This window comes from Cryptomeria japonica, chromosome 4, assembly GCF_030272615.1.
Source record: "Cryptomeria japonica chromosome 4, Sugi_1.0, whole genome shotgun sequence".
In the NCBI taxonomy this organism is placed as follows: Eukaryota; Viridiplantae; Streptophyta; class Pinopsida; order Cupressales; family Cupressaceae; genus Cryptomeria; species Cryptomeria japonica.
This window is the reverse complement of record NC_081408.1, coordinates 505,857,395-505,929,483: the sequence shown is the minus strand read 5'-3', so window position 1 is coordinate 505,929,483 and position 72,089 is coordinate 505,857,395. Positions and strand designations below refer to the sequence as shown.

The 72,089-nt window shown below is 37.2% G+C and overlaps 1 protein-coding gene across 2 annotated transcripts; it reads right to left on the bottom strand.

Annotated features, from left to right (window-relative positions):
- Positions 1–25,421: 25,421 nt before the first annotated feature.
- On the bottom strand, positions 25,422–42,832 carry LOC131053474 (ethylene receptor). Of its 2 annotated transcripts, XM_057988094.2 has the most exons (8): positions 42,427–42,832; positions 42,201–42,297; positions 34,051–34,999; positions 28,343–28,711; positions 27,924–28,190; positions 27,323–27,450; positions 27,004–27,205; positions 26,356–26,514 (listed from the first exon to the last, which is right to left on the bottom strand). In XM_057988094.2, exons 3-8 carry the CDS (start codon positions 34,954–34,956, stop codon positions 26,509–26,511), a joined length of 1,878 nt encoding a protein of 625 aa, XP_057844077.1. In that variant the 5' UTR covers positions 34,957–34,999; positions 42,201–42,297; positions 42,427–42,832; the 3' UTR covers positions 26,356–26,508. The 2 variants fall into 2 exon arrangements, with proteins under 2 accessions (XP_057844075.1, XP_057844077.1); XM_057988092.2 differs by having other exon boundaries at positions 25,422–26,514; positions 27,008–27,205; positions 42,201–42,829.
- Between the last annotated feature and the right edge of the window lie 29,257 nt (positions 42,833–72,089).

Sequence of the window (72,089 nt, the reverse complement as noted above, 5' to 3'; positions counted from 1 at the left end):
ATTGTACTGAGCCTCTGTGCATGCCTTATGACTATTACATCTTTGAATGCCTTTGAGTTCTTTTTTTTCATTGATAGACTTGATATTCTTATCTCTCTATGACTATACTTTGTCTTTGATTTGCTTTCTGACAAGGCTTTTATGGACTACAATTGGTATTCATGGAATCTCCTTATATTCCCCTTAAGTTTGGGGCCTTGAAATGGAGTGTACGCCTTATGATGGCATTGTCTACTTTGTGTTCTACAATATTCTCATGTCTCCAACTTAGATGATTATCTTTTATGACTAGATATATCTTTCTAAGTGCTTTCTTTGTTAATCATTATCTCCTTGAGTTGTGTATGCCTAAGACTAAAATAGTGTTCTTGATAGTCTTGTTGCTCACTATTTTGTAGAGTTTTCCTTAGGCACGTGCAATATCACATGTTTCCCTTTAAACAAGGTCTGTGACTATACCTAACCCTACACTGTTATCCATGACTGCATACTGAGTTCTAGGTATCTATCTTTATAATATCCTCCTTTGATAGTATTTTTAAACAACAATATGACTATCTGTATGACTATTTATGAATGCTTTATGTACTGTTTGCAAGACATTTTTGGCATTTACTATTATGATTCCTTATGGTAAGTCATCTCATGCATTCTTGTATCTATTTCATCTTTATCTTCCTGATAATGAAGTACCTACTACGCTTAATCCTTTATAAGTTCACTAATATTAATGTTGCTGATATTAATCCTTTGTAATCGGCAAAAGTCAACCTGATGGTAACACCAACAAGTAGAAGCATGTGATCGGGATAGCATACACCGTTTAAGTCCATTGACAGAATACACACTAGCGGCAATGGAGAAATATTTCCTTCTCGATAGTCGATGAGGCTATCAATACGACTTATCCCGATGGACATTGGCAAAAAGTAAAATGCATCGGCAAAGGTTATGGCAATAAAGGGTCATCGGTGTAGACAAAAGCAGTCGGTGTTTTTTTGTTAAAAAAATGTTGGGGAAGGTCGGAATTCCAATGAACACCACAAGACAACCGACGATGTTGCCATACCTGCGATGACAAAAATGTCACAGGATGCAGCCTCCTCCATCGTCTTAATGGTTGACATCAATGACATCAATGACAAACATCAATGCAACACATAATCAATTCCTCCAAATTGCCAACAATCTCCACCTTTGGCATTGATGGCAACACTAGATGTGAAAAATATCCAAGTGTCGAGAAATGCCAAACAAGTCTCCCCCAATTGAAGACATCCAACAAATGATATCAATGAAGTTTTGAACCAAATAACCAAACAAAGACCAAACTCCCCCTGAGGGATACAGCCAATCTAAAATTTTGTTCCTCCCCATTTGATCGATATCTCTATTAAGCTATGTTTTTTACATGTATATCTCTCCCCCTTTGACATCAATGCCAGAAATCTGACATAAACATCAAAGAAAAACCATAGATCCTTTGAACCACACATCTGACTACTCCCCCTGAGTAGTAGCACCAACTCATCAATCTGAAATGAATGATAGTTTTGACAATGCATACCGGACTGATGCCAATCATCATCACTTAAGTCTCTACCGAAGGGGCAGAGACCCCCAATTTGTCTCTAAAGTACTCAAATGATTCCTTGGACAAAGGTTTAGTGAAGATATCTGCAATCCGCTCTCTAGTGTTCACATAAACTAATCTGACTTCATTTTCTTCCACCTTTTCCTTCAAAAAGTTATACTTGATTGATATGTGTTTTGTCTTAGAATAAAATATTGGATTCTTTGATATGTCAATAGAAGCAGAGTTATCACGGTGAATAACTACCAGTACATCACAATCTACCCTTATATATTTCAACATTTACTTCATCCATAGAACTTGTGTACACCTAGTAGCAGCAACAACATACTCAGCTTCAGCAATAGATAGAGAAGTACATGATTGTTTCTTTTTTATCCATGAAACAAGTTTCTTTCCAAGAAAGAAAACTTCACTGGATGTGCTTTTTTGGTTACCTATATCTCCAACCCAATCTGCATCTGTATATGCACATAGTGTAAATTCATCAACAACCATAAACCATACCTGAAAATCCTAGCTACCAGAGCAAAGATTCATCATAATCAATTCCTTCCTTCTGAGAATATCTTTTGCAAACCTCGCAACTTGTCCATCTCCATTCAATTTTTTCCTAAAAACCCATTTAGTTCCAATAACATTCTTATTTTTAGGTCGTGGAACTAAAGTCCATGTGTTGTTATTTTCTATCTGATCCAATTCCTCTTCCATAGCTTTCATCAAACATTCATCCTTACATGCTTCAACTATTGATGCTGGTTCAATTTAACAAATTTAAAAATACCCCATCAGTTTCCAACCTTCTCCTTGTCATCATTCATTTTCTCGTGTCTCCAATGATCTGGTCTTCTAAATGATTCAACCTTACATACCTAGGAGTCTTCTGAATTTTTGTTTCTCTGCTCTGATCTTCAGTTACTGTTGAATTTTCTGATACTGTCGGGGTAACTGGTTCAACATTTTGTTCTGGTACAAGTGTTACCAAATTAGTTATGATCATTTCCACTTCCAGATCCCTCTCATAAGTTTTGATTTGACCTTTGTACTGCTCATCCACCTTGACATTAGTGCTCTCCACAATTCTCTGCAATCTCTTGTTATAACATCTATATGCTTTTCTTTCATTTGAATAACCAAGACATATCCCTTCATCACATCTAGGATCAAACTTTCCAGTTCACTACCAAACATTCTGAAGTACTTAACTATAGATGTAAGACCAAACCATAAGTCATAAAGTGACTTACCGACAAACCAAACCAGATCCAAGATCCAACAAATCTTTGTTGGTTAACCTTCAAACTGACTACTCCAAAATCTGAAACAGTCTTTCAAACCACTACCAAGGGTAATGCAAGATCTGTCATCAACTTGCCTCTCCCTAAGTATAATGCCTTAGTTACTGGATGAGTTTCCTGTAGGTGCAGGAACATTTTGTTATGTCGGTTGAGTAACTAGGGTATTTGCTTCAGTCGGTTGATCCTCAAACTTAATAACCCACTTCTTATCATGCTCCTTCTGAATATCATCAACCTTCTGCTTTCCCTTCTCATTATATTTGTCATTTCCTGCCAATAGGCTCTTGCTTCTACAAAATTTAGCAATGTGTCCTACTTTGTTGCATGCATAACAAGTGACATTATTCTTTTGAATTGCCTTGTTGTAACCTTGACCATTCCTTGACCTACATTGATTAGTCATATGTCCAAACTTTCCACATGCATGACATTTCACATTCATTCTACAATCTCTTGTGCTATGACCATATTTTTTGCAATTGAAACACTGACCGGTACCTGAATTATTATTCTGATTGACTCTATTTTTGCATTGAATTTCCATATGACCAAACTTATTGTAAACAAAGCATCTACCATTAAATTTATGTGCACTAGGTTGTCTTATCAATGACCTTTGATTCCAGTTGTCTGGTGAATTCTCCTGATTGTTCTTCTAACCGGATGTATCATCCTAATTTGCAGTACCAGAGCTTTCTTCATGCTCAAATCCAAGACCTCTAGTGTCTCCAGTGTCCCTCTGATTCTTCAATAACTCATCAAGCTTTGCAGAACTGACCTTGAACTTATCTTTGTACTCATTTGCAGAATGCAGATCACCTCTTAGGATTATCATCATTCTTTACAACTCTTTCTCATTATTTTGCGATTGCACCAATTTAGTTCTCAATATATCATTCTCATGTGCCAACCTAATGCATTCTTCATATTTATCTTTTAGAGATTTAGCAAGATTTTCTTCATTCTTCTTCCGATCTTCAATCCCTAGACATCCTCATGGTTAGGGCTTGCATTTCATTTTTCATGACACCATTTTCTTGAGTCATCTTCTAACATAAATCCTTAAAAGCAATCTTTTCTCCATCATCCTGATTTTATAATTGATCACAAAGTTCTTTCCTTTTGGTTGTGCAGATGACAACCTCTCTTGCAAAGCAAAAATGAATTCCTTCATAGATCTCAGCTCATCTTGCAGCTTCATGTTCCTCAACCTTTTAGCATCATAGTCCTCAAGTGCTACTTGAAGTTCTTTCCTCAAACACATCTCCATAGATTCGAGATACAGGATCTTCCTCAAGATGTTAGACTTACTCCGAGGCACTAGGCTCTAATACCAATTGTTGGAATCCAAGAACACTGAGAGGGAGGGTGAATCAGTGTTTTGTCGGAATGATAAATTTTAACCTTATTAACACAACAGCTTAGCAACTGATAAACATAAAAGCAGACAACAATAAGTAATAATGCAACACAAAGATGAACACCATAACACCACAGATTTATATGTGGAAAACCTCAATGAGGAAAAACCACAGTGGGATTGTAGACCCACAATATCTATCCATTGATTAGATGAATAAATATTACAATAAGGGGCATGCACATGTAGGAAAGGCAATATCCTAGAGCGCACTTCTCATCACAAAAGGAGCCTCACTAACTTTAGAAAACTTTGGACTACAATCTAGAATGAAGATTGAACTACAAGAATAGCATCTCCTATGCCTAAGTACAGTTTTAGTTAAGCTCAATGCCAGAGGTCTTAAACCTCTTACACAAACCCAATTCGATCACCTATGATCGACCAAAACCTGTGCATATGATTACAACCTTATTCGCACACAGATAATCGCATAACCATCTATCCCATGATCTAAAAAGAGATCTTACTGATAGTTCTGATACTAATTGTTAAGTACAGATGCCAAGCTAACAAGATGAGAGGGGGGGGTGAATCATATAAACCTAACCTTCCATAAAATCAACAGATTCAACCTCGGTAGCTTAAACAGATATATGTAATCAAAACTGTAAAACATGCAACCTTAAGAACACATAATCATAACAACACTCATAACACCAGATTTAATGTGGAAACCAAAATAGGGAAAAACCACTGTGGGATTTCGGACCCACTAAGAAATATACTCTTCTAGAGTATGCTCGGTTAAAAGAAAATCATATTAAAGATTACAAACACATTGCTAGATGTGACCCGGTTAAGGGATTTTCCTCAGATCTATTAGGATCTTCACCTTGTTAGAAGTGACCTTGTTAAAGGATTTCAAACACTCAATCAGAATGTCATCTTGCTAGAGGGTTTTACAAATAAGACTGTTAAGTCCACTCGGTTAAGAGATTTTCTGTCACTTTACAAAATAACAGTAATAAAATATATCTGCAAATTCACATCAAAAATGCTAAAGAAGATTCTTATTTGATCAATACAATCTAGTCATAGGACTTATCTTATCCCTCTGTTGGGCTCTATACTCTATTAATCAAACAGGTCTTCAAGCTTCTATGCTCGGTAATCACTATGTAGCATCCATGTGCTTACACTTGCATGCATGCATTGTTTATCAATAGTTCCTTATTTATAAACAATTTGCTAACCGCTTAATCTCCTTGATCACATATCCCATGATCAATCATAGCCATCAGATCTTTAAACTTGACCAGGTTCAATGTATTCTTCGATCTGAAAACATTTTACCTCGCCTTGGAACTTGCAACATTTCTTGGAACTTGTGCTAAGGTATTGCGGTTCAATCTGAGCTGTAGATCTTCCTACCGATCTTCCTTTACCATAGATCCTTAACAAACTTCATGCACGACATACCAATCATTTAATCAATTCCAGCTCACCAACTTCCTTCATTAAATAACGCTTTTAATCATTTAATGCATTCTGTTACAGCTCAGTTGCAACTCGGTAAATACTAAACTTCACTCGGTAGACATTCCACCTTCATTAACCAATAGCGATAACCTTAGGGTTTACCGATTAGGTTCCTTAGGGTTTACCAACTAGGTTCTTTGCTCGGTAACATAGTATAGTATTAACCTTACAATCAACAACATATGTAAGATATCAAAACAATCTAAACATCATGATCTCATCATTGTCTAACTCGGTAATAGTTGCCCATTGAATAACTTATTTCTCCCCTTATTCATCACAATCTTTCTATGTCTTTTACCGACATCTTTATACTCATCAAATCATACTTCTTAAGATATGGCAACATCATACTGAATTAGAAAATTAATTTCTTGACATCAATGACCAAATAATAATATTAAGACAGTAAACATCCTTAATTAGTTATATCCATAATCATCAACAACCTTCTCAATATCCTTATTGAAATGCCAACAATCTCTTATTGTCTGTTATAATGCCAACAATCTCCCCCTTTGGCATTGATGGAAAAACCAATTGATTTGACCTGCTGATTCGGATTCAGATTGATGTGAGATTCTGAAATGCTCTCTCCCTATCATCAGACTTCTCCCCCATAAAATAGTCTTCTCCCCCTTTGACAACAATGCCAAAAAGTAAAGAATTAAAACATGATTTCTTCCGCTGAGAAGTGAATTCCTTGTTGTTATGTGTCAACTCGGTCTTGGTCATAGCATTATGTCTTCAATTCCCGTTCCCTGTAATTGTTCCCTACACACCTTTAGAAAACATCCTAAAGTGTGTAAATAAGCATCAATCCACACATAATATTCTGTAGATTCATCGAATTGATACTTTCACCGAACTCTATCAGTGAGTAGAAGATAGGGGTAGGACCCCTAACTTACTTCTGAGATACTCAAAAGTGTCCCTTGGCAGTGGCTTTGTGAAGATATCTGCTATTTGTTCCTTTGTGCTAACATACTCCAACACCACTTTCTTCTCTTGAACTTCTTCTCTAAGATAATGATATTTGATAGAGATGTGCTTTGTCTTAAAGTGCATGACAGGATTCTTTGAAATGTTAATGGCACTAGTATTGTCACAGAATATAGTTACTGGCTCGGTAAATTTCTCATTTATACCTTCCAATAGTTGTTTGATCCATGCTATATTAGTACAATTCAATGTTGCAGCAACATATTCAGCTTCTGTTGTTGACTGTGAAACACATCCTTGTTTCTTGCTAAGCCAACTCACTAGTCTTTCTTCTAAAAAGAAAGCTCCTCCACTTGTGCTTTTTCCGTCATCAATGTTGCCTGCCCAATCAGCATCAGCATAAACTTTTAAATCAAAGTCATTTCCTTTCTAAGATACTAAGCCATAATCCTCAGTATCTTTCAAGTATCTGAAAATTCTCTTGATTGTTGTCATGTGTGTTTCCTTGGGATTTGTAGAAAATCTTGCAACTATACCTACTGCATGTGCTATGTTTGGTTTGTTGTGAACAACATATTGTAGCTTTCCAATCATGGATCGGTAAAGTGTCTCATCAACAGATGCAGATTCATCATTCTTTGATAATTTACAGTTGGTAGTCATAGGAGTACTTACTGGTTTTGAGTCCTCCATTCCAAATTTCTTCAAGATTTCCTTTATGTACTTGCATTGAGTAATGAAAATCTCATCTTTCATTTGCAGTATTTGTAAACCTATAAAATACTTTATCTCACCGATTAATGACATCTCAAATTCTTTGCTCATTTCATTTCCAAAGTTCTTGCATAAAGAGTCATTTCCACAAAAGATAATATCATCAATAAATATGGTTGAGATCAGTATTCCATTTTCATCATTCTTCATGTACATATTGTTGTTTTCACTTGTCCTTATAAAACCAATCTTGATTAAATAAAAGTGCAATCTCTCATACCATGCTCTAGGTGCTTGTTTCAGACCATATAAAGCTTTGTTCAATTTACATACCTGATCTTTATTCTCTCCTTCAACAAATCCTTCAGGTTGTTCAATAAAAACTTTTTCTTCCAATATACCATTCAGAAATGCAGATTTGACATCCATTTGATATACCTTGAAATTTTTGAAAGCGGCATATGCCAACAATGTTCTTACTCCTTCAAGTCTTGCCACAGGTGCAAAAGTCTCACCATAATCAATTCCCTCTTCTTGAGCATAACCTTTTCAAACTAGTCTTGCTTTATTTCGAATGACCTCACCTTTTTCATTCAGCTTGTTTCTGAAAATCCACTTTGTACCGATTACATTTTTGTCCTTCGATCTTGGAACTAGTGTCCATGTGTCATTCTTCTTGATTTGATCAATCTCTTCTGCCATAGAATTTATCCAATCTTCACTGTTAAATGCCTCTTTCACTATTCTCGGTTCAAATTCAGATATCAGACATGTGTTCTATCTCAGTTTGTTCCTTGTCATCACTAGGTCATCCTTATCTCCTATAATCTGACTTTCTGCATGATGTCTTCTGACATATTTGGCTAATATAGGCTCGGTAGGTTCTGAATGATCTTCTTCATCACTTAGTAACTGGACATTATCTTCATTTTCTTCAGCAGCTTTCTCGGTAGGACTTGTCGGTTGAACATAGACAAATTCTTCATAATCTTCTGGTTCCTTAGAATTTCCTTCATCATTTCTTTCTGCAAATTCATCAATTTTCACATTTCCACTTTCTACTATTTTGTTAGATGATTTGATCAGACATTTAAATGCTTTACTTTTAGAAGAATAACCAAGAAATGTTCCTTCTTCACTTTTCTAATCAAACTTTCCATTTCTATCATCTTTGTGTACATAGCATCTACTTTCAAAGATTTTGAAGTAACTTACATTAGGTTTCTTGTCATACCAGATTTCATATGGTGTCTTCAAAGTTCCTTTCTTCAATTGTACTCAGTTCAGGGTGTAAATTGTTGTGCTTATTGCTTCTCTCCAAAATGTTTGTGGCACTTTCTTTTCAATCATCAGGGTTCTGGCACAATCCACAATAGATTTGTTTCTTCTCTTAGCTATCCCATTTTGTTGTGGAGTTCTCGGTGCAAAGACTTGTCTTTTTATACCATGATCATTGCAGAATAAGTTGAACTCATCAAAAGTGAACTCACCTCCTCTATCAGATCTAAGACATTTCAGTTGTCTTCCTATTTCATTTTCAACTCTTGCCTTGTACCATTTAAACATTTGAAAAGCTTCTAATTTTTCTTTTAAAAACATTACTAACATCTTTATCACCATAATAACTTTGAACTTTCATAGGACCACAAAGATCAGTGTGCACAAGATCTAAAATTCCCTTAGAAGTGTAGGACTTACTTGTAAAGCTTGATCTTGTCATCTTACCCATCTGGCATCCTCGGCACATAGCATTCTCAGGTTTTTCCAAACTCGGTAGACCTCTTACTCAGTGCTTCTTACTTATTTTGATCAGATTATCAAAATTTACATGACAAAACCTTTTATGCCATAACCAGGTATCATCTATCTTTGCATACAAACACTTGTTCCTAGTTGAGTCAAGATGAAATGTGTTACCTTTTGTTTGAGTCTCGGTAGCAGCTAACTTTCCATGCTTGTCATGAACTTTGACAATTCCTTTCTGAAATTGTATTCGGTAACCTATGTTGTTTAGCTGTGCTACACTCAACAAATTATATTTCAAACCTTCAACCCAATAAACATCATTACATTTAGCATTGTCAAGAAGTGTTATGGATCCTTTACCTTTTACCGGACATGGTGCATCATTACCAAATCTTACATAACCTCCATCATAATCTTCTAATTTAACAAACTTGAGTTTATCACCTGTCATGTGATGTGAGCATCCACTATCTATGATCCAAGAATCATTAGTATTTATATGAGATATTAGGGCTTTTTCTTCGTACCTTTCTTCATCTGATCCATCTTTGATAGCCACATAAACTACTTCCTTTGTATCAGTTTCATCTTATTTATCATCATTTGATTCCTCATCGGCTATTAGGCATGACTTTCTATCTCTTCTTCTAAAGTCTCGGTATCCTCTGTAATGATTATTTTTCTGTCTGTCATCTCAGTAATCTTTCTTTTCAGTAGAATCTTTGTCAGGACAGTTAGAAGCCATATGTCCTATCTTATCACAATTGAAACATTTCAAAGGTAGTTTTCCTTTATACTTACCTTTGCCTCTTGGTAACCTTCTGGCTAATAGTGCTTCAAACTCTTCTTGCTTTCTGATTTCCTCATATAGTTTGTGTACTTCCATGTTCTTACAAAATCTTTCAGTTTCTCCACTGTGATTCCCTTCAGAATACTTACTCATTCTATCATTATAATTATTAGATTCACCAAGATGAAAAGAACTGAATGCAGATTCAACTTTATTTACTGAAGACCCACTGTTATCAAAATTACTTAATTCAAATGCATGTAGCTCACCAATAGTAGCATCCAAAGAAACTAGCATATTGGGTACAGACCTCAATTCATTGATTGCAGAGACTCGGATTGCATAAGCAGGTATAAGGGTTCTCAATAACTTACCTGTGACATCCTTTTCTTCAATGGTTCCTCCTGCTCCTTTGATTTGATTGACAATCTCCTTTAGTCTTGTATTGTACTGGGTTATGTTCTCACCTTCATTCATCCTCATAGATTCAAGTTGTCCTCTTAGACTATCCACTTTTGCTCTTTGAACATGTTCATCACCTCCATACACAGATATGAGCTTGTCCCACATTGCATTGGCATCATTGTAGCCTTCTAGATCATTAAACTCTGAGTCAGTCACTGTAGATGTTATTTCAATCATTGCTTGAATATGTTCTTGCTTTGCCTTTATCTCTTCCATTGTCAATGGATAGGTTCTAGGTGTAATGAAATCATTCTCCAGATAATATACAGCATATTCTCCAACTCCTGATAGGTGCAGCTTCATCCTTTTCTGCCATGTAGAGAAACTAGACTTGCTCAACTTTGGTGCATCCCTCTTATACATCTTTGGATCTTTTCCTCAAGTACCTTTAAAAAATTTCTTCCAGAGTCCGAAGCTCTAATACCAATTGATAGTTCTGATACTAATTGTTAAGTACATATGCCAAGCTAACAAGATGAGAGGAGGGGGTGAATCATATAAACTTAATCTTCCACAAAATCAACAGATTCAACCTCGGTAGCTTAAACAGATATATGTAATCAAAACTATAAAACATGCAACCTTAAGAACACATAATCATAACAACACTTATAACACCAGATTTAATGTGGAAACCCAAATAGGGAAAAACCACTGTGGGATTTCGGACCCACTAAGAAATATACTCTTCTAGAGTATGCTCGGTTAAAAGCAAATCATGTTAAAGATTACAAACACATTGCTAGATGTGACCCGGTTAAGGGATTTCCCTCAGATCTATTAGGATCTTCACCTTGTTAGAAGTGACCTTGTTAAAGGATTTCAAACACTCAATTAGGATGTCACCTTGCTAGAGGGTTTTACAAATAAGACTGTTAAGTCCACTCGGTTAAGAGATTTTCTGTCACTTTACAAAATAACAGTAATAAAATATATCTGCAACTTCACATCAAAAATGCTAAAGCAGATTCTTATTTGCTCAATACAATCTAGTCATAGGACTTATCTTGTCCCTCAGCTGGGCTCTATACTCTGTTAATCAAACAGGTCTTCAAGCTTCTGTGCTTGGTAATCACTATGTAGCATCCATGTGCTTACACTTGCCTGCATGCATTGTTTATCAATAGTTCCTTATTTATAAACAATTTGCTAACCGCTTAATCTCCTTGATCACATATCCCATGATCAATCATAGCCATCAGATCTTTAAAATTGACCAGGTTCAATGTATCCTTCGATCTGAAAACATTTTACCTCACCTTGGAACTTGCATACATTTCTTGGAACTTGTGCTAAGGTATTGCAGCTCAATCTGAGCTGTAGATCTTCCTGTCGATCTTCCTTTACCATAGATCCTTAACAAACTTCATGCACAGCATACCAATCATTTAATCAATTCCATCTAATCAGCTTCCTTCATTAAATAACACTTTTAATCATTTAATGCATTCTATTACAGCTCGGTTGCAACTCAGTAAATACTAAACTTCACTTGGTAGACATTCCGCCCTCATTAACCGATAGCGATAACCTTAGGGTTTACCGACTAGGTTCCTTAGGGTTTACCGGCTAGGTTCTTTGCTCGGTAACATAGTATAGTATTAACCTTACAATCAACAACATATGTAGGATATCAAAACAATCTAAACATCATGATCTCATCATTGTCTAACTCGGTAATAGTTGCTCATTGAATAACTTATTTCTCCCCTTATTCATCACAATCTTTCTATGTCTTTTACCGACATCTTTATACTCATCAAATCATACTTCTTAAGATATGGCAACATCATACTGAATTAGAAAATCAATTTCTTGATATCAATGACAAAATAATAATATTAAGACAGTAAACATCCTTAATCAGTTATATCCATAATCATCAACAACCTTCTCAATATCCTTATTGAAATGCCAACAATCTCTTATTGTCTATTATAATGCCAACACTTACATCATATTTATACCAACCCAGGACCTAAACAATTAGGTTGGCCACCTAAAAGATAATACAATAAATCCATTACATAAACTTGCAAACCAATGATAACACAAGTCGGCCTAAGACCGAAACAAGATTAACCAAACAATAAATCCAGCTGGTAATGCATCAAGAGCATCTACCAACACGTTACATAAACTGGTCCATAACCTAACAGAATAGCATAGAATAGATTTGGTGTTAAATGCAACACCACCGATCAACTGGAACATGAACATGATAACCATCAGCATCTTAAGAACCTTCTAGAAGTTGCACCAACACCACTTATCGAATCCATCAAAAGATCTTCAACAAAGCTCTGTCAGTAAAACCCTTACTGGTAACCAAAAGGCATCCTAGAACATATGATAGCTTTCGGATCACCAAATCCTGAACCAACTGAATGTGATGCGCATCTTAATAACATGAATGACCGAACCAAACCAAGTCCACCAATCTAAACATATCCCCAGTATGTTAATCGCAATCCAACCACTCTCCTGGAACCCCGTAGACAACCAAACAAGCTAGTGTTGACATCAATGCAACACATAATCAATTCCTCCAAATTGCCAACAAGTTCTCCTCTACTAGTCTTTTCTTCTATACAATGACCTCCAAAGTCTTAGGGTTAAATACTTAGACATCATCACTATTGTCAGCATTCAATCCATGCACAAAGTACTCACCAACATGTTTGCATCCTCAACTACACTTGCATATTGTTTGAGCTCAAAGAAATGGTTTTCATACGCAGGTCATGGAACTCATCAACATGTCTCTATCTGTAATAATCTAAGAGGTAACACGCCAAAAACCTATCCAAGAAGGTTCACCATGAGATTGCACCACAATATCCAAATGATTATTTTTCTCCTCCAAGCGCCATGAGGTAGAAGCGAAGCCTACCAAGTGCATGATGACACATTGGGCCCTAGTATAACTACCATAGGGATGCATTGCAAAACAATAGTCCAAAGACAACAACTAATTCTCTGCCTTAGAACCCCCAAACCAACAACTAATTATCTACCTTAGAAACCCCCATCTGAACCCTCAAATGTAGGTGGATGGGCTCAAAGAGGATCTTGCATGTGCCCTTCTAGCACACCATCCACATCCACCACTTGCCTATCCCTTCCACAAGGTGGCTCCTAATCTACCTCCTACTCAACTCTAGAATAACTAGGGATCCTAGAGAACTCTAACTCTCCTAGCCTAAAATAACGTCACATTTTGTTGGGAAGGATCACAATGCTCTACATGGGATGCATCTTGTTTAAGTCTCAATCTCACTAACATGAGGACACTCAATTTTATTATGACAAGTAACATGGTGTCAACAATCCTCTACTTGAATCACATTATGACAAGTAACACAATGCCTGACATCCTTCATATGATAAGTGTTGTATGGGTTACAATGTACATGGGATTGTATAAATCTCTTCTAAGGCATGGTGTCATAAAGATAAGCATTGTAAAGCTTAATCCACAACAAACACACACCAATCACACATCAAACACAAGTGAGCACATCAACTTGAGTTCTCGACATATGAACATGGTACTCTAATGCCAGATGTAATGCCTTTCCATGGAACCCATGTAACATTAGCCAAGAAAACATGGAATAACTTTTCTTAAAACAATTAGATTAAACATTGACAACACACTAGCACAACTATGCACATAAGGACTGCACACAATATCCTGTCGCAACATGATCAGACAAGTTGAAGAATTGACTCCACAACACCCTCAGACTATGGAGGAATGTTGAGGATACCTTAATGAACACCAAGGAATGGTTTTGACATTCACAAGAATAGGGGACAATATCCCCAAGCCCGATCTCAAAATATAGACAAACCCAAAGGTAGGCATGCAAGTCGATGCAAAAATATGTCATAACTTTTCAATTACGTCATATATGTACAAGCTCTAAAGTTTCCTAATTCAAAGGCCATGGGATTAAAAAAAATTCACAAATTTTCCTCATCCGAGGATCAAAAATGTGCATCGTCGAATGTAAGAGAGAACTATAATGCTCTCGAAGGACAACAGGCCTAGGTGTGACACTAATGCCTAGGCACTAGAGTCCTAGTCTAGCTCTAGTCTCTAATTCTAGTGCTAGAGTCCAATTTGAGCATTGTAGTCCAATACGAATACCAGTGTCCTAGCCAATGGTTAATTTACAACTATGGATTGGCCTTCATGACACCTAAAGCACAAAGGGACCACTTACAAGGGCCTACAACATCCCACACGCACCAAAACATCAAAACTTGACTTGAGAAAGAACAAGGTAAATAGTTATCCCAAGTTCTAGACATCGCTGACATGTGAAAGGGGAAGGTAGGGAGAAGTGTTGGGACCTCCTTGATGTTCCTACATGCTACCCTAAGCCAAAGGAGATAAGGACCCGTAGTTAAAACAATTTTGGTTTTTACAAGAGGCTCCAAAATGGCCCAAAATGACACAACACCCTAAGAACATGCATCTAGAGACATGAAGAATGCATGACATGTACACAACACTACCTAAGGCTACTGCAAAACACATTAAATTCCTTTTTAACCCAAAATAGAGATTCCTACATTCATTTTATCTTTGCAACACTTAAGCAGTAAAGTAAAGCATAAAACAATTGTGCTCAACTCCAACATCAAGTCAAGTCACTAAGACTAGTTTAACTATCATTTACCATTCACTTGCATTTTATCTTAAAGAGAGGTACATTCCAATATTACATTCATATGATACAATGACTCAAATGTCATTTCATTATACAATTTGCATTGATATAATACTAACGAAAGTGCATAAAATAAATACATATAGAGAAGAGTCCAATGTTTACTTCAATCCTCTATCCTCTCAACCCCCAACCATGGCTTCCACGCCACCCAACCATGCGATACATTAGGTTCACCCCATTGTGCTAGGAGATGGTCAGAAGGCTCAAACACACACACACACACACACACACAAGACACATGGGGAAGGACATACACATATGAAAGATACAAATAACACACAACATCTAATATACAAGGTCAACACCAATCATGGAAAGAAGTTACATCATCTTTCAAGAGCTACTCAAACTACACTTATACTAGATGTTAGAGAGAAAGTTAGAGAGTGTCATCATAGAGCTCACTGGTATGGCATCATGTGGAACCAAGTACTCTCACAAATACAAGGATACTTGATCATATAAGAACCAATGCTCCACAAGAAGGAAGCTCTTCCAAAAATATCCTTAGTCTATACAAGCACTCAAGGCATGAGAGAGGCATCATTATCTCAATTAATTACTTGTGCTTCATAAATTTTCACCTGATTAGTAGACTTCCTAGCCACGATTGTGAGCATGCCACTTTGGGCTAGGCACACGTTGGGGAGCCACTCCCATAACCCTCTCTACTACTTATGTCCTAAGCTTATCACATTCTCCAACAAATGTGGCATAGAAAACAATGCAAATTTTCAATTTTAAGAAAATATGCACATGTTTCCAATTAAATTATTTTGATAGTTCATGAATTAACCCTTTGTTCTCGCAATATAAAAGATCATAATTCACTTAAAACTTTCAAATTTTCTAACTTTTCAATAATCCAAAAACCAGTAGATTTTCTCAAATTGCCATTAAAATAACTTGGAATTCACTAAATTAAAAAATTTCAAATTTCAAAAAACTAAAAATAGCCTTTTGCGCCAAAAGTTCTCACGAAACGATTTTCATTCATTTCTTAAAATTTTGGGCATTAAAACGACCTTTTGGAAAATAATCTCAAAAATTTTAAAAAACAAAGTATACATCATCCAAATTTACGAAATAAAAAGTATTAGAGCATATAACACTCCCTCAATTATATTTCTACTATTTAAAATGAAAAACAATGATCAAAGGAAAATAAATCAAAGACTTGCCTCAAATTTAACTGAATTGTCAATTGGAGAACACTTCATGATCACTCAAATCCAAACACATTCATGCTCCCTCCCCAATACATATTCTAATGTTCCAAATTTCATCCAAATCACCACCCTTTTGCTCCTAAATTCATCAAAACAAGAATTCTCCAAAAGAGGGTTTTGCATACCCAATTTCTTCACCCAAAACCCAAATTATGAAAAACAAAAATATCTTTTTGCCTATTTACCCAATTCAAATTTCAAAATAAAATAAATATATTTCTCTTTTATTTTCTAATTGATTATATTCAACCCTAATTTCACCATACCCAAATAAAACATTTAAATGTATCATTATTTGATATTTATCATTTAAATTCACAGTCTAAAACTATATAAGCATACTTTCAAATTGAATTGCAAGAAATCAAATTTTAAACAAAATAGTAAATCACACATCACTAGATGTTCACATAGGGTACAATTTTCAAAATCATACCAATGATGATATTCAGATCAATACGAAGTAAAATAATAGAAAATTGTAGTTGGATCGAATACATGTAAGATGAAATAAACAATAGCCAAGGTGACATCTCCATATAACCAAAATTAAGGAATAACTCGAATATGTAAAGCGGTTGGAGGCATACCCTATACTTGTACACTCAATAGCACATCAAACCTGCATGTGCATGTATATAATAGTCAAAGCACATACAATTCATGAACGAGACACAATATCATAAACATAAAACAAAACCAATCAATGAAAAAACAACATAATCTATTATAACATAATAATAATAATAAGTGTTTCATAAAGTGCACCCAATACTCCAAAATATTAAAAATAGATTACAAACGTGAGAGGCATTACAAAACCCTTGTAACAAAATCTAATACTATATATTAAATTATGAATAATATGCAATGAATATTTTGTTGGCATTTGCATGAAGATTGCATTAATGAAATGTTATGTTGTCATTGATGTCAATTAAGCGGTAATGATGTTGTAATGTTGTTTTGTAACCGGTAGGAAGAGCTAGTAAAGGAAACTGTAACCGATACGTAAGTTTGTGGAGTGAAACGGTATTGCTAAGTATTGGAGAGTTGAACCGGTAAACCCTACCTATTGATTTGATAAACCCTAACCGATTAAGTTTGGTGAATTAGTTGTATTGGTTTATGATCTGATGATGAGCGGTAATGATTATGACACATATGCATGTTGTATGAAAAGAGTTTCAAAGTGTTTTTGGCGCATTGAGATAACGGTTTTTGTCTAGGGAATGAGCAAGTATATTGCATGTAATGCAAAGCGCGTGATGAGTTACTGAGTTCGATGAAGCGGTGATCAAGGAGCGATAGAGGCTTTCTTGAATGATGTGCAGAGATTGCTATGTAATCCAACAGTCATACTTGAACCAACTTGTTTGTAATCTCTATGAGAGAATTAGGTTTTTGTTGTGTTACCGACCTATTGATTTGTTTATAAGGTCGATGAGTTGTTTTGTTTCAGAGTTGGCAAAGTTTCAGTTGAGTGTGTGGTTACTGAACTGGATGATGTATCTATAGTTTGTGTAAAGGCAGATAGGAGCATGAAAAGGATTTGAACAAGCAAATGTAGTGATATTCAAACAGATCAGCAAACCCCTGTTGTTTTCTAACAATTACAGCAGTTAAAATCCTCTAACTAGGTAAGCTCTAACAAGCTTAGTGTTATTCAAATCCTCTAACCAGGTGGTCCATTAGCTTGGATTTCAAATCCTCTACCGAGGTTACTCCTCACAGGGTATTGCTTCTAACAAGGCATTATAGTCAATCCCTTAACCGGGTGGTCCCTAACAGGATCTGTTCTTAACAGGACTTTTTGTAAAACTTTAACAGGCTTGGCTCCTAACAGGACGAACTTCAGAAGAGTTCAGATAGTTATCTTGTGAGTCTCATCTCACCGTGGTTTTTCCCATTTGGGTTTCCACGTCAAAATATTGTGTCAAGTGGTGAATGTTTTTGTGGTTATGTTTTCTATGGTTGATTTTCTTAACTGTTTAATCCACTCTGATAAGTTATGATAATCGGCAACAATATGAAATGAAGTTTTACTTATGTCAGTAAAAGTATTTGGATGTTTATGAGTTTCAAGTTGTTTACTGTTAATCTGTTGTAACAGTCAACCGGTTTAATCTTGACAGTGATATTGCATTTATAGTTCTAAGTTTGCTTTGAGAGGTTGATTCTGAGATTGGTGAAAGTTAATTATCAGTTTTTCTATCTACTGATTCACCTCCCCCTCCCCCCTCTCAGTAGTTGATCGGATCCTTATTCTTTCATCATACCATCAATTGGTATTAGTGCTTCTCAGGTCCTCTAAGGTCTAAGCCTAACAGCTTGAGGTAAAGATCTTGTAGAACATGATGAAGAAAGAAGGTTCGAAGTTTAATAGAGAGAACTATAGAATATGGAGTGATAGAATGAAAATTTATATTAAGAGTCTAGGAAATCAATACTAGGAACATGTTGATACTCAATATGTTGCACCTAATGGGATTATAACTGATGATCAGAAGAAAGAGCAACAAGAAAACAATCAAGCACTGGAGGCTATTATCAGTTCTTTGTCTGATGCAGAATATGCTGATGTTCATGGTTTGGATACTGCATATGAGGTATGGAAAAAAATTGAAGATATTTATAGAGGTGATGAACATGTGAATATTGTCAAGGAAGAGAGTCTAAGAGGAAAGTTTGATTACATGCGGATGGCTGAAGGTGAGAATATTCAACAGTATGGTCGGAGGATAAAAGAGATAGTTGGTGAGATCAAGAGTGTTGGTGGTAAAGTGGAAGATGCCACAGTGGCTAGTAAGGTGTTGAGAACCTTGCTATCGGTTTATGCTATCCGAGTTGCAGCTATTGATAAAACTAAGGTAACCTTTGACTCCATCATTGGTAAGCTTACTGATTTTGAACTAAATGATTATGATGGTAGTGTTCAGAAATCTAAGTCTGCTTTTAGAGCTTCAGTTTCTAACCCATCTATGAGGAAAAGCAAAAATGTTGGTCATAGTTATGAATCTAGATCCAACAGAGAAGTTGATGATGAAGACAGTTTGGTTGAGCTTGAAGCATTGTTGGCCAAGCGGTTGCCCAGACGTATCGGTATGTACAGAGGTAAATTACCTTTGAAATGTTTTGTATGCAACAAGATTGGACACATTGCAGCTAACTGTCCTAATGGTGATAATGAGCACAAGCGAGAGAAGTTCAAGAAGTACAAGGGAAAAGGCAAAAAGTATTGTCTTATTGCAGTTGATGGTAGTATCATTGATGAGGAATATGAGGGTGATGTTAATGAAGACATTGTGTTTGTAACCATTAAAGAAGCAACATCTAATCAGAAGGATTTAGTTTCTCGCGTGGATAATTCTGATGATTGGATCATTGATATTGGTTGTTCACATCATATGACCAATGACCGGAGCAAATTTCTTTCTTTGAAGGAATTTAATGGCGGAGTTGTAAGATTTGGTAATGACTCACCCTGCATGGTTAAAGGTAAGGGAACTATTTCTCTTAATGGAAAGAGTAGTGCAGATGATGTCTACTAGGTTGAAGGATAAAAGCAAAATCTTTTGAGTGTTGCTCAACTCAATGACAGAGGATATCCACTAGAGTTTAAGAATGGTATGTGCAAAATCTATGGGAGCAAAGGTGAACTTATTGCAACCGGCAAGCAAACTAAAGGTAACTTGTTTCACCTTAATCCTAAAGTCAACAACTGTTTAATTGCTAAAATAGATGATAGTTGGCTTTGGCATAGGAGATTTTGTCATATAAATTTTGATAACATTGTTAAAATGAGTAAGTCTAAAATAGTGAGAGGTTTGCCTCAGTTGGACAAACCGGTTAATGCTCTATGTAAGGAATGTCAGTTGGGAAAGATGGCATCCTCAACTTTCAAGAGCAAATCTTTTTCAACAGAACATCTGTTAGATTTGGTTCATATAGACCTTTGTGGACCAATAAGGAATAAAAGCATTCAAGGTGATAGATATTTTATGATCTTCACTGATGATTGTTCAAGAATGATGTGGGTCACATTCTTAAGGATAAAACATAAGCATTTGGTAAATTCAAGGCATTCAGGGTCTTAGCTGAAAAGGAGAGTGGTAAGAAGATAAAGTGTATGAGGACTGATCAAGGCGGTGAACTTAGAGGAATTCACTAGATATTGTGAAGTAAATGGTATCAAACGGTAGTTTTTTGCACCGAGGAACAACCGGTCAGTTGTTGAAGTTGCTAGGACGATGTTGATACAAGGAGGTGTAGCGAAAACTTTCTAGAGAGAAGTTGTCAGCACAGCTGTCTACACTATGAACCGGATTTTCGTAAAAAGAGGTAAGGACAAGACTCCTTATGAATATCGATATGGTAGATCACCTAATGTTAGTTATTTCAAGATATTTGGCAACAAATGTTTTATTAAGAGAGGTGACTATGTTAGCAAGTTTGAGGCTAAAAGTGCTGAAGGTATATTTCTTGGTTATTCCACCAAGAGTAAGGCCTACAAATGTTATAACAACCGAACACAGAGAATCATTGAGAGTGATGATGTTCGAGTGGATGAGTATCCTGAAGTCTCAGGGGAAACCAGCGTGGAGAAAAAGGATGAAGATCCTTGCATTTTGTTTTTGGAACCAGAACCAGTGAAACTTGAAATTGGGAAAGAGAATGTTGTTGTACCAATTCAATCGGAACAGGTAGATTCAGAAGAAGATGATGATAATGATCATTTTATTCTGAGGTATGTGAGACTCAATCACAATCCTAACCAGATTATTGGAGATAAGAAAGCTGAAGTGTTAACCAGAAGAAGGATTAGAGAAAATTCTTGCATGATCTCCACTATTGAGCCTAGAACTGCTAAGGAAGCATTTGGAGATGATCATTGGGTTAAAGCTATGGAGGAGGAGCTTGAACAAATTGAGAAGAATAACACATGGACCCTAGTACCCAGACCGGTGAATAAAAATGTGATAGGTACTAAGTGGGTATTTAGGAACAAGCTGAATGAAGATGGTGTAGTAGTTTGAAACAAAGCTAGATTGGTTTGTAAAGGTTATGCACAAGAAGGAGAAGATTATGGTGAAACTTTTGCACCAGTGGCTAGACTGGAAGGTGTCAGAACTTTACTTGCATTTGCAGCACATAAGGGATTCAAAGTATATCAGATGGATGTGAAGTCAGCATTTTTTAATTGAATACTGGAAGAAGAAGAAGTATACATTGAGCAACCAGATGGTTATGCTTTGATTGATGAGAAAGACATGATATGCAAATTGCATAAGGCATTATATGGATTAAAGCAAGCACCAAGAGCATGGTATAAAAGGCTTCATTCACACCTGATGAAGATAGGATTTCAGAGAACCGATGAAGATAGCAACATATATCTCAAATCTGGAGGAGATAAGATACTGGTTAGTGAAGTGTTTGTAGATGATATCATATTTGGAAGCAATGATGACATTAGCAATGACTTTGCAAATAAAATGATAAGTGAGTTTGAAATGTCTCTAGTGGGAACTTGCAAATTCAGCAAATGAAGAGTGGTATTTTCATCACACAGTCTAAGTATGTGAAAGAGGTATTAAAGACATTTGGTATGAGTGACTGTAAACTAGTTGGGACACCAATGGTTACAGGTTGTAAGTTATCTAAGGAAGTTGAAGCCACATCTGTTGATGAAAAGGAGTACAGGTCAATGATTGGAAAATTGCACTATGTTGTTCACAGCAGACCGTATATAGCTCATGCAATTGGTCTAGTTGCTAGATTTCAGAAGAATCCAAAGGAAACACATTTGATAGCAACCAAGAGGATTTTCAGATATTTGAAAGGTACTGTTGACTATGGATTATGGTATCTATATGAAGATAACTTTGATTTGAAAGTGTACACGGATGCAGACTGGGCAAGTAATGTTGATGATAGGAAAAGCACAATCGATAGAGCATTCTTTCTTGGAGGAAGATTTGTTTCATGGAGTATCAAGAAGCAGAGTTGTATATCATATTCTACTGAAGTTGAGTATGTTGCAGCTTATATGAATTGTACCCAGGCTATCTGAATGAGTCACATTCTGGAAGGTTTTAAGATGAAGTTTTCAGAACCTATAAAGATCTTATGTGACAATACCAGTGCCATAAATATTTCCAAGAACCTTGTTTTGCACGCACGAACCAAGCATATCGAATTGAAGTATCGTTTCTTGAGGGAAAAAGTGCAGAGTAAAGATGTGATCTTGGAGCATGTTTCTACCAAGGAGCAGCTTGCAGATATCTTTACTAAACCTCTACCTAAGACTACTTTTGAGTATCTTAGAAGTCAGGTAGGGGTTGTACCCCTTCATGAGGTAAATTGAGCATGATGTAATATACATCAATCCCAAAGCTACTTGCAAAATTTTACAACAAGATTGATGTAGAAGTGGAGTTTTTCCACAGGGGGAGCATCAAGTTGCAGGTTGTTGATGTTGAACAATGAAGTTTGACATTGCATGTTTTACTTTCACTTTGGCATTGTTGTCAAAGGGGGAGAAGAACTATGTGATTATGGGGAGAAGAACTAGTGACAAGTTGAAAAGAGTACATGGTAAAATGTAAACCAGGATTTCTATTCACAATCACAGCAATCAATGGTATTGATATTTGTATTGCCATTAATGTCAAAGGGGAAGATTGTTGGCATTTGCATGAAGATTGCATTAATGAAATGTTATGTTATCATTGATGTCAATTAACCAGTAATGATATTGTTGTAATGTTGTTTTGTAACCGATAGGAAGAGCTAGTGAAGAAAACTATAACTGGTAGGTAAGTTTGTGGAGTGAACCAGTATTGCTAAGTATTGGAGAGTTAAATCGGTAAATCCTACCTGTTGATTTGATAAACCCTAACCAATTAAGCTTGGTGAATTAGTTGTGTTGGTTTATGATCTGATGATGAGCGGTAATGATTATGACATGTATGCATGTTGTATGGAGAGAGTTTCAAAATGTTTTTGGCGCGTTGAGATAATGGTTTTTGTCTAGGGAATGAGCAAGTACATTGCATGTAATGCAAAGCGCGTGATGAGTTACTGAGTTTGATGAAGCGGTGATCAAGGAGCGGTCGAGGCTTTCTTAAATGATGTGTAGAGATTGCTATGTAATCCAACGGTCATACTTGAACCGACTTGTTTGTAATCTCTATGAGAGAATTAGGTTTTTGTTGTGTTACCGACCTATTGATTTGTTTATAAGTTCGATGAGTTGTTTTGTTTCAGAGTTGGCAAAGTTTCAATTGTGTGTGGTTGTCGAACCGGACGATGTATCTACAGATTGTGTAAAGGCAAATGGGAGCATGAAAAGGATTTGAACAAGCAAGTGTAGTGTTATTCAAACAGATCAGCAAACCCTTCTTATTTTCTAACAATTACAGCAATTAAAATCCCCTAACCGAGTAAGCTCTGAAAAGCTTAGTGTCATTCAAATCGTCTAACCAGGTGGTCCATTAGCTTGGATTTCAAATCCTCTACCAGGTTACTCTTCACAGGGTATTGCTTCTAACAAGGCATTATAGTCAATCCCTTAACTGGGTGGTCCCTAACAGGTTTTGTTCTTAACAGGACTTTTTCTAAAGCTTTAACAAGCTTGGTTCCTAACAAGGCGAACTTCAGAAGAGTTCAGATAGTTATCTTGTGAGTCTCATCTCACCGTAGTTTTTTCCATTTGGGTTTCCATGTCAAAATATTGTGTCAAGTGGTGAATGTTTGTGTAGTTACGTTTTCTATGGTTGATTTGCTTAACTACTTAATCCACTTTGATAAGTTATGATAACCGACAGCAATATGAAATGAAGTTTTACTTATGTCAGTAAAAGCATTTGGATGTTTATGAGTTTCAAGTTGTTTACTGTTAATCTGTTGTAACAGTCAACCAATTTAATTTTGACAGTGATATTGCATTTATAGTTCTAAGTTTGCTTTGAGAGGTTGATTCTAAGATTGGTGAAAGTTAATTATCAGTTTTTCTATCTACTGATTCACTTAACCCGCACTTCAGCCATTAGCTTAAAGTATTTTAACCTGCTAAGCAAAATCTGATAGTTAATGTATGTTTTGGCTGGGGCTAAATAAGGCAACGAACCAGCACAATTTGCTCCTACCCAGACAATACTTCCAAAACCCAACTCAAGCTGAAAGGCATTACTATAAATTACCCAAAGGCCAAATTCTTATTACCATTTTATATAACTAAATTATCCAGGAGTAATTAAGTGAAAAAAAAAAACTATCATCTAAAGGAAAATATCAATGAATTGAAATACTGTCGGTAATACAGATTTTCCAAGTGAATTATACGGTCTCTAGGCATGGATATTACAAGTCAGCCATACGGTGCAAGCTACACAAGTTTCTTAGGAGGCTGGCACAAATATTTAGCTAAGAACATAGAAACTTGAGAAACTTGCGCATAATATTATCACTTGAGAAACTTTCTTGTTATTTTTAGGTAGGGTGTTAACGCTTCGAGGAAACTCCAGATAGTTTAGCTCCTGGATTTGATTCAATACTGGCAAATATGAAGGTAACTAAGAACGCTTCAACTCACTGCTATCATTTCATCATATAGTCCAAACAAACTGGAAAAGACATGCAAACTCTAATCAAGGCAAGCATCATTGTTGAAAGATGATTCCCAAGAATGACGTGATATTATGCTAATATAAGGACTGGACAGAAAAAATGAGATTGATGGTTTTAAAAAGTGGCACTTCAGTCATCCTTTCTATTAGTTAAATGATTCAAATCAGTTATATTTTGTACAAAGAAACTAATATATGGACTAGAAACAATACCTGAAATAATTTTCAGTCCCAAAAATGTAAAGATGATTCCCAAGAATGAAGCAATATTATCCTAATTTAAGTGACTGGACAGCAACAAGAAGATTGATGGTTTTGAAAAAGTGGCAGTTTAATCATCCTACTAGTTTAACAATACAAATCAAATATGTTCAAAGAAACTAATATATGGACCAAAAACAATACCTGAAATAATTATTTCAGTCCCAAAAAAGTATTTGTCAGGCAAATGTACAGCAGACTATCCATTTTAATAGATTATCCAGGGTGGAATATATTAAGAAAGACCTTGTGCAAAAATCTCCATTGACAAGATCCTTGGTCAGATACAATATGAAAATCCATGTTTAACAGTCATATCTATGTTGCAGATTGAGTTCCTCAAATAGTCATGTACTACATTCCCACTTTTGATCAGGGGAACAAGGTAACACAGGCTTGCCTTCTGAAAACATTTTTACAGGTCCCAAAATAATGAACTTAACTAAAATTTAGCCATTCATGTAGAATGATCAGTATGTCTTATGTAGCAGCACTTCAGGGGATTGTAGCACAATTTTGAGCAATATGTACACAAGCGGGTGTCAACTGCTTGCAACACACTAAGGAAGCGATATAGCCCATGCTTTAATAAACCCAAGCCAATGCAGCATGTCTGGAAGTACGTTCATAACCAGGCTTGCAGATGTAACATCTCCTGAATCCTCATACTTACAGGTTTAAACGGATTGCATATGTTTTTATGGTATCAACTATCATCTGATCATATAAGGCACATTGGGCCCATTCAGAAGATTAGCACCATTGAAAAGGATCAATCTCACAAGAAAAAATCAGTGGCATGCCTCCACTACTTCCCTACAATAATAGCCTCTATCTACTCTTACACTGTGAACCATGCTCCAAGAGCTTAGCTAATACACTGCGCATCTTTTCAAGAGCAACTGGTTTTAATAGCACATCATCCATGCCAACTTTAAAACAATTTTCTCTTGTTGCTTTGTCAGTACTTCCAGTGAGAGCTACAAGTAATGGCCTTTCATGTTGATGAGGAATCATTTCCTGAATGTGAGCGGCAACTGCAAATCCATCCATTTCCGGCATACATACATCTAGAAATAATACCTTGAAATTCTGCCCAGCCTGTGATATAGCTTGTAAGCATTCACGACCTGAACTAACAACTGTCACATCACACCCTAAACGAGCAAGAAGGCCCCTTGTAACCATCCGGTTAACACTGCAAGATCAACAAGAAACAGCTATCACTATCATAATAGAATCCAATGATAGCCAGGATAGAGCAAGCACAGCATAACTCTACACTATTGAAAGAACAACAAGTTCCACTCTTACTTTCCAAAGATGATTGAGTGACTTTTTAATGAGATTCCATAAATAGTTACTCAAAAGAAAGGCCAAAGGTAGAAAGAAGCACTATACGACACATACAAAGCACAGACAACCATTTGAATGTCATTTTTAAAACATCCAGCCCATAAAAAGCCTCACATATTTCGTCTGTAAACAAAATTCTTTTTAAGGCCCATTTTTTTATATTCAAACAGGCCAAATGCTAAAATGCAAGCAAAATTGCCAAAGGAGTTACTAAGGCTTTGTTTACACCACAGACATGAACAACTACTTTTCTTAAACCATAGAAATGCAGAGGAGGTAAACCAAGCATATAGTTGACGTAAATCTTAAGGTGGGGAGATATAGAGATTACTTGCCCATTATCATCTGTCACAAGGACTTTCAACCCAGAAAAATCTGTGTGATTAGAATTAGATTGGATGGGAAATGCAATTTGATGATCCAATTCATTTCGAGGGTCTGGAATCCCCAGCTTAACAATAAATATTGCAGTAGAGCCCTTGCCTAAACCTTCACTCTCAAGCCATATATGACCCTCCATTAGATTTACAAACCTGTATTATGAATCACAGATAATAATTACTTAGTAGCCATCATTAGAGAAAACTAAAAAATCTCCTGGTACAGAATCAACTATAAAAGACGGTCTCTGCTTTACAAAGAAATTGCACCTCTTGCAAATGGCGAGTCCAAGACCAGTGCCACCATAATTTCTAGTTGTCATCACATCAGACTGCACAAATTTATTGAACAGCTTTGGAATATCCTGAGGATTGATTCCCAGGCCACTGTCCTTCACCTGTGGATCCACACATATCACCAATATTTGAAGTAAGAATCAATAATAGTTAAAAGAGTCAATTTTATTGGCTCATAGATGCAGAATCTAAGGTGTAGGGATATAAATTGTCATACTTCTTCATACTATGTATGTAAGTAGAAAAATCGCATTATGATATACATCAATAAGCATTCTGAATTAATAAATTGATTCAGATCTCAAAAAATAACTGTAATTGACATCAAATTTCTCAACTCTTATTCACATATGTGCTTGAGATTCATTTTGGACCTTGTGCTATGGTTTGTCATTAATTCCTCAACTTTTCCCTTTTACAGGAGGTTCATAAAGTTTTGGTAGGTAGAACATTCCAGGACATCAATTTTGTACCCTATCCAAGAGGGAGCTGATTATCCCCTAGACTAAATGTCCTACACTGATATTTCTTTCTTAATCATTAAAATCCAAATTATAAATATGCCATTAAATACCTGCACTCTTAGGTAGAAATGAAAGTCGCCCTGCACTGGATAGAAATCTGGAACACGTGAATCTCTTAGGGCTTCCGGCCTCTCTAATTGTGCTGTCACCAAAATACTACCTTCCCTAGAGAACTTCACAGCATTCCCTACCACATTCAATACAATTTGCATAAGACGTTTGTCATCACCAACAGCATACTGTGGTAAGTCCGGGGCCAGAGTCATTGACACTGACAACCTCTTCACAGATGCAATGGGTTTTACAAGATTATGAACCTGCCATGCAAAACTAGTCAGTGTGCCTAGCAATAAAGCAGAATATTGAGGAGCATGTGCCTCTACGTTCATTTAAAACCATTCATCTTTTCTGTTATTCATTATATATGATAAATGTACAGTCTTCAAAGCAAAAGGTTTGTGAGACATGCCTCACGGAACATAGCAAGAAGATTAAATTTCCGAATGTTGAGTTCCAGGCTCCCATCCTCAAGCCTCGAAAGATCTAAAACATCATTCATAAGTGTGGCTAGGAGATTACTACTCTTCAAGATTGTCTCAACCATCGAACGTTGTTCTGGAGTCAAATCTGTCTCCTGAAGTAGTGAAGACAGGGCAATAATAGCATGCATTGGAGTGCGCATTTCATGGTTCATTACAGCTAAGAAGTCATTACGTGCACGAATAGCTGTTTCAGCCTCTTGGCGAGCTAGATCAAGTGCAACATTTTGCTCCATCAGCAGGTCACGTGCTCTCATTGATTCTTCAAGAATTGCAGCATGGGAGAGGGCAACAGCCACCTGCGGACAGGATTATACATGTGAATTGTTGATTTAAAATTCATTTAGACATTTGATTCCTGTAAGAGGACAGTGCCTTGAGCTACACATCAAATCAGTCAAGAAGAAAACAATTGTGGAAGACTCGGCATTTCTTTACAACATGAGTAACATTGATGATAGAAGAAAAATTTGATTCCTGTAAGAGGACAGTGCCTTGAGCTACAAATCAAATCAGTCAAGAAGAAAACAATTTGTGGAAGACTCGGCATTTCTTTGCAACATGAGTAACATTGATGATAGAAGAAAAATTCCCCCATGTTAGAAAAACATGAACTATGAGAGTTGCTGCAGACCAAAACTGAGCAATTGTAGTACAAAGAAGAGAAATTTTTTAACATTTCTGTACAGAAATGTATTGCAAACATTAAAATGCAACTATGAGAAGTCTGGAATTTGAATGTACCAGCACATCAGAAGGTGACAGGAAGGAGATAAGCATTGATTTTCAAAATTTCTTAGTTTAAATTTTAATTTATAATTTTATATTCATGCTCATGTAAGTCAACCAAGTTCGTCTATGTGATGGTTGAGAACCTAAATGCCCAAAAAGTGCTCCATTGTCTGCTAGATATCTCTATCAAACCTTTAGTTTAGTATATAAATGTTCCTATATGCACTTTCAACAATATAGAGTGTCTCTAATTAGTATTTGTAGATAGTACTTTCATCTTGTAAGAGTTAAACATAATATTTTATGTCATTAAAGAAGTCTTGCTGTGATCTTTTTCTTTCATCTCATCATCAAATTCTTTCATGCATTGTAGTTTCTTCTCTTTATTTTGGTCATGCCAATTTCAGTTTTTTCTTCTCAACATGGCTATTAGGCATAAAGGATACCTCATGACTTGATCCCCAATGCAATAGAGCTCAGTGCTATTCATTGAGGTCAGATTAATCTGCTGTAATTAACTAACTATAGTAATTCTCAATCTCCTATATATTGAACAAGGGGTCAGCATTTTACACAGCATTGCAATAGTTAGTTCTTGCATATTTAGCATTGCACACATTATACGCAAATACCACATGAAATACTTTTATTTTGAACAGTTCAATTACTATATTGCATATAAATCTCCTTAACTACAGGTTTCTGCTAATTAATAACTCATTGACAGAACAATGAATAGGTACAAAAAATTCTCTAATGTTAAACATTACTTTTTTATAATTTACCAGACTTTTATTTCTCTGTCGAGAGAGAGATTTCATTTCCAAAATAAAACATTTTCCTTTTCCACTTTTGGTGCACACTTACATTCCATATTTCCTCACATTTCTTCTCCTTGCTAGACAAGAAAATCCCCGATGTTTAGAAACTTTGACACAAGTCTCAAAAATGTGGAGAAAATTATTCAATAATTGTTCTTATGAAATGATTCTTTGCAAGTCTATTGCAGTATTATCTCATCCAAATTCAGTCAACTCCACAATTCAGATTGACTCTGCACTATATATGTGGAGTCCAACTAAGATAGATAGGGCACCTGTAGTTGCCTGCCCAGGGTTTGCTAATAGTTTATTCTGTTCCAGTGAACACCCTTTTTTCTTCAGCCCCAACCTTCTATAGCGACCTTGCTTCCAGCCAGCCCTGTGCAGAAATAGGGTCTTGCTTCCTACAGTAAAGCCTGGAATCAAGCTCCCTATTTCTACAAAGGGCTGACCACAATTACAGCCAAGCATCCATTCAAGCAACCATCAATGCCTGGCTGGATCCTGCTCCATTCAGCCCTCACATGATAAGTTTAAATAAGATAAAATTCTGGTGAACTAAATAGGTAGTTAATGTGTGACATGTTGGCAGACTTGACAATCCAATTCAATTGTCTTTCAAAGAACTTTGTAGCAAATAGGAGAGGGGACAAAAACAAACCAATAAGAAAACATAAATTGATTTTCCAAAGATAAACACAAGAATAAAACATTAAAACAGGGCCAAACGAAGATAAAACTTAATAATACTGGATTTCCCATCTCAACTTAAGGGAATATCAAGCCTCCTAAGATTGCAAATCAAATATAGGACCATATAGGTGGTTTATTTGAGGCAGCTGAAGTAGAATGGTAGAAGGAAGTTTTCAAGAAAATGTTGGGTAAGCTATGAGTTCGACTTTCTTTTTGCAGAGCAACATGATGAATTCAATTAATAATTATGTAACAATCCATTCATTAAGGTCTAAATTGAACTCAAAAATAGAAAGAAAAAAAAAAGGAAACAAAAATTACTTGATATTCATTATCCTAAAATGTTTGGGAGAGAACATGAAATTCCTTTCCTTGAAGGTTTAAACCTTCAGATTATTAAGATTTAGAATTAATTCAAAAAACTTCAAATGATAGTGAACTGGAACCAGAAAAGGTTAAAAAGATGTACTTTTTTGGGTCGCAGCCAAATGAGACTCTAATTAGATGTATAAAACCCCCTTTATGCATTTATTCCACAAGGGGATTGTTTTTCATTCCATTTACCCTATATAATGTTGATTAATCTATATAATCCTAGCCCACTCTAGTTTTAAATGTGCAACCTCAAATATGGAGAGTGCACATCTTCACCATTAATGTTGTCATTTTATGACATCCTTGGTACATCAGTGAGAACCGATCAGAGATATGTTCCATGGACCAGCGCTGCCCCAGTCAATCAAGGACAAAACCAATGGAATCCAGAAATGTTAAGTGTGGTCTTGTCAGGTTTCACAATTTCCAAGCCTTCTCCTTCATGACCCCGGAATCCCGGAACCCCCAAGTTCCAAGCCTTTTCCATCATGACCTCAGAATCCCGGAACCCTCAGGTTCCAAGCATTTTCCTTCATGACCCCGGAACCCCCAAGTTCCAAGACTCTTCTCCCCTTGCGACAGGACCCGACGTCCGACTTCCGACGACTTGCAACACTTCTAGATGATGCAATCAACACTCAAGATTCTTAATGCTCCACCAACCCCAACAACTCGTCTACTTTCATTCAAGGAGCTACAGGAGTGTATTGAATATTTTTTGTAAGATTCCCATCAAGTGGAGTCTAGGGCCATGCTTATTTATGGTTATCCGATGGCCTTCATGTCAAGTCTACATGCTCTGGCTTTGGAATGTCAGACAATCCACCATGTAGAAGTACTTTTCTTCTTGGTTTTGCCTTGTCAAGGTATGGCCAGGTTGCTTGTACGCACACCATGTGAGGTCTGTGCACTTCCCTGCCTAACATTCCTCTATGCACGTCAGGGTCAAGGCTTCTCCTTGACCATTAGTCTCTCCTCTACAACCCGTTTGCTATACATAGGTTGCTAAGCCTCATTGTAAAGGGTTCTCTCTCTACTGGCTAGAGCTACTCTATGCTCTCACTTCTCTTGAAGATTTGTATTTTTTCTTGCATTTCTACAACTATAAGTTTGGCCATTGGCCTGAGAACGAATTGAAATCATCATTCTTGCCTCTCTTCAAATTATGCATGTTGTGTATGTTTCCTTACCTTCATTATAAGTGTATGTTTCGTGGCTTTCTCTCATGTATATGTTGTGTTAACTTGTTTCTGAGTGTGACTTGTGGGAAACCTTCTCCCCTTTTGACATTCAGCAAACTCTAACCTCCTTACATGAGTTTGGGGTCATTCATACAACTGAAGTTTGTGCATCTCCAAGGTATTTCAATTGGTTCTTTGTGTCATTTCGGGGTGGGGAGAGGACATCTCTTATCTTGGTGCATCACCTCCTTTCATTTCAGCATTTCTTTCTTCCCTTTTCCTCTACAAGCCATTAGGATAGATTTAGAAGTAGAATTTGGAGTGTTGAGTTGGTTCAACACCTGCACTTGGTTTGAGAAGGAAGTCGGCCTTCCCCAAAGATTCAACCCCATTGCACAAGGTCCCACACTTCGGGGTTGTTTCCATGTTTCACAAGGTTGCTAAGTTGATAGCTCAGCAAAGGTACAAACTTTTGTGACAACAGTTTCTGGCACGCCCGGTGGAACATATCCTTCATCAAGCTGAAGATTTGGTGTGTTCTTCAATGTATTTAGCCTTGGAGAAGCATCTTTCAAGGCCCTGGTGACTCTACCATCAATTTGACAAATACATTGGTATGTTATTTGTCTCTAGTTGAGTAAATCTATTTGCTCTTTTAAGAATTTCATTAAACAAGTTTGACCTCTTCCAAATTCTTTATAATGAATACATATCATGCGAATACCTTATTTTCCCATTCTTCCCATGAGCCTACTGGTTATTTTCCTTCTCATCAACAATATCAAACTAGGAAAGCTCCTAGTTTCATCCAGAACAACCTCGCTGCAATAGGGTGTCACCACATCCAATATGCTTGCCACCCTCCCACCCCTACCTTATACCATGTTTGTACCTTCTTTCACCAAGGTTCATTCTTCATCTCATCAAATTAATTAAAAAGCTCCTTCACCTATGCAAAGAAAGTAGGATATTCTTGACCATGACAAGTAAGGATTTGGCAATTATTCACAAGACAAGAAATGACTTCCTTTGACTCAAAAAACGACCCCATATAAAAAAAACTGTACAAAATACCAAATGCAAACCTTGTATATGCAATGCAATTGTAACTAGTTGATATGGGTATATTATATGGTCCATAAAATGCATAATAAGTGGCAACCCATACATAAACAAAGGGTGGTTCAAGTAGGCATTGTCTAATGTCATGGGGCAAACTACATTACCATAAATGAGCAAATATGAAATCATAAAACATGATTATATGCAGTTATTACTTATTATCAATACGCAGCAAAAAAATAATGCCCTAACAATACACTTTATGGTTTCTTCTTACTAAGATACATTAAAGATCCAAGCACGAGACTCATATAATCTAATGAAAATCAGCCTAAATCCACTTGATAGCATAATACAACTTAGAGGAAAGGCAAATTCTACAAGCAAACACCATCAGACACAAGTCAGAAGCACAGAAGAAAGATTCAAACATATAGATGAACAAACTGAAGACTAAAAGCACAGAAGTCAATCCACTCATCTAAATCCAGCACTTGTTGATTATAAAAAAAAGAATTGCATTACTGTGCAATTAAATGAACTTAAATGATCTTGAAAATGCATGAACAACCAAGTTTTCAAAGCCATTAGTTACAGTTCATGGATATTATCAGTCAAAAAAAGTACGAAATGAGTTTTGATTAAGGCTACAGGTCTGATGAATACAAATCAGCACCCTATGGCTTGCCACAAAGCCAAACACAATATAGGTCAACGATGGCAAATCCAGCAAGGCAAGCATACTTATTCTAAATTAAGTTTCAATAAACCAACCTGGTCTGCAACAACCTCCACAAGCTCCAATTCATGAAGATGCCACCTGCGGGCACTGTCTGAGGGCAGCATCAGGACCATCAATGCATACTGTCTCTTTGAAGGCTCAGGCCAATCATTCATGTGAAAATTTGAGAGATGCAAAAGAGGAACACGGACTGCAACCACATCCCCTGTCATGATCTTCCCTGACCGTGGCCGAATCATTGCTATTGGACTAGTCGGAGGAATCCCTATTGCTCTATTAGTACTAAATACCTGGTTAACATTAGGGTGTTTAATGGTAACAGTATATGGCACATGATTTTGATGGCAAAGAACGTGGGAAAGCTGAAGCTCCAAGCCAGTTCGAGTTGGCATCCATAAAGCACATTCCTCCAAAGCTAAAGTTCTACCTAGTTCAACAAGGGTGGTGTTTAAAATAGTATGCCTGTCCAAGGTACTTCTGATCTCATGAGTAAGCATTCGCACATGCCTTCCAGTTTCTTCCTGAGTTCGAATAATACCCATCTCCCTGTCAAGTTCTGCAGCTTTGTTTTTCAAAAACAGCTCGCGGGTTTTCACACTTAACAGATCTGGTATGATATGTACAAGCATGAGTGCCGTTGCACAGGATACAACAGCAGTGCATACTTTAGCTATAGTCATTACCACTGCTACCGTTTTTGAGTGCATGCTAAATGTCCATAGGTTGATCAGATGGGTTGCTCCACAAAGCACAATAAATGCACCAAATTGCACTAACACCCATCTATAGGGAAAAACTGCTGATTTCTTCACAAAATAAATAAGCTCAAGTGGAATAGAAAAATATGCAAGCGCAATGAAGAAGTCAGATATGTACTGATATTTCATCAGCAGATCATCTGCTGACCAAGGTGGATCAATGCAGTTACACAAATCCATCTTGAACTTATTTTAGTATCAAGTTTAACTTGCTTTCACGTGCCTGCACCACAAAGGACAGAAAAGCACCGAATTCAGTGTATTACAAGATACAAGCATCACAAAAAACATTAATTATAGTTGAACAGTTATCACAGGAAGCTTTCTGTTATTTCTTCTCTCTAATAAAAATAGCTATCAATAGAATAAATGCATAAAATTTTGATAAAGATCTGAAAGCATCATCTACAAGAGTAGTAGCTAGTGCAGTAAACTGGGGGGTCATCTTGTTGTGATTCTACTAAAAAATTAAAATTGCTTTCATATATATGTAACACAAAAACACACACCTCCAACCTTAGCCTAAAATACTAAAATAAAACAGAAAACACATTAATTCTAGGTAGATGTTGATCCTGGCAACATTTTCTTTGATTCATTTCACCAGCAAGGATGCTATCACCAACAGAACCACTTGAAAATTCAATAAAAAGATAAAACCATCATGTATAACTATTAGTATTATGATTAGTGCACCTAATTGTGGAGTAATGGGTGAGGTTAGACTTAAATTAGGATTTGGAACAGCATAAATGAAAAGATCAAGAGAGTCCAAAAGGGTGACATAAGGGTCTGTCTATCCACCAACAGATATAGGCACAGGATAAGGCAACTAATTAATTCTGCCTATCCATGAGAGACAAATTAATGGTTTTCAAGCATTTTACCTTATTCTTATTTTGGAAGAAATCGATCTCATATTAGACCAATGAATCTGGGAGTTACATTGGGTGAACGACAAAATTTCATCGAAAATCTTCAACTCTAGAGACTCGAATAGCTCAAGTCTGGCCCTTTGCTGAGACAAATGATCTCAATCTTTAGAGAAACAAGCAATGTTTGTTCCATAACCAAATCATGCTTAAAGATTCTTCAACTTTCCTATGCTAAGCAATGAAATGTTCTTGTGAAAGGTTCCATTACATTTTGTATTCACCTTATCTTGAGCTGTACAATAATCAGATTAACATCAGAAACATGCTAAATGTGCACCACAAGCAATAGAATCTGCTGAAAGTATGAAAGCAAGATGTTTTTCACTGCAAAAATATACAAACATCCTTTACAACCTTATGAGACAGATTAATAGATTACAGCAAGAGATAATAAGACCTTCACACTATCACACATGGCATGAACCAAAGAACTTAACAACAGAGTTGCCTCAAAAACATAGTTGCAGACTAATCAATATCCCAAACTTCTTTGCCAAGGTGAGCAGCCAAGAAACCCCTAATCTGTAAGCACATGGATATATCCACATGAGCAACGGTTTACCAGAACTGTGTCAACAACCACATGGTTAGTTTCACATTGACTGCATGCCACTCATCAAAAGGCATACTACCAAAACCCACCTAAACGCAAGACAAGGACATGCCAAAGAACACATTAACTACTAATAGTTGACTTGCATGCTTTACTCTTCTCCACAAACAGCTGAATTTATTAAATGGATGACAGGAAGTTGGAAGCTTAAATGTTGCAACTGGGACTAGGGATTTATAATCTACCATTTGTGTAATCCAACAAGAACTGAAGTGAGCTCTTATTTACAGATCATCATAATGATTATAGATAAGAATTGTCCATATCAACTATGCTTAGGGAGTACTTCTACTGTCTACAGAACAACACTTGGTTACTGGAAATTCTAGCGGCTTGAAAGAGTTTACAATCATACAAAGCTCTTATCTAGACAGTTTTGGGCTGTTTGTGGTGATTGCTGAAGCTAAAGAAAAGCGAACTTTTGCTTCCAATATTTTACTGCATATTTTGTATTTTTGAAAGGGTGTGTTTGAAGCTATGTTCTCGAGCATTTCCAGAACAGGTACAACTGGGGATAGCTGTCTCAAAGTTATCATATATATACATATGTATATATAGGAAAACTTTTACATGTACAGCTAAACGTGACATCAAGGATCAAATTTAGGTATCATGTAAAAAATCAAATTCGAGATTCATTGTTGAATGTTAATCAATTAGAGTATATCAACAGTAACAGTTTCTCAGTTTTCATTACGAATTTGACATATGTCTGCAACTCATCTGAGACATCAATATTAAAATGGCCCTCTAACTCTTAGTCACTCCCTATCAAATTGTAGTTTGTGACTCATCCAGTGGGACACTAACCAATCCCACTTCCACATCCTCTAATAGGAGGGTTTTGGGTCTGATAAGAATTCACTTATTCTTTTTTTTTCATTAAAGAAAGCAAGGCATTGTCGGGGCATCTAGTCATTCCTAGATTAGTCCAGGGACATCTACTGTTCCAGAGACGCATACCTGATTTGGTGACTCAGTGGAGACATTTCTTGTCATTCCCACATTCTCCAAACATTGGATGAGATGAAATGCAGAGGAGCTATCAAACTGCATAAGCCATTGATTATTTAACAAATTTGAAGTCTCCAGGCGAATTCAACTGCAGAATTATTTCTCCCATTGTCATTACCTTGCTCAGCCATTTTCTCAATCTAGAGAACATACATGGATATTACTATTAATACACTATTGTTTTGCAGCTAGATACTCTAGTCTTTTGTGATACTGTATCTTAGAATTGCCAGTTGAATGGATGAATATAAGCTTTTGATGCTGTCAATTACTGGAACAGACATTGGAAGGGTGAATAATCCAGACAAGAACCAATTCTCAAATAACTGGGCGAAAACACCAAAAGAAAGTTAACATCGGTACATGGAACTGAAATGTTTCCAATTCCAATAAACTGCAGCTTCAGTTGGATTTTAAGCATTACACAATTCCCAAGAGAGCAAGCACTCCCAAGTTTGACTTTACTCTCAAAGAAAACAAGTAGAGTCAACTATTTGCCAAGATTACTGTCACTCTTCACCTTGTTTTCAAGCCCATGTTGCACGAGTACACTTTATGGATATAAAAAGTAACATAATAACATATATTCAATATATTGATAATGTGCATTCACAGACCATTGATAATTTATATAAGATTATAAATATATAATGATGATGTATGTCATAGAAACAATCTTCTAAACAATTGGGCTTTTGATAGCCCCTAAGAACAGTTTTTGCCACAAAGACATTAAAAGTCATCTCGTCTTATCATTCTTGCTTAATAAACATATCTATATGTTTATTTTGGTTTCTACTTAGTAAACTGTAAACTAGCATGAAGGGTGAAATATCTTTTATATCATTTTTTTTAATATTTCCCAACTTTTCTTTCACATTTTTGATAAGTATATGCAAATTAAGAGTTGTACTCTTACTATTTAGCTTCACTGAGTCATTGCCAAGTCCAAGTCATGTGACTTTGATTTTAAGTAATTAACTTCATATAATATTTCCAACCAAATTAAGCAACAATGCAAAAATTATTCTTCAAAATTAAATATTAACGAGATTGGGACTCAGCCAAAATATATAAAGGATGCCCGCCAGATATAAAGTAACCTACTTAAATCACATTTTTTCCAAACAGGATAATTTCCATATATAACAACCATGGTAGCCATGTTCTTCAAGCATATATGCCAAATCATGTTATTTAGCAGAAAAATCAGTAAAAGCGCAAGCTTGCCAATTTTCTCATGTCTGTTCAAACTGTCTAGCCATTGTTCTGTCTGTTCAAACTGTTTAGCCAGTCTTCTGTGTAGAGTGCAAAAAACAGGGAAAATCTTAGTCATTTCGAAGAAGGAGAATAACTCATGAATTATTCAGTGACTCAGGTTTACCATTTACCTCACAAGTTATTCAATAACTAGGAATTAAATAGCAAATTATTCAAGAACTTGAAAGTTATTTCCAAGTTTTTGACCAACAAAAAAAATCTATTTCTTTTTGGCATTTATATCAAAGTTTCTTCTATTTTTTGGAATATTTCTATCCTCTTCTAGTTTTCCACGATTAACCCAATTTAAAACCCAGTGATTGAATTCCATTTACACTTTTGTGACACCATGTCAATGCTGTATAAACAGAATGCTACTATTGTTTATATATAATTTCCATCATAAGGAAATTTGAATTTAAGGAAATAAAAATAGATTATAAAAATCAAATAAGGTTAGAAATAGAGTGGGTAAACATTGATCCACTATCTTTAAAAAAAGCATGTCTGTAAAAAATTGAAAAACTTGGTTTCTAATTTTGATTTGGGGGTTTTTTGCTACTATATAACAACCTATTGATGCCATTTTTTAGGCAAACATAAAGAGTAGTACATATTTTAGCAATGGTCTCTCAGGGACGCTCCTCTGCAGCTTACTGATTTTACTTTACACATTTATGCAAACCTGTTTTGCTTACAATTTGAGCTGTCTAGGAAATTAGAAAGATAACCTAAGGTTGGTTGAAGCATTAGCATTGTTTCCTAACAAGAGCTTAAAGCCAAGAAAGACACTTTGCAACAATGGTGATGGACCTGTCCCAGCTCAAGAAGCTTCAAAAAAATCAGAACATCTTACTCAACCAAACAAGCACACCAATGATAATGATTGAAACAGTCACACTCCAATATCTCATGGATGAATGGTGTAAGATTTTAACTATGCATGAAAGGAGAAGCTGCTTTGTTGTATTCCTGAAAAACAACAGAAAAAGGAATGCAGAAATATATTGAACAAAAATCCAGTATGCAAAGGGGGCGAGCACCTGCTTACCAGAGATGGAACACTCACAGGATAGCAGCTCTTTGTATTGTATTGACAATATATGTTTGATAGAGATGAGAGATGCAGCTTTAGGCTTTCTACTATCATATACTCAATGGAAAAGAAAATTGTAAACCCATGGCTAAATCATGAATCAACTCTTAATATTCCCAAGGCAGACAAAATATTACTTTAATAACTAAGACTCGGGGCTAGGACTACATGGTAAATACATATGTATAATAGTATGTTCTGCTTAGGTACACAACATGCTCTTAAAAGCTTATGCACTGAAAATAGTATTAATTATTCAAGTAGCCATAAGAGCATGCTTATAGTAGCCATAAGAGATAAATCCTCTAGAAAATAAGTTAGATGACACACATATAGGAAGTTTACAGAGAACATAGAATAACTAGCGTCAGTTTCAAGGCAACCATAACATTTCTAGCTTTAAATTTAAGTGTACATTAAAGCATGTCGTATTTAAAAAGCCTGCTAGAATATAAACAACTATCTGTCCAGCAAAATTCCAGTACATCTCCATTTTGGTTTCTATATAACATCATACCAGAGGTACTTTCATCTACCTTCAATAATCTCCAATTAAAAATCAAAATATACTTATTGACAGCTAAATGCCAGCAAAAGCTAGCATTAAAGCTGTAAATTACTTTGCTCTTTTGTCTTCCTGCAACATTAAAGATCCTAACAAGACAAGTAAATAAATCTTGATAGAAGCATCTGCCAAACAAAACAAGGTGGCCTTTAAATCTGCAAACCTCAATGAATTAGATCAGGTGAGGAGGATTGCACAATTTCCCACAAAACCCAAGGAAACAATCCTACAATTATTGTGACAGAAAAATAACATATATAAGTAAGAGAATCTTTGCCAAAGTCTGAGGATGAGGGCAACGTTATAGACATAAACTGATAAATGATGTGTTAGCATCCTCCACATCTCTAATGCTAGCATCAATAGATAGTTCTAGATTTTAACTTAATCATGGGCAGATGCAAGTAGACTGGTATACAGTTCAGGTATCCAGTCCTGCCAGGGTTTGTTCATTTGCAGTGTCAACAGTATGAAACTCCCAACTAACAATCTCCCCCACATCAGCAAATTAGAGGCAAGGGAACTAATAGAGAATTGTGGACTGCAATTCACTTTCAACCTTGAGTAGTGCTCAGCAGGCTGTAGTATGTTCATAAGTTCGTCAATATGATAGCAAATACAGGGCATGTGAGATCATTGTTCAAATAGCAAACAAAAGATAAGTGACTCCCCCGCTTACTCTCATATGTCATGCTCCCTGGGCCCAGCATCACTCGAGACAGTTCTGATCACAAGCTGAAGCCTCCAACCTACTCTCATCTCCTCAAATCTGTATCCATGTTAAATAACAATTCTAGCACTACAGGAATCTTCTCTGCATTGGAGTTACTTCCATTCATTTTATCCACTAGGTCATGTTCTGCAACAGAAGTGTTTGTAAGGTGAAAGACCATGATGATGACCCAAGCTCAAGCCCTGCTTAGCATGCTTCCCATTTTATAACAGCCATGCCAGTGCATACCAAAATCCAGACAAAGCTAGGTTTAGATTTCAGGCATAGAGAATCTGGCAGAGTATGTAACCCTCAGACAGATTCTAAGCCAGATGGTGTCCTCGGCTCGATAGAGCATTCTTCAGTTGATGTGAGTATGTGGATGTGAATGTTTGTCACTCTACCAAAGAAAAAAAGAAAACTCGTTATGTTGGTAGAAGGATTTCTTTGAGAAAGCTATAAGACTTCCGTATCAGTTCCCAATTTTTTTACAAAAAGTGCTTCCTGGATTATAATAATGTTAAAGTTTCAAATCTTCCAAAGTCTATCATATTGAAGAAAGAAGCCTCTGGAAAAACGCTGTGAGGGAAAAGAAATGAATAAGTCCTCTGGTTGTTATTATAACAGATTAACGTAGACACTTCTGATTGCATATTTGGGTTATCAGTCCTTCCACTTCAACCTTTCCCACATCTGATTTTTCAACATATTACAGTGCCCTCTCACCAACCCTACCTGAGAATTTCCCCTCAGTTCCTACTCACCCCTTCTCTATACACTACTGCCAACCCTCCCTAGATGAGCCACCAAACTAACGACTAATATGCATGACTTGACTTCTGCATGGGTCTCTTCATAAATTAGCTTCAACTATACACATGCATAACAAAGAAAACCACGGAGGAACCGCACCCTTCTAGCCATATGTACATTAGGTCTCCCAAGGACCGAGCACACGACCGGTAGGTGCTCATAACACCAAGGCTACCTTCACATCGTAAGACATAATCCAATTGGGTATTCAGTATTTTCATCAACATTCGCAACTAATGTACAAGTACAGAAATTCAAGCTCAAATATTTAAATGGACGACTCGATTGTTTCATTGAGATTCGCAAATAAGGGGTTTCTGCTGAAAACCACGATTAAAAGAATCATCTTTTTGGGTTTAAATTCATGGTGACTAACAGAAAAAAATTAAAAATTCAACGGACGTGGACTGGAATACCTGTAATAGCATATGCTCTGAAAACGCCAAGCATTGTTGCCGAGATGTTTGTATATCCCATCAGCCGAACCTAGATCACCCCCTTAACACATTTCCCCTGTTAATTACAGCAGCAAACAAAAAAGAAAATATGAAATGAAATTGATTGAGCAAATGGAAAAAGATAAATCTTTCCAATATAGTCAAATCAAAGTGAGCAATCCTTGATTCTTTAACATTTCTCTACCATTGGGAATCAGTTTTCCATTCAATAGAATTAAGGGCATGATACTTTTTGGTCTGTGGTTGTCCTTACTTCGACCAGCAATAGGATGAAATTGAATAGACGACACTAAAAAGGAAAGTAAAAGAAACGGGTAGAAAAGAAATCGAAGAAGTAACAAGGAATGGGGAATTTGGGATTGATATCGCTGTGTTAAGATCCGCTAACTTGTGAGCATAGAACCAAATTAGTAGGTTTTGCTATAGTTGGAAAAAAAAACACGAGTACTAATGGGTGGTAATAAATGAGGGAGGCCTGGGAGACGCCGTGACATTAACCAATCCTGTTTGTTGGAAAAGTCCTTCAATCTGTTTTCGATTCCCGTTTCATAATTCTTTTTCATTTTTTTCTCTTTCCCACAACAAGAAGTATTCTTTATTTTCTAACTTGACAGTACGAAGCTGTTTCATTCCAACTTGCCATTATATTGCTGTTTTATTTTCCAACTTGACCCAAAACAACTACTCTCTAGGGTGATGACATAGGGATGTATTGTGACTTTTTTCTCACTTCTTATTGGTGAGCATTATGGGCCTTAAACAGGGCTACAAATTATTGTGCATAAATATATTATTATAAGAAAACTAGTCTAAATTTGATGAATGATATTTAGAATGATGGTTTTTCTTTTAACAAAACTGAATATTAAAAAATAGTTTTATTCATATGTAAAATATTTTATAGACTTGAAACTTTTGTGGTCTTAAAGATTACATCTATATAGTAGAAGTTACATTATTCAAAGAAAGGAAAAAGCATTTCTCGGTTCTATCCCTAAAAAAAACTTGACAAACTATCCATTACAATAAAGGTAGGCATATGTTCATTCAATAGCCACTTAACCCACTATCCTCTCCTATGTGATCATCAATTTGCCCTTGTTTATTTTCTCCCCTACAAATTTAATATCATTTATTTTCATCAATTTGATTATGTGGTATTGGAATATTGTTTTTAAACCCACTATTGATAAGAGTTGAATTTAATAGAAATAACATCCTCTTATCAAATGCGTTAACTTCTTATGAGTGTATGGTCATAATATGGTTTGAAAAAAGAAAAAGAATTGAGCAATATTTTCTTGAATTTGAGAAATGTGGAACCCTTCTTGCTCCCACCCACATATATTCATCTATAGCAAGCTATATTCTTACTAAAATTAAAGCATCAATTTGAAGTGTACTAAGGCAAAGGTTCTTAAACAAGTGCTAGGCATATTTTTAAAGTAGCACTTACTTGAGAAAAATGAAATTTTGGGTAAGACTAGTCCATAGGGGTGGGATGGGGAGTAGCAGTCAATTTCCCTCAATAAAGAGAAAAATTAGGCCATAACAAGGGTGGGTAGGAGGATGTTGGTTCGATGTGGTGGGGGAGAAGAGGCAGACAATTCTCTAAAGAGCCTCAATTTCTCTCTAGTGAGTAGGGTGCAATTGTTTTGCTAACTATTAGTTCTCCATAAATTAAATATGAAGACAAAGTAAATAATTTCTTCTTCTAATTCCTTTCGCATAAGCATAAACAAGAAAAGGTGTTCTCTCTAATTGACACAAACAACTAGCTTCATAGTTATAATGACGACATTAACAATACCTACTAGAACCTATTTTTAAACCCCTTAGGTCTAATGCTATTTAAGAGGAAATCAAATTTGTTGGACATGCACTCCCAACAAAGTTCCTAGGAACTATCAACAACATTTGGATCATTTTTTTTTTCTAAATGGAAGAGTTTGATGAGGTCTTCCACTCCATGGATGGAGAGAAAAACCCTAGTATAGATGGTCTTCCCATAAAGTTCTTTGAGGTCATATGCCTCACATCAAAGAAAACTTCTATTGTGTATTTTAAGGCTTTTGAGAATGTTTCTTTGGGATCTTTCATCCACCATGGTATTATCAATCTTTTTTAGAAATGTGAGAATGGTGCTATAATGACAAGGTGGTGAAATATTATCTTTATACACTTCCTATAAAATCTTGGACAAAGTTAGAACTACCCAAATCAAGCCCATATTTCGAAAGAGTGTTAGGCTAGAGTGGACAAGGTTTTTCGTAGGTAGGTCCATTCTTGATCACCAAGTCTTTACTTTGGCTTTGGTTGAATAATCCCAAAAAACTACTTAGGATACTCACCTCATTAAGCTAGATTTCAACAAAGCTTACAATGGGATCAAATAGACATTAGAATCCAAATGTTGAATTGCTAAGATTTTCCCCAACTAATTGCTCACATCAAAAATGGTGTTTGCAAGTGCTTCTACTTGTCTAGATGTCAACGGATCACTTTTTCCACACTTTCCCTTCCAAAGATATATCTAGTAAGGTTACCCTATAGCACCCTTCACTTATGTCCATGTTATTGATGTCCTTGGCTTTCTACTCCTGCATACCCACACTCAACATCTTTTTTGGTGTCACCCTCCCTATTGGATCATGTGGTATCAACTCCTAATCTATGGTTGATAGCATGGTGTTTATTCAAAACACTACTCAACAAGTTGCTTAATACACTCTTTATATTCTTGATCTTTATTGCTCAATCTTTGATTCCAACTTTCAATGCATAAGATTAAATTCTTCAAGACATCCTCCAACCCCCTCTCATTAGATCCCTTGTGAATGGTTTCTTATTAAGCATGAATAAATCTCTAGATAGTTATGCATCCCCTTTGGCCTTGGTGTTGCTCTCATGAATATGTGGAAGTAGTTCCTAAATAATGTTGAACACTAGATGTCACTGAGAGGGGGCGGGGGGGTGAATCAGTGGTTTCCAAATCTTTTCCATTTTCTATCCTATGTCTATATACCGATTATCTGATCTAACATAAAGCAGACGTGTCGGTTAGATGGAAAGATAACACAAATGCAACCACACATAAAAGGGACATCTCATAACACCAGATGTACGAGGAAAACCCAAGATGCGAAAAACCTCGGTGAGAAATGTTGTTGGAGACTACTGCTCCAATCCAGCCTCACAATGAAAACCTCGGTTACAACATTTAGGGCACCAACCCAAGGAGTACCACTCCTGCTTTAGGGCACCAACCCAAGGAGCACCAACCCCTGCACCGAGCTCCAACTCAGTGATCTACAATGAATATAATCAAATACAAAAGTAATATCCTTATTACAAAAAAACTTTGTAACTCTAATGCGAATCTCTCCAACAGTTCTCCTCTCTCCAATTCTCTGCTCACCCTCTCACTGTTGCAACCTTACCGATTCAGCTTCTTCTTCTTCTCTGTCGGTTCTGCTCTCTGTCGGTTCAGTCACCACCGGTGTACTCCTCTATTAGACTCAATGGCAGTCAACTGGTTTCCTCACTTTGGCCAGTTGAACTCTTCAAACCAGTTCTCTCTCTCACAAAATCAGTCTCCTCTCTGATTGACATTAGGCACTTGATTGATTAGCTCTCTTCACTAGCCTCACTCTCTCATTCAACAGCCGCAGATCTGGTCTTCGATCTGCATGTTTATACTATGTCTTCCCACCAAAAAGACATTCAAACTTCTGGCACGCTAGGGTTCCTTCATCAACCCCAAGGCAAACCAAATCCAATCAAATCTCCTTCCAGAGATCGACCACCTGCAACTGATCACCAATCACCGCCAATCATGTTGCATCCAGAACATGTTTGCCCTATTTGGCAAACACAACACCTTCTTCACTTTGCACATGTCAAACACCAATGAGGCGAACACGCAAATAGCATCTAGATACTCGACCTCAATCATGAAGTCATCAAATCAGATCTTTGTCCTCTGATTAGTCTCAAGCCGCACCCATCTGCTCTCGACCCGTGAAATACGTTATCAACATTAATGTCGACCAGTACCACTTACCTCACTGACAACTCTACATCGACCTGTGCATGCATGCCACATCAACTCCACGTGGCCCCTTTGTCGGCATCCACCTTTGCTAGGTCTTCTGTGTTGGTCCAGATAAGATCACTGACCAACCACGCGACTGGGTTCATCTACCAGTTAACAAACCTTATCTATTTTTACCCTAACCAATCTGTCTTCACCCTTGCACTTTGCTTCTCTTCCGATGGAACACCTAAACCGGTCAACCTAGGTCTTCAATAGATGGGAGCCTTCTGCACCTACACTTTGTCAGCTTACTGGTTGACATCTATACCGGTAGTATCTGTTGCATGTATACTGGTAAGATACCATGCACACCGGTGGCACCAAACTTCATCTTCATTCCGACAACATTCTTTGTCTGCAACTGTTCCAACTTACCTTCTTCATCAATAGACTAGTTCACCTATCAATTGGTTTGTCAAAGTGACAAACATATCCTTCAATATCTGTACCGGCAACTCATCATGTCTACCTGACTGATCCGATTCATATCACTAATCACATGCACCTAAGGCAATTTAGTGTTTCACTGGTTGAACCAGTGTGAGCCTTCAATCACCTGCCTTCAACTCTTATGTCCTATCTCGAGGAACTATGATGCATTTTATGCATAATAGGAGATAAGCTCAATATTACCACTTCCTGGTGGGAGTGGATCCTTGTCATCTACATCCGATATTGCACCAAAATGGCTTCCATGTTTGAGCACGCATATCTTCAAATAGGCACATATGATCCGGTTGGGCACACTCACTATCAATCATCTCTTCATATGGTGACTGCATCTTTATCTGGTAGGAGTCATGTTGTTTCACATCCACAGCATACCGGTGGCCTGCACATACTTACCTCCAGTGTTGATGTGATTTTTTTAACATTTCGCCTCTTCATCATAATCAACAGCCCAACATATTTCTCTCTTGCAGATGTCATCATTTACCAGTTGTTATATCATATTGATTTCTTGTCCATGTATTCAACACAAGTCAACACTAACTTGTGTACTAGTGACTCCAATTGCCATTATGCAAGATGTCATTCTCTTCCTTACCAGCGACCTGCAAAGCTAGGTGACATCAAATACATCACTTTCGATATGTATCAATGACAATATTGCTCATCAATCTCCCATACCGATTGACATCAATGACAACACAATGCCAACAAATAAACTAAAATTGAAACTTTTTTCCTAGAACCACAAATTCCTTTCAACGCTTTAATATATTTAAGTGGCTAACAAATTACTCATAATTAATCATGTTTATATCTCATCATGTCAGATACCTTTTAAATCTTTCAAGCAATTGTTCAGGCTCATGTGTAACTTTAAATTTATCTAAATGGGGCAACAAGAAGGGCATGTTTCCATTAGGATTAAGGTGTCATCTACCTTGTAAATCCTATGACATGGTTCCAACATCATTGAAAGTTGTCCTAAGGCACTTAAGGTATATTGGAAAAGTATTTTGCAATATTTTTTCTCGTTATTTTTGGTAATACATTCATAAGGGGTGATGGGTTCCACTAGCATCAGTAAAGGTGGTTTGTGAACATGATTATTTAATATCGTTTTCTCCACATGTGGACACCTAGAATGGGATAATTAATTATTTAGGAAGTGGACAAATGAGTGACCTTTTGGATTCTCCAAGTGGGGGTTTGGAAGAGGCAATAGGTTTGTCTTGGTATTTCATCATTTATTACATTTAATGTAATGTTTTCTTGCAAGATTGGATGCCCAAGTTGGAGGAAAAGTGTTGGAGCCAAAATTGTTGTCCCTTTGAGGCAACCTAAGTGTTAAATTCATCTAGAATGAAAATTTTTCTTAGGATGCCTTGTTTGGTGGTTTTTGAGCTCTTGCCAATTTATAAATTCATCTAGTTGGATGTAGAAAGTATGATGAAGAATAGTTGAATCTAGAGTCAATTTACGGGAACAAGAACATGTGGGAGCCATAAGGAGGTTGTTCATGGGTACAAGGTGTTGCTATGTTGGAGGAAAGGAGGATAATGGAAGTGAATGTATTGTAATCACATTTATTGTTGATAATGCATATTTGGCCTCTCTTCTTGGTGGATCTTTTTCTTGTAAAGGGTTTTCCACGTAAATCTTGTCTTACATGGTGTTTTTATGTCGTTGATTTGTGCCTCATTGTTGTTATCTTATGGTGATATTATTCTTTATACTTTACTTTTGTAAGTTCACATTAGATGGGATTATTAAGCATGATATATCTAGGCTAAATTTTGGTATCATTAAGAAGAAGGATCTAAGCATGGTTTTCCACATTAAGCCAACTTAATTTTTAGATTTCCATATAAGTTTCAGATTTCCGTGGTGTAGTTGCTCAAGCCTTGTATCTCATCCTTTGATTGGTTTATTGGATAGAGATTGTTCATCACAATCTTTGGTATTTAACCTATATATTTTCCAACATTTGGTATTGGAGTGGATGATTCCTATTTTTTAATTTCTGTATCAAGCAAGCTTGTGGAAATTTTTTAGAAGGAATCAAAGGTTGTTGAAAGTCTTATGGGGCTACATTGAATGCTCTATGAGTTAAATTTATTCTATAGTCTTGTGAGCTTGGAAACCATGGATATTGTCAATATGATATATGATGCAGAGGTAGGGGCGTGTATAATGGTTACACAATGGACTTCAACATATAAAGTCCATAGTTACACAATCCATCCTTTATATGCTATTGGATGAACTCTTGGGGCTTATAGACTTGGACATTCATTAGGCTTTGGACACCAACTTTAGACAGTGTGTACATACTGGTTTTGGGGCTTGTGACATTACAAAAAATACAACTTTGTGGATTCCAACATTTCCTCATTCACCTTCATTGCCACATATTAGACCTTTGCAATTAGGATTGTCCTATTGATGGCCAAAAGGCCAAAATCAATGTCTTTATGTCCTAAACCCTTTAAGCCTAGTTTGGAGGACCCTACATAAGGTTTGTACACATCCCATAGGTCTTACAACAATGAGAGGCTCCCACTGTAACTCTATTTGCAACATTAATATGACTAGCAATCATTATTGTGACAGACGATCTACTAGGATAGTCATGAACTATTTAGTTCTTCTTCACACTAAGACATTCAATCAAGTATCTTTTGGATTGGTGGGGTCCCCTTCACATCCCACAATCACCAAGCACAAGTCAAGTTAGCCCCTTGTCCTTTACAATTCAAATTCCTCAATCTTACTACTCTTCTATGTCTAATACATGAAGATATTAGACCATTCATAGCAACTTTGCATGTGCAAACTCCCAAACCTACCTCTGCACACTTAGGACAATAAAATACATGTAAAAATAAGCCATTCCACTAATTTTGAGAGGTTTTTATCAGTGGAAGGCAAAGTTATGCATTTTATTTCTTCACTGGTTACCCTACCTAGGGTTTTTACCAGTTTTGAATAAAAACACAATATCTTCTTCAATAATCAATGAAAATGGATGAAATTGTAATATCCCATCTGAGTTCCAAAACAATTTGATAGGGTTTTTTGTCTGGTTTTTCCTTTGACCAGTGTGTGTGAGTTTCAAAATTTTCTTTTGTAAAGGTGAGTTTTTTTTGTTTTCGGTTCTAAATGTTTAAGCTTGAGAATTAGACATCATTGATTAGAAAAACAAATGCAAAACACAAAGCAAGAATAGACTGAAATGAAGTTTATAGAGTTCTAATTTTTATTTCCAACAACTACAAATCAAATGATTTGATCTTTCATGACATGCATATCCAAGAATTGGCTTACTAGAGATTGTGCAAGTGCCTGGTGAAGTTTCCTTATACAACTGGATTAATTGAATCTGTTGGTGCCTGCTGCTTTTCATCTGCTACACTAGCTCCATTAAATTTATTTGGTGCAAAATGAAATGACTTAGTTTTACTTGAGGAATTTGGTAGGCCAGACACAATTATTCGTTGTAGCTGGAAAAAATTCTAAAATTAGAAATTAACTTACATATTCATTCATAGAGACTTTTCTTGACCCAATGTCTTGAAACAACTTAATGGATTAGTTATGCTTATTGGTAACAATGATGTCTGACATAATTTATGAGGGTTAAACACTCTTATTTATTTTTTATTGAACTCCCACATAGAGAAGAAGGTGTGGTTGTGCCTAAAGGGGTCAGATCCACTGTTTGGCCTGATAATCTTGTTGATGAATCCTTGTGAAATGCTTAGAAACCTTGTCTCGGACCTATTGTAGCACAAATTGGTGATTTCTTGTTGCTTACGGTCCTAAGTGGCCTGATGATGAACAAATATAGTTGGCGTAGTACTGTTGAATGTGTAGGGTTTCATCCACACATGCACACAATGAAGGGTTTGTGTTCTCTTGTTGTTGTTAAGATTGGATATTGTTGGTACAAAATTAACAAAGCTGAAAAGATTGAAAAACATGATTGATAGATTGCCCTAGAAACCCACAACAACCTTCTTATGCTAAAAAAACCCTAAACCGACCCACACTTAGCATCTAGCAAAGATTCCAAGGGAATCTTCTTTTCCCTCTAACTCATGCAATTCATAAATCAAGCAAATAACTGGAAGTTTGGAGACTCTATCGACTCAACATGGATTATTGGTGGACAACTATGTGTGGGCCCACTTTTTTTCCTGTCACTAACTTATTAAATAATTTAGTTCAATAGAAGATGGGCCCCACTTCAGTGCCTATGTAGCCTAAGGAGGGAATACAATAGCTTATTTAGTGAGGCCCATTTCAAGTCCCTTACCAATAATTTATTCAGTGGCTTAGCTAATATTTTATTAGTTTCTTTCATTTAATTAAATTAATTAATATTAAGTTATCATTTTAATATTTCATTTTTTTTATAACTTAATAAAAAATTAATTTAATTGTTGTCACTTAAAATTTGGGGACATTATAGTCCTCCCTTCCCGGAGATTGCTTGCCCTCAAGCAATCTGCACCCACATGATGAAACCAGATGTCTGGATCTCATATCAACCTCAGGAATGTTGCTCCACCAGTTCATTGCACTACTTTGATATTAAAAACATTATGCCCAAAGTAAAGAAGCAACTAGCCAAGTTCCATAAAAAACAATGCATCAACCTTAGCAATACCTGGATCCCAAACCAATCAATCAATCTTACCATAAGAGATGAAGAAAAAATATCTCCCCAAGATGCCATGAATCATTCGTCCATGAAGGTAGACCAACAAGGAAAGGTGAAAATGAACTCTCTCATGCAAAGAAGTCAACACAAACGACCACCCAATAACACACTCTTCATGCTTCTCATGTCTTGGACAAAGGAGTTCAGATAAAAGCAATAATTCTTCATTGATATCATGCATTTCTCCTAATAAACCACTCTCTTCATCTTTAAAAAATTCAGGAATGCTAGGAAGAATCACATGTACCAAAACTTCTTCAGATGTTTGAGTACCAAAATCAAGTAGCTGCAATGAATTGCATTCTATTTCTCCAAAAATTTCACCCTTATAAAAGTATGACTAGAAATCTCTAAGAAATAGAAATCTCTTTAAAATAGTCACAAACCGATCTTCATTCATGCTTGGAGCATATACATCTACCACATCCATGCACCATGCAATGGCCTCCAACTAAAACACTGCAAGATCACTACTCACTTTTCTTACTGCCTCAATCTTTTCTTTTTCTGACTTATCCCTTTGTTTGTAGCCTCGAAACAAGATGATCCCGAATTTTCTAGAAGAGCAACAAGAACCATAATAATTTCATCCATCACAAGGGTTGGAGTTGAGTTTACAATAAATATTGTCACAAGCTCTATTATCTCTGTGAGCCAAGCCACCTTCAAAGACTCGGTTTGGTTAACCATTGTCATCCATGGGTATGGAAGATTCTGACATAAAGCTTTGAGATTTATCTTAGATCTTATATGCATGCAAACAAATTCTTTAAGTCCTTTTCTTGTATTATGATTTGCAGCCAGCACCTTAAGTTGTGCAATTTTAGACTTGTATTCTTGCAAATGAGATGGCAGTCCTATGATAATAGCACCACTAAAGTTGTTTATATTCTCATGCTTTTGTTGCATTTTAAAGTGATGATATGAATTTTTGTTGAATGACTAGATATGTTTTGAGAAGACAATAGGCAAGGTTTAGCATGAATCTTCTTATCCATTTCATTTATACTACAATGACAACTGAAATCATCAAGAATGTTGGGATCTTGCAAATAATTTGTAGTACTTATTTGCATCAAGTATGCATTGCCATCTATTGTTGGTTTTGTTGGAAATGATGGAAAAACAGAGCTTTGAATCTTCTTGTTTAAATGTTCTTGTAAACAATCTGGCAAAAATGCTCCTAGAATATTTTGAAGTGTATCAAAGACATTTCGTATGTGGTTTATGAATTCCACATCATCTACAATATTTTCCCTAGCATATTAAAGAAGCTCACCCAACATTGAAAGAACAGTGTTGGAAACAATTATGGTACGCATATCATATCGTGTTAACTTCTCTTTCCCCAACAAATCCATTGATTCCTTGCTCTTATTTTTCAATCTTCTACCTTGATTATTTTTAGAAAATTGTTGTTGAGATTGACATTCTTCTACTAGACTTAAAATCAGGAGCACAAGCTTCACTAGTATAAAGCTTGAACTATCAACACATTGAGGAATTTCACAAGCATGACTCTGGATTCCAGCAATCATATCACTCAAATCTGCAGAGGGATCATTACTTGTATTCAATTCAACTTGTAAAGGGACTCAAGAAATTCAGATAAAGAGTGTAATTCCTCTTTTATTGAAGTTGTCAAATTATGGTTGGCTATGGTATATGGTAGAAGCTTTGGAGGTTGCACAAAGGCTTCAATTTTTTTGATTGAACTGAGATTGAATATGTAGTCACACAAATCTGTCCAGCTTAATTAAATAAATATTTGCTATTTATTTGATTAAAAAATCCACTAGCCATCAGTTAATTAAATTAATATTTAATTAATTAATCTCCAAACATTCTCCTATTAATTAAATAAATTATTCAATTTATTTTAATTAATTCATTAAATCAAATTCATAATCAATTAAATAAATAAAATCTATTTATTTAATTAAAATCCCCTTTTCCTCTTTTAAATAAATTAAATAAAAACATTTATTTAAATCATTATTCCCCCCCCCCACTTGCATTTTCCTACAAATGCAACTTGCCCACATTTATTGAAATAAATGAATTTTTATTTTAATAAAATCCTATTTTCCCTCACCCACCAAATCCACTTGCAAAATCTAATCCCCTTCTAGATTCTTCTAACCACTTCCTAATTAGCCTAATCCATCCCCTAATTATTGTCACATTCCTAAGCAAAATGAAGTCACTTCTCAAAGACTTCAAAAGTCTTTGAAAAGCATTTAATTATTTGTGTGTTCAACAAATTAACCCCCAAAGTCTTCAAAAACCACTAATGGCTCTTACATGACCATTTATGGCTCTTACATAACCATTTATGGTTATTTCAAACTTGTCTCCCCAAACATTTATTGTTTTGACCATATTCATCCTTTTCACATTTGCACAAGAGTTTATGCATTGGATAAAAGCTTTATTCTTTGAATAAAGAGTTTATTCATTCAACTAACCTTGACTTTAACTCCCAAGGTCATATCAAGCATTTAATGCTTATTCCTTCCCCTCTCAACCTATCTCACATTGACACTTGTCATCCTGGGATTGGGTTGAAAGCCCTCACATGGATTTGAAATCATTCAATCCTGACCCTTGTTGAGATTACTCAATCTCAACCATCCATTGCTCCATTTTTCCTATAAATAGAGCCCATTTCTTCATAATCCAGATCCTGAAAACTTGTATGCATTTAACCTATAGGCATTTTAGAGAGCATTTAGCATAGCAAACTAAAATCTTGTTGTTTTTGGGTTAAAATCAATCATTTTATTATCATCTAGTATTTTAGCTTCTTTATTTACATTTAGAGCAATATTTCAATCTCAAACCTCCATAAGCATCCATAGTGCAAAAAGCTGCTGAGAGCTACACTATTTTGGAACTTGGAGAGGAGAGGAACAAGGGAGAAGGAGCTAAGAGCATGCTAAGAGGCATTTGGAGATGCCTCATTATCTTTGTTTCGTTTGTTAGATATATTAGCATGATTTTAGCATCTCTTTTGATATGCTTGTTTAGATTAGCTTTTGGTTAACTAACACTAACGATTTTCTAGTTTCTTGTGTTGTTGGTCATTTGCTAACCTTGTCCATTTTGTAGAGCATCATTTGGTGAACCCGACGTGAATCCAAACACCAAAAAGATCATTTTTTTAACCAATAACATGTTTGAATGTTGAAAATGTCCCACAGGTTGCGCTTTGGCGCTATTGAACTCATTCCAGCGCTATTGATACTTGTTGTTCTAGTGCTATTGTTCTTACAATAGCACTATTGTATCAAGTTCAACGCTTTTGACATTGTTTTGGCGCGTTTGACATTGTTTTGGCACTATTCACCCTATTTCAGCGCTTTTGCCTTCTCTGTCTTTCCCTTTCTTTTAGCGCGTTTGTGTTAAATAGCACTTTTGTTCAAACACAGACTAGAGCTATTGTAACAGGTTGTACAAATCACCTTGTAACCAAAAAACCAAAAATATTTTAGGCTTGTAGAAGCCCACCAAATAGGCGGATTTTACTAACTATTTTTCTCTTTTGTGCAGATTTAAATTAGATTAAAAGGTAGATTTATATTTTTTTACTAACTTGTTTTCGAAGTTGGTTTTAAAAATGAATTCACTTTTTATTTTGGTTTAAAATTAACTTCACATTTCAAATTTGGGCTTTAAAAAAAGTGTAGACACCTAAAAATGGTCAACGCTTGCGGAGTCATACTTTAACATTTGTGCATTGCCTTATTTTAGGGTTTTTGCGTTGCATTAACATTTCTCCTATGTCACACACTTGGTCTTTATCATTTGCGAGCATCGAGTCCTTCTTCTACATTCTTCAATTGTCTCGCTCTCGAATTTGGTCTTGTCGATAACAATATTTGTCATGATTTTGGTCAATCTTATCATGTTGCATTAATGTGCATATTCATTTGTCATCATTTTGGACATCGTCAATCCTAATTAGGGTTTTGTCCTCTTATCAATATGCGATCGATTTGTCATCGATCGTTGTCATTTTCAATCTTGTCGTCTTGCGATTGATTTGTCATCGATCGTTGTCATTTTGCAATCTATTTTGTCATCGATCCTTGTCTTCTTGTCAATTTTGTCATTTTTGCGATCAATTTGTCATCAATCGTCGTCTTTCTCAATTGTGTCAATTTGGATCAATTAGTCATTATTCCTCGTCAATTGACGCATTTATTAATCACATCATTTATCAGCATTGGTCTGTTATCAAGTCAGAATCATGATCAAATCGAATCAATATCAATTATCCTTTGTCAAGACCTAATTGTCATCCTTGCATTTCTAATTCATCTTTTAGGGTTTCATGATTTTATTCATTTAACCCTGTTTGTCATTTCTCCCTCTAGGTTAAATAATTTATTTATTTATCCTAGGTCTTCGTGTCACGATTAAATGTTTAATTTAATTGGCTAACTAATTATTCCTCTTTTTATGAATTAATTAATAAATGACAAATTATTAATTGATTTACCTAATTTCTCCTAATTCCTAATTTCCTAATTTTTCATCAATTTCTAAATTCCCTCTTTGTGAATTAATTAATAAATGAAAAATTATTAATTAATTCACTAAATTCCTAATTTCCTCATTTTCTAATTTCCTAATTCCTATTTTCCTCATTTTCTAATTTTCTTAATTTCTAATTCAATTTCCTCCTATTTTTCTCCTAATTTCATGGGAATGACATTTCAATTTGTCATAATTTGTCATAATTGACAATCAATCAATTTTGACATAGAAATTTGTCATAATTTTGTCATGAATTATCAATCAATCAATTTTGCATAGAAAGTGCAAATTTGTCATAATTTGTCATAATTGACATTCTTGATTTGCAATTTCCATTTGAATCTCTTCATGCTAATTTGATCTTTTCTCCAATTTGTCTATAAATTGGATGATTTTTCTTCAATCCCAACTAATCACTTTTTCGAATGACTTTTTCGAATGACTTTGTTGAATCAATCACGCTTCGAGTATTCTTGTGCTATCATCTTGTCTACTTGCTTTCATATCATGATCATGCACTAGTAGGTGAGATCCACAACAAAGCTATTTGAAGAAGAAAGAAGGACAATGGAGCCACATGAAGGAGACATTCAAGTCTGCATTTGATTTGCTTAAGTTTTTAATCTTGAATATCTTGTTTTCATATCTCTATTGGATGTAATTAGGATTGATCATTGCATTTGAGCTTTTGTGATTGAGCTATGACTAATATTGATATTTGCTTTGATGATTTCCGATTTCCTAGCTACAAAAAGAATCACACATTTGTTTGGGCTCTTAAAAAGAATTTCATTGGTCCAAGGTAAAAAGAACCACAAACTTATACAAAACAACTTTATTTCTTGCAAGTTAGGAAACAAACTTCGTTTTGGTGCTTAAAATCAACAAAACAAAATTTATTTTCTTGCATCAACTTAAAGAAATTTAAAATCAACACTTTGTTTTGGGCAATCTAAAAAGAACAAGCCATTTTTTCTTCAAGCTCAAAAACAATTTTACTTGAAGCAAGATGTGTTTTCAATTCAGTTGACTAGGATTTTCAAAGTTCCTAGTTTACAAAATATTTTGCCTTTGAAGTTAAAAAGAACACCATGGTTGTTGGAGCAACATCTCCAAATAGTTAGATCACATTGCAATGGCAGATTAAAAAGAACAAGTGTTTTTCGTGCTTGGCACACTTGTGCAAAAGGTTGGTCGAGTGGTCCTACTTCTAACACACACTATCCTCTCCCTTGGCTTTCGTGGTCCTAGGTGCAAGAGAAAAGTGTTAGTAACACTCAAAAATTTTATCTTTTTAAGAGAGGCCTGCCAAAAGACACATCACTCTTGGGAACGACCTTGCGCGGTAAATCCTTCGAGCCGCTATAGAAATCAGGTGAGAGCGAAAGTTGTAGCCTTGGGTATAACTATTCCTACAGTGTAACTAGCCGAAAGGACAAATGGGCCCCACCACCAGTTACAAGGCTCTTAAGTGAGTCACTGCAGAATGAACTTATGTCCAAAAACATCGAACATGACTAAACACCTTTAAGTAGTAGCCCACCCATTCTATTGATTGAGGATATTTGCGATATAATTTAGTGCAAGAGCATAGATGGTTTTTCTCCCAAGATAGTCACCATACATATTTCCTTAAGTAGAGACATAGCTTTTTGAAAAGTCACTTGTGACTTGATAAAAGTGGTGACTCCCCCATCATAGGGATCATCTATTTGTTATGCTCGTGCAAGACTTAGTATATCACATCGTTACCTGCCACAGCGGGATTCATAAGGTATGTAGTACCAAAGTCGAAGAAATATCAAGATGTGGGCTAAATTTATCACAACTGGCCATTTGACCTTAGGGATAAAAAGTGTTTGAAGTGTGTTCATTTTAAAGACCAAGTGCAAATTAAGCCGACTTCGGGCTTTGGAAATACACCTTAAAAATACATCTAAAGGAAGGGTCATATACAAGTCCAAGGATTGGGTTGATCTAGATCCATACTCATTTGTGCCTTTTAGGCAACATTCTTGTGTTTGTGTGCTTGCTTTGTTTTCTTGTCAAAGAAAAAATCAGAAAATCACTTCCAAAAACAAAGTATTCATCCAACCAAACATATCAAAAACAAAGTGCAAACAACAAAAGAGTCAAATTTTATGACCATTCTTCACATCTTGCGAAAGAAGAAGCGTCATCAGAATATCAACTTGAAAAGAAGACCATTAAGCTCAAAGGCTTTGATCAAAAGGAGGAGATTCTTCTATATAAATAGACAAATCTTTGTCTCACATAGAGTCTTTCTGCGTCACATGCGCCTCTACCTTCAAGGCAAAACAAACGAATTTGATTCAGAAACATTGAACCGCAGAGCTTTTATGCAATATAGAGCTCTGAGTTATCACAAAAACCAAGGAGGTAAGATTAATCCCAACTTTTTCCCAAACGTCTGTATCACCTACAACACGGCTCGAGAAATACCACCAACACCCAAAAGGGAAGAGGTAGAGTTTGTCTCATTTGTAACACAAAGTTTTTATTGAAGTTGAAAACATTTTTCATCCATCATCACTTCATCATCAATCCGTTCCAACTCTCAAAACATTAAAAGGTTCTTGTCCCAAGTTCTCTTTTAGATATTGCTTGAATAAAAAACATCACATCACTTTTTAGATTGTTTCTACATCTAGGATAAGCTCATCCTAAGAGACACATCTACGCAGGTTAAAACTAGTTCATGAGTGAATCCTCTCATTACTAGGTAGTTCAATCTGTAACACATCTCAGATTTCTCTACACCTTATCAGATCAAATCTTATCAAACAAGCAAGCAATTCAAAGAAGGAATTTCGATTACATCCACCTTAAAAGTGTTAGAGATCCATATGCAAAACACTTCACCAACCATCAATCTTTCATTTCATCAACAACTCATCATCATTTTTACCCAACTTCAATAAAAGCTTGTAAACAAAATGGCCCAAACCCGATCACAATCAAGGCAACGAGAAATAGAAATAGAAGAAGAAGAAGAGGAAAATCTCAATGAATTTCAAGAAGCACTTGGAGGGAATGCGAATGACGAAAACTCGAGTACTCCTACTCCTGCAACAATAGAAAGGGCTCAACATAACCCTCTCTTTAACAGACTGTTTGACGAGATACTCAGGAGCAATGCAGATGCTCACTTCTTAAAGCTCTCTCAAGAAGGAGCCAAACTCCCCTCTGACTTTGATCTTGCCCAATTAAGACAAGCATCAGAAAGACAAAGTCGCCATGAAGAGGAAAGAGGTAGAGATCCCATCAAATATAACATTCTTCGAGGTAACCCACCACCTCCTCCTCCAACTGAAATGGAGATGTTATGGCAACAAGTCGAGAATCTCGCCCAACAACTTCATAGTGGTGTCAAAACTAACCAATTCTCACTCAATGACATCTGTCCTTATCCTTTTGATAGAAATCTTTATATGCCACCCTTTCCACGAGGATTAGAAACACCCAAATTCAAAAAATACAGAGGAAAGGGGGATCCCCGTGATCATGTCAGAGAATTTCATTCTGCTTGTCTCGAAGTGGCATATGAAGACACATACCTAATGCGCCTTTTTCCCCAAAGCTTGGGAGGAACAACCACATCATGGTTTTCCCGACTATCAGGTGGCATTAGAACATTTGAGGAACTTATCCAGAAATTCCTCGCTCATTACTCTCATAACATTGAACGCGACATCACCATGGCTGATCTGTGCAACACCAAACAAAAACCAGGTGAACTATTCTCAGTATTCCTACAACGATGGCGTCAAATGTCTAGCAGACGTTCTCTTCAGTTACCTGAACGAGAGCTAGTGGAAATATTCATTTCCAACTTAAACGAAGAAATGGAATTTCACCTGGATGTCAAAGACACAGACTCTTTTAATGATATGATCACCAAGGGTTTGAAATGTGAATGGGCCCTCATCAAGAAAGGACTCATCAAAATCTATAATGAACCAAAGGATGGTCCTCGCCCACACTTCAATAGTGATAAGCCAAGCTTCTGGAACAAAAACAAGAATATCGTCAACGATGGGGTTGTGGATGCCAGGACTATACAAACTGCACAACCTGTGGTTCAATTTGCAGGACAGAATCCTCCACCTCAGAATAACACAAATGTTCCTTCCAATCAAGGTCGCATCACATCTCACGATGAACCAAGACCTCGTCAGCAAAAACAAAAACGCACATATACTCCCTTAGGGGAACCCATTGAAACAGTATTGCGACAACTCATTTCTCAAAATTTGGTCACCCTACCAAAAACATCAAACTATGAACCTCAGGTCAAACCCACATGGTGGAGAGATACTGAACACTGTGATTTCCACCAAGGGAGAGGACACAAGACAAGTAATTGTCACCGATTGAAAGATCTTATTCAGGATCTTATTGATCGAGGAGAAATTGAAATAGAAGGACATGACCCGAAAACAACAAATAATGATCATCTGATGTTCAAAAATCCACTTCCATCACAAGATCAAAGGGGTCCTTCCACTTCCAGGCGAGGCACTGATACCACTGATTATACACAGGCTGCATATAATTACACTGTAAATCATCTATATGATGCCAGTGAACAAGTTGCAACTATAACCTTCAAAAATCCCAACTCAAATTGCAATGTTGTTACACGTCGTGGCAAGGTCACCATAAAGGCAGCTCCACAAGGCACCACCTCCATCCCAAAGCAATACAATCTTGTGGAACAATTAGACAAAACCCCTGCACTTATATCCATTTTAGAGCTTTTGCGCCTATCGCCATCTCATAAAACTATCTTGGATCAAGCACTCCAAGAGGCGTCAGTCCCTGCAAACCTGAATACAGACCAATTTCAAGCCATGGTTGGAAGTCTAAAGTCATCACCTTGTCTCACTTTTTCCGAAAGTGACAACTCTTCCTTCCAACAACCTCATAAGGCTTCGCTACACATTGAAGGCTTTATCAACCAACATAGGATCAAGCGAGTCTTGATAGATAATGGACCAGGCTTAAATATTTGTACACTATAGTTGGTCATAGCATTGGGATATGCAATAGAATCAGTGGATCCTCATAAGAAGATCACAATCAAAGCCTATGACGATGCGAAGCGTTCCTCCAAAGGAGCTGTGGTACTACCAATCTGAGTGGGCCCCATGGTAAAGCACATCATCTATCAGGTTCTGGACCTTCCTCTGCCATACAATCTATTGTTAGGAAGACCTTGGATACATGTCATGCAAGCCGTTCCATCTACCTACCATCAATGTATCAAGTTCCCACATAATGGTGTAGAGATCACAATCCTGGGCGATGCAAATCCCTTTGTGTATTGCCATAATATCAGCCATCAACCAGAGATTACCGTTCCTAATAATAGAGAAGCCATTTCCACCACATCATATATAAGTCCCACCTCTCTTGCCAGTTCGAACACCACTATACCAAAGCAAGAAAAACTTAAAATGAAAATAGCAGAGGAAGGTCCAGGGGAATACAACTTGAGTCAACTCTTTTGTGTGGGACAAATGCCCACTTCTCTTAGAACACATGGTAAACCACAGCAGTTACTCCAGCAACCACTAATCACGCTAGCATGTGCTTTGACGCCTTTCATCCTTGGAAAGAGTCAAGAAGAAGAAACCCAAGATGAGGACTTAGCGGAATGGATCTATAAAGATCCCATCACCACTGATATATCGCAAGCTATGCTTCCTACGGATCAATATGGCAAAGGTCTCCTCATTATGCAAAGAATGGGGTATGATGGTCAGAGTGCTTTGGGATATTGCAAACAAGGACGACATAAACCCCTATTGCCAGAATTGAAGCCCAAAGATAATACAGGCCTAGGCTTTGAAAAGGAGATATTTCCTAAGCTCAGATTCAAAGGAAAACCCAGCAAACCATTATGTCAGCCTACTACAAAAAGGACACCTTTCATTATCAAAGCAGCCTCAAGCACCATCCCAACTACCCCATCGAGGCACAAAACCCCAACACAACCATCACCAATGCCACTCATCTCACCAAACGAACCAGTGATCCCATCAACAACAACAATAACATCAATAGCACCATTAGTAGCAGCAACTGTATCAGAACCCGCAACAACATCTATGGCACCAGCAGTTCCAGCAGAAGCCACTGAGTCAACACTACCGATACTCCCCATACTAGATCCTTTAATCCCCATTGACTTTCCTACAACACCGATCACTACAAAGGTACATCAACCAATCACACTTGCAGTATTTAACTCCAAAGACATCCCAGTATGGTATAATAATCGGATGCTGGAAAGTGACTCAGAGACCAACTCACATGAGTGGAAATTTGATTCTGTACAACTTAACACTTCAGATGAGGAAGACACATCACTACCTCCACCACGCAAAGACATCCCTATTTATGGAGAAGCACAGATAAAGACCACTTGGGTTCCTGAACTGGAAACATCTTCCACAGACCCTACGTCTCATCCTACACCTGATTCTGATAGGGAGAGTACCATTAACGACCTTCACCATAACGTCTTAACCCTCACCGATGCATCTAACGCACTTAACCTAATCGATGAAGTAATGCCCATTATCCACCCTAAACTCATCGAATGGAACCAACCAAATCCCCCATGTGTTGACTTCTTCCAAAACGATGAGGCCATCATTGACTTTTTAGAATTAAGGGATAACCTACCAAGCGGGGATCACAAAGCTGGATTCGCCATTGAACTTAAAAGCACAACATACTTCGGGGTGGATGCCAAACCTTTCAGCTGCAAAAATATAACAATAAAACATGGATCTTCTAGTGAAAACCACACTGTGGCACTGTTTGATTCAACAAAAGTAAAAAAAAAGAGCGTATCCAACAGTGAAAACCTCTCTGAGGCGCCTGAGGATGAAGGGTTTGACATTCTCCCTGCTAATGCACAACAGGAATGATCAACGATTCTCATTGAGGAAACCAAAGAATACAATGTGGGGACTCCTGAAAATACTCATCTCATACATCTGGCATCTCTTCTCACTCCTGAGGAACAACCTAAATTCATAGAATTCTTTCAGAAGCACCAGATCAACTTTGCATGGTCATATGCAGACATGCTTGGGCTTGATCCTGATTTAGTCATGCATCACCTCACCATAGCAGAAGGAGCCAAACCTGTCAAGCAGAAGCTTCATAAGATGCATCCTCAAATTGCAGTGCTAGTCAAAACAGAACTCAAGAAACTCCTAGATGTTGGTTTCATTAGACCAATTGATTATGCAGAATGGATATCCAACATTGTTCCTGTCGGCAAACCAAAAGGGGGCATCCGCATTTGTATTGACTTCAGAGATCTGAATAAAGCCTGTCCTAAGGATGACTTCCCTCTTCCAAATATTGACATCATAGTGGATTTGAAAGCAGGACATGCCATGCTTTCACTCATGGATGGTTTTTTAGGATACAATCAGATAAAGATCGCACCAGAAGATCAACATAAGACAACCTTCACCTGTCCATGGGGCACATATTGTTGGAATGTAATGCCTTTTGGTCTCAAAAATGCAGGAGCAACCTATCAAAGAGCAATGACCACCATCTTCCATGACATGATGCATACTATGATGGAAGATTATGTGGATGACTTACTAGCAAAATCACTCACCAGAGAAGGGCATCTCCACGTCTTAGATAAAATATTTGGTAGACTGGAACAATACCATGTTCGGCTCAACCCAAAGAAATGTGTCTTTGGAGTAACCTCCGGGAAGCTTCTAGGATACATTGTCTCAAACAAAGGTATTGAGGTCGACCCAACAAAGGTAAAAGCAATCATGGACACGCCACCTCCAAAGAATATCAGTCAGCTAAGGACATTACAAGGACGACTTCAATCCATCTGAAGATTCATTACACAATTGGCTGATAAGTGTCACCCATTCACACACCTGCTACATAAGAACATCCGCTTTCAGTGGGATGCCCGATGCTAGCAAGCATTTCAGACACTTAAAGACTATCTCATGAATCCGCCATTGCTGATGCCACCAGATCCAAGTAGACTGTTGTTATTATATATCTCAGCAATAAGTACAACATTGGGTGTACTACTGGCACAACATAATGCAGAAGCAAAAGAGTGTGTTGTTTACTACATCTCTCGCACACTGGTGGGCTATGAACTCAATTACACGCCTATTGAGCGAGCTCGCCTAGCAGTAATCTTAGTAGCCACTAAACTAAGGCACTATCTGTTAACACACAAAGTACAACTCATTGCAAAGATTGATCCACTCAAGTATTTACTCAGCAAAGCAGCATTGACAGGTCGCTTGGCCAAATGGGTGATGATTCTAAGTGAATTTGACATCGAGTATGTCGATCGTAAAGCTATCAAAGGGCAAGTTATTGCAGATCAGTTGGCCAATGCACCACTCATAGGCGATCATCCTCTCATTTCCAATTTTCCAGACGAAGAGATATTCATGATCAGAACAACACAACCATGGAAACTATACTTTGATGGTTCATACACTAGGCATGGCTCGGGGGCAGGCATTCTGTTTATCACACCTTAAGGTGATAGCATCCCGAAGTCTTACAGGCTCACATTTCCATGCACCAACAACATCGCAGAGTATGAGGCCTTGATCATGGGACTCAGGTTAGCCGTACAATGGAAATTACAAGAACTACAAGTATATGGCGACTCCCAACTGGTCATTCGACAAGCAACAGATGAATATCAGACCAAGGATGATAAACTCATGCCATATAAACAAATGGTGGACAAACTAAAGACATCATTTACTACTATCACTTTTGAGCAGATACCAAGAGATCAGAATCGAGCTGCTGACGCTATGGCTACCATCGCATCTCTCCTAGATCTTCCACAAAATTCAACATGCTATGAGTTCTTGGTAGAATAGCTTTGGATTCCCGCTTATGATACCCCCGAATCCGAAATGATATGTCACCTTGTCGGTTCTGAATCCCCATAGTACGGTGAATTCTACACCTATCTCCGTGATCACACCCTTCCTCCCAACCAATCGAATAACCAATGTAAAACCTTCATTCGCCAAACTGCTTGATATACTATTATTGCTGAAACCCTATACCGACACGGTCTTGATGGTACTCTCCTTCGATGTCTGGAACAAGGTGAGATAACAAAGGCTTTGGAAGAAGTCCATGAGGGAATTTGCAGGACTCACTCGAGTGGTCCGTCACTAGCCAAGAAACTCCTGCGCAATGGATACTATTGGCCATCTATGGAAAAAATTCCTACTACTTTGTCAGAAAATGCAAGAAATGTCAAGTTCATGGCGACCTGATACATGCACCAGCCTAGGAACTACAACCAATCACAACACCATGGCCTTTTTGTCAATGGGGCCTTGACCTTGTGGGTAAGATTCACCCATCTTCATCCAACGACCATAAATTCATTATTACCGCCACCGAGTATTTCACAAAGTGGATCGAAGCTATTCCACTTACCCAAGTCACCGGCAAGTAGATCGCCTCATTCATCCTCAACTACATCATCTGCCGGTATGGTGTGCCCATGTCCATCATCACAAACAACGGTCTTCCTTTCAAAAATCAGGATGTCCGTGAACTTTGTGAGAAATTTCATATCCAACACCACTTTTCCACTCCCTACTACCCCCAAGGCAATGGTCAGGCCGAAGCATCCAATAAAAATATATTGAGGATCCTAAAGAAGACAGTCAATGATGTCGGTCGTGATTGGCATGTTCAATTGAATCCAGCACTATGGGCATATCGAACTAGCATTCGAACCCCTACAGGCGCAACTCCCTACTCATTGGTCTATGGTGCAGAAGCTAACTTACCTATTGAAGTCGAGATCCCATCACTACGGGTTTCCTTGCACAATATAATAGATGATGAAGCGTATAGAGTCTCACGCCTCCAAGACTTAGAGTTACTTGATGAGAAGCGACAAGCTGCATACAACCGTCTCAAAGCCTATCAGCAGCGCATGAGTAGAAGCTACAATCACCAAGTTAGATCTCGTACATTTGAGGTAGGTGATCTTGTTCTCCGAGAGAATCCTCGCAACCAACCAAACAAAGAACATCAGGGCAAGTTTGAATCAAACTGGCTGGGCCCATATGTTGTCACTGCTGTATTCGGGTCCCGGGCATATCAGTTGGCTACATCAAAAGGAGAACCGCTCGCAGATCCAATCAACAGCATGCACCTCAAACGGTTTTATACCTAAGCTGTACAGAGAATCAAGCTCCCCTGCATACCAGAAAATACCAAAAATATTTAGAAAAATGTCCTGAAGAAATACAAAAACTTTCAAAAAAGTAAAGAAAAATCATGCATCCAAATGGTGAACAACCACTCCGGTGGCACCTTGGGTAAGTGCGATGGTGAAAACCTGGCAAACAGGCACCACTCGTAAAAAAAATGGCTCTAGTATCTTTCAGGCTCGTCGCGATCACATTCATACATACACACATCTATCCATCTAAACCATGGCTTGTTATTTTCTCTGTAATCAAAGAAAGTACTTCATGCGTCTTGCATCCCACTTTGTCATAGTCATGTCTAAACTTGGGGGCAATACCTCTCAATCTAGTTGATGGAAGTGGATTCTACATTACTGGTGATTCATTTGGGTAAAACATTCAAAAATGTTTCACAAAATCCAAAAACATTCAAAAATGTCTCACAAAATCCAAAAACATTCAAAAATGTCTCACAAAATCCAAAAACATTCAAAACAATTCAAAATCCAAAAATATAAAAAAAAACATCGAAAATCACACAAAAACATGGCAACACTTTGTACATACTCATCCGTGCAGATACAAAACAAACATTGACATAATACTCACACGATGACCATTTACCAATCAAACTACACAATCAACATCAACAAAATCGGAAATTGTCTTTAACAAGGATGCATCCTTCCTTACCAAAACAAAGACAAAAGTGACGTTTTCTTTGACAAGAAAATTATGTTAAGCTATCAAATACTTGGTTGATTTGTGAGTACAATCATTCATTTATCTGTATCGGGATCTTTCAACATTGTTTTGTATCGTTTGCGCATTATTTTCGATGAAGTTCTGGGGCATGTACTAATGGTGTCTACGTGGGAAGTTCACCAAGCTACGTGATCTTATGCCAAATGCAGTCATGGATCATTACGGCTTGCTGACTACAGCGTATACCTCGACCATATGAGCATGAACCATTACCAAGGATCTTTATTCTTTATTCTTTACGTATATACTATTTTTTTGCAGGTACAATGCTCTTCCTTTGGTTCCTCCTACCTCATCCAACTGGATAAAGGTTCTTATCTCTTAGTACGGTATGCACTTGTCTCAGGATATGATCAGCATAAGATCAAGGAGGACGATCCAAGTCATGCATGAACGGAGATAATCCTTGTCTGTTCCGCAAGCAATACTCTGGTCGACTTGATCCTTATATCACGTCATTTGTATTAACTTGCTATATAAAATCCATGTAAGGAATACTCAGGTCATCTTGAATCATCATGTCAAGATGCTTGTATTCTCTTCCAACATTTTAAAGCTCAATGATGAAAATAGAGCACTATGGATTGTCATTTCATCTCATCTGTTTATATCTGGCATTCCGTTGCATATCACCCATCCATTCATTTATTCATATGTAGGCTTTTATATGCAAAAGTGATCATTAAAGCTGGTCTTGGATACAATCACGGTCGAGTACTCTGATACATCATCAATGCATCATGCAAAGTCTCACAAACCTTGCATTCCTCACGATCATATCATCATCGCATTTAGTTGCATCTTGCATTAAGTACATTCATGTCATTTTTAACTTCACATTGCATATAGTTCATTTTTGACATTAGTTTTCATTAAACATTTGCATCATTACATCAATCATAAATAATTAGATTCATTCGTGAGATCAAAATTGTCTTTGATTGTTTTAAATCATTTACTAGGCATTCATTTAGTGTCAATTATCCATCATCATTTCATCATTCTTTATCATTTATTATTGCATACATTCATTTATAGTTAAAAGGTGCATTCATCCATTTATTAAAAGTATCTTATTATGCTCATTTTAGGATTCGTTCACATTGCATTCATTATCCTCTTTTTTTTTAATTGCATTAAGGTGCAGTTATTAAAAACCATAAGTTGTAGTATCATCACATTATCATTTTTACTTAAAATCATATTTAAGCGTTTAGAATCATAAATCCATTTTTTTCCGAACATTGGTTCATACCATTTTATATATATCCATTTTACATATGCATTCATTTAGGCATTATCATATAAACATTTGTACTTTACATTTTGTTTATCCATATTACATTCATATAAAAACATCTAGATGCATATCCATACATAAATATCATTCATTCAACCATTGCATTAGCATCATCACATAAATCATCTCATCATTATATTGCAATAGGAAACACCAAAATCCTGTTCATAAATCATCATAAACATACATCGTTATCATGGCATCACATACATAAAGCATTACATCAAAAATCAAACAAATCATACATATATAAACCTGCATTCATATGTCAGTATCCCACATCATACATCATCATAAAAACACATGCATAAAAGAAACATCTCATCAAATGCATACATGTACACAAATCTATCTAAGCAATAACTCATCATCCTGCATAAACATCCATACATATCAACTGCATATCATCAAAATATGGGATCTCCTCATATATATCATCTCATATATCAGAGTACAATGAAGTCTACAAAATTGGCTACCAAGAGCCATCCAAGATACAATCCAAAAAAAAAACAATGATACAATACATATATGCAAAAATGCTCTCTCAAATGCCACTCTGGCCAAATGCTATCCCACCACCTCCACCTGCTCCACCACTGGTACCCGCACCACCTAATCCATCTCTCTGTGGAGGCCTCATCGAACCACCACTCACTCCTACATCCCCTAATCTCTCCCTCCGCAGAGGAACCATCACACCCCCACTGCTCTGCACCCTCTGTGATTGCTCTGATCTGGCCTGCCGCATCTGAGAATAGCTAAGAGCTCACTGACTAACTGGCACCACCTGCTCATATAAACCCCACCAGTAATCTATCTCTTCCTGTGCTTGTCGCATCTCCCTCATCACCTCCCCCGTAGGCCCCTGTGCTCCTACTCCGACCCGGACTCTCTCCTGCAGCTCTGCCAATCTCTCCATTGCACTATCCCTCTCTTGTAGCACCACCACCAACTCTGACTCCCGTGCAAATAGCTGCACATCCCTAGCTGCCACCTCCGCCTCCAAATCCTCTACCCGGGTCTGCAAGTGTTCTATCATACGATCTCGAAGATCTCTAGTGGCTTCCTCCCCAGTATCCATCGCCGCCTCACCTGTACCACCCTCTCTAGTAGCTCCCTCCCCTCTGTCCATCGGGATCTCCCTCTCCATCCCCCTCCCACTCAGCCGAACTCCTCCCTGTATCAATGTTCCTTGTGATATCTGTAGAGGCAGTCCACCTCTCCCTCTCCGCTGACTCCGCATCCCCAACCCACCACCTGCTCCACCTCCTCCTCCTCATCCATCTCCTCCACCTCCTCCTCCCTCTCCTCCTCCCCCTGCCCTCGGTCCTTGACCTCCTACCCTCCTCCATCTTTGTCCCCTCTCATTTTCAAAATCCAGGATCGGCTCTGCTAGATCAGATATCCATAAGATCGGGTGCGTTGCTCGGTACTACGTGTACTCATCTGACACTCCTGCATCCATGACCCTCGGTCGTATATCCCACGGTCTCGCCTGCAGTGTCCGGAACTCTACCAGTGCCTGTTCATATGGTAGCACTGGGCCCCATGCGTACCTCTCTCGAATAACCCGAGCATACTCTCCCAATCCACTGGGTAGTCCCTACTGCCATCCAAATTATCTCAGCACTCTCCTGGGAACCTATCTCTCCACATGATACGAGGTCCTCCCAATGAGGAATCGAGTCATAAACACATACGGTAGTGCCTCGGCATCGTCATCCCATGCCTCACACTCCAAGTATGGTCACCATATAACTGCATCCAGATCATCTAATGCTCGCCGCCACCACTCTAACTTCCCTAGGTGGGGCTGACTCATCATGCCGCTATACATGAACATGTACGGCTGATCTATTGCACAGAATCTCAGACTCACCAGTCGAGTCACTGGTAGGTGCTCCCAGGCCCAAATATGCAGCAGCGTCACTCCCACTGCTAAAGAACCCCTCCCCCGGTAAACCACCTCATGGAACTCCTGGTACAAGTGCGCCAGCACGCACGACCCCCACGCAAATCGGGTCCTCTCGGTAATCATCATCTTGATCACCTGCCCCCATCCCACGGCCAAACCATGTGATTGCCTGTCCGGACAAAGAAGTCCTCCCATGATACCTGATGAGACTACTGGAAGAGGCTCATATAACGCCGCTATCTCCTCCCAGGCAATCGAGCCATCATCAATAAACATGTCCTCATAAAAAATCCTCTGCACTACAAGGGTCCCCCAGGATCTGTCATATGTGACCAGCTCCCCCCAAATCGGAATCCATAGGATGCGCCACACATCCTCTAAGGTCACTATCATCTCCCCCTGTGCCAGATGGAAGGTGCACGTCTCGCTGTGCCACCGCTCTGCTAATGTTGTGATCAATCCGCGATTCATACGAATCAAGGGCATGTGCATCACCTCATATAGTCTCGTCACCGTAATACAATCAATCTCCCCCTGTGTCAATCGATCCCGCAACCCCTGTGTCGCAGGATGTCGCTTGCGTAACTGCAACACGCCCAACTCCTCTTGCACATGGACATTCATCAATCATCATCAGTTGTTTTGTTTTCAAACTTTCTTAAGTTTAAATCTAGACTATCAACAGATACTTTGATCAAGTATCTTTGGGTCTCAACAGGTAAGCAATCATGGCCACCTAGACTTCAACAAGCATTTATCCTAATGAACTAAGTCTCATCAGGCTGCTATGGTTCAAAACAACTCCCACTTCACATCGCCATCCATCCATTATTGGCATCGGAAGACTTTCTTCATCCAAAATGGGGCATCTTTTTATCCTAAAACAAAAACGCTATTTTACCAACAAAAGTGCTAGTTTCTCAACAATAGCGCTACAACCCTAACAAAAGCGCTCAATCAGCTATCCAACAACGCTCAAACTACAAATGCGCTAAAACAACTACAGAGTAGCGCTAATCAAGATCAATTGCGCTCAAACAAGCCCTCAATAGCGCTTATTAATCAATAGCGCGTAAACTTGAATACAATAGCGCTAAAACATTTCAAAAGCCCTCAAACAATGGGGCAATAGCGCCATTGCGGCACAATAGCGCTAGTTCATTGAGCAAAAGCACCAAAAACATAGTTCCAGCGCTCTTGCTCCGCCTCGACTTGGACTCAGTAAAACACCTATCAAAAATGCATAAAACTTCAAAATTTCAATTTGCGTACCGCTGGTCCATAGTCGTCTGGCCACTGGAACAGTCGGACTCGCTCAAATCTGTGCTTGGTAATCGGTATCGGCATCCTAACTGCTGCTCGCTCCTCCAAAAGGTCACTATCAGAGCTCTGGTTTCACACTGGTCGCGGTCACAAATGATCCCGTTTTCACCCCTTTCAACCCATTTATACTCTTCCCCATCCCTGTAACTTCCCCCCGCTCATCGGCGTGGTCCCCGTGAACTTCCCGCGCCCCCTATTTCTTCATTTTTCCCCCGATTTCTTCTATTTTTCACCCGTATTACTCACTTCTTCTCTTCTAACACCCTGCCAATTTTCATTCTTTTTCGAGAGATCGCCCGATTTTTCAAAATTTTTCAACCCATCTCTCGAGGGGGCATACCACCCATTAAATTAACATTTTATGGGGCATTTTCTTCACACCAGTTTTTTTTCTTTGAAACGACGCAATAAACCGCACCGTCTCAAAGAGGGGCAAATGTAGTCACA

What these genes read in the sequence shown, in the direction of transcription:
- LOC131053474 (XM_057988092.2), bottom strand. Translation starts at nt 34,956, where the DNA reads ATGGATTTGTGTAACTGCATTGATCCACCTTGGTCAGCAGATGATCTG. An exon ending in TGGAGGTTGTTGCAGACCAG is followed by an intron (nt 28,712 to 34,050) that starts GTTGGTTTATTG and finishes TCCTGTCCGCAG; the next exon opens with GTGGCTGTTGCCCTCTCCCA. An exon ending in GGACTCGCCATTTGCAAGAG is followed by an intron (nt 27,206 to 27,322) that starts GTGCAATTTCTT and finishes TTCATAATACAG; the next exon opens with GTTTGTAAATCTAATGGAGG.